This window comes from Trachemys scripta, chromosome 19 (assembly GCF_013100865.1).
Source record: "Trachemys scripta elegans isolate TJP31775 chromosome 19, CAS_Tse_1.0, whole genome shotgun sequence".
Taxonomy (NCBI): Eukaryota; Metazoa; Chordata; order Testudines; family Emydidae; genus Trachemys; species Trachemys scripta.
In genome coordinates this window covers 14,364,068-14,434,893 of record NC_048316.1, presented here as the reverse complement: position 1 = coordinate 14,434,893, position 70,826 = coordinate 14,364,068, and the positions used below count along the sequence as shown (strand labels likewise).

At 48.3% G+C, this 70,826-nt stretch overlaps 3 protein-coding genes across 5 annotated transcripts; all 3 read right to left on the bottom strand.

Annotated features, from left to right (window-relative positions):
• Window positions 1-18,016: 18,016 nt before the first annotated feature.
• CAMK2N1 (calcium/calmodulin dependent protein kinase II inhibitor 1) lies at window positions 18,017-21,368 on the bottom strand. The gene is made up of 2 exons (XM_034753632.1): window positions 20,934-21,368; window positions 18,017-19,372 (listed from the first exon to the last, which is right to left on the bottom strand). Exons 1-2 carry the CDS (start codon window positions 21,100-21,102, stop codon window positions 19,302-19,304), a joined length of 240 nt encoding a protein of 79 aa, XP_034609523.1. The 5' UTR covers window positions 21,103-21,368; the 3' UTR covers window positions 18,017-19,301.
• A 13,972-nt stretch (window positions 21,369-35,340) lies between these two features.
• Window positions 35,341-44,027, bottom strand: MUL1 (mitochondrial E3 ubiquitin protein ligase 1). 3 transcript variants are annotated; one of them, XM_034753518.1, is made up of 5 exons: window positions 43,999-44,027; window positions 43,094-43,228; window positions 41,769-41,856; window positions 40,713-40,833; window positions 35,341-37,666 (listed from the first exon to the last, which is right to left on the bottom strand). In XM_034753518.1, exons 2-5 carry the CDS (start codon window positions 43,214-43,216, stop codon window positions 36,937-36,939), a joined length of 1,062 nt encoding a protein of 353 aa, XP_034609409.1. In that variant the 5' UTR covers window positions 43,217-43,228; window positions 43,999-44,027; the 3' UTR covers window positions 35,341-36,936. The 3 variants fall into 3 exon arrangements, with proteins under 3 accessions (XP_034609409.1, XP_034609408.1, XP_034609410.1); XM_034753517.1 differs by lacking the exon at window positions 43,999-44,027 and adding an exon at window positions 43,842-43,991; XM_034753519.1 differs by lacking the exon at window positions 43,999-44,027 and adding an exon at window positions 43,344-43,670.
• Window positions 44,028-53,439: 9,412 nt separating this feature from the next.
• On the bottom strand, window positions 53,440-57,376 carry FAM43B (family with sequence similarity 43 member B). The gene is made up of 2 exons (XM_034753701.1): window positions 57,154-57,376; window positions 53,440-56,270 (listed from the first exon to the last, which is right to left on the bottom strand). The coding sequence occupies exon 2, from the start codon at window positions 56,261-56,263 to the stop codon at window positions 55,277-55,279; it is 987 nt and encodes a 328-aa protein (XP_034609592.1). The 5' UTR covers window positions 56,264-56,270; window positions 57,154-57,376; the 3' UTR covers window positions 53,440-55,276.
• Between the last annotated feature and the right edge of the window lie 13,450 nt (window positions 57,377-70,826).

The following is a 70,826-nucleotide window of genomic DNA, read 5'->3' as shown; positions in this document are numbered from 1 at the left end:
TCATTTCCGGAACACCAAAACTCATCATAAAATACTATTTAAAACCCCAGCCCCAGACGTGCCATTCAGACTGTAGGGATGTCTCCTGCTGGGTGACTATTTGTTAAGGGCTGAGAGTGCTTGGTGCTGTATGATCCCCGCAGATCCTAGAGTATGGCAGACACCCAATGCACGGGAGACCCAGAGGGGAGTTTCAGTTGTCTCTGGCTCACTGCCTCTCCTTACAGGGACCTTTGTTCCTCTCTCTTGCCTGCTTCTGAGGATGCAGCATGAACAGACCCCTCAGAACCCCACGTTTTCTGCAGTAAAACCGCTCCCACCCCACCCCGCCAACACATCAAAACAACCAACCACTAGTTTTGTGGAGGCCGTTACCATGGAAACGTGGCTCTGGAGATGCTCCTCCTGACAGTGGCAGAGCCCCTGCTGTCTCTCCAGGTGGGTATTTTCCTCAGGCTGCTTTACCGCCACGTAACCGTAACCGGAGCCCGGATATCACATGCTTCTAATTGCCAGACTCCATGGGCTCTTACAGAAGGTCATTTAGGAGACAATGGGCTATCGACAATCAGCCGCTGGATTATCTTCCCTGAACTCCACAGAGGAAACCAGGCATCTTGTTTCACGTCTCACTCTCCATGCCCTCACACCCCAGTGGCTGTCAGAAAGAGCAAAGGTTGCCCACAACGGAGAGGAAGGGCAAGTGACTGGTGCCTCAGAAGTTTGAGATCCTACTCCCTCTTTCTCCACCACCATTCTTGTCCCACAGGGCCTGAATGGGTTGACACAAGCTCCTCGGGATGGGTGGTATCTTCCCAGGTGTTTGTACAGTGCCCAGCTCAATGGGGCCTTGAGCAGAGCCTTTGGGCACTAAAGTAATATACAAAATAATTTGTTGTCCCATGCATGGAACAGGCTTCTCAAGAAGTGCATCTTTTACTCCCAGTCCTGGCTTCCTATTCAGAATATCCTTCTTCCCACGTTACTTCTTGTAACCATGAATCGATCATGTGAACCTGTGTCCATCCACTTTTCCAAAAGAGGCCTACGAGACACTGCCTAGGACTGGAAGTTAGGATTCCTGGCTATGCCACCAACATACTGTGTGAGCCTGGGCAAGTTGTTTCACTCCTCTGGGCCTCCGTTTCCTCCCTCATCCATAAAGTGAGGATAAATACCAACCTCGCATGGATGGGAATGAGCAGGTCAGACAGCACGACTTTCCAGCAGTTCTCTGATGGGCCCCATCCGTTTCTAAATTAGGGTGACCAGACAGCAAATGTGAAAAATCGGGACAAGGGGTGGAGGGTAATAGGAGCCTATATAAGAAAAAGACCCAAAAATCGGGACTGTCCCTATAAAATCAGGACATCTGGTCGCCCTAGTCTAAACAGGAGATTGAGGGGCAAACAGATGTCTTATCCCCAGGCTATGAACCCTGATGGTCCTTTTGCCTCCAGAGGCATTTTGGCCAAGCGATCTGCATAGTCACAGATCAGCTGGGAATAACTGCCCCTCCTCTAGTCCAGGTCCAGTTGGGGCATGCTATGTTTGGAGAGGCTGCATACATGGTACTATCATGAAATTTGCCCGATGCTTTTAGTTCCATGTACTTCTCTGTACAAACAGCATGATTAGAACAGCATGAAAGTGACTATTTTAAACAAGTCAGAAATGAAGGCTACCCTAGCACTGCTAGCTCTCATCATTATCTGTGAGGTATCTATGGTTTTTATGCAGCGTCCAAACATTTAAAACTTGGATGCCTAAAACTTAGGTTCCTAAATCCATGCTTGGGCACCTAAATAAGTAGCCTGATTTGTCAGGGGCGCCGAACACTTACAAATCCCACTGATTTCAGTGGGATTTGCAGGTGCGCATCACCTTGGGAAGAAAAGAACCAGCCCATTGCCTATGGATTTAGGAGTCTAAGTTTGCCCTTTCTCTACTTCGCTTGAAAACTCTGGCTAACCACAGTACATCCTGTTTATATACAGAACATGCATTTAATACCCTAAACAGCAATAGATTAAAGACTGATTAAACAAACGAGTAGAAAGTGTGACACGCATGACGTAGTCAAGTCGACATGACGGTGAGGAAGGCTCAGGAAACCTTGGAACTTGGTTTCCTGAGCCTTTCCTCTATTTCTCCCACACACACAATTAGGGGGGAGGGATAGCTCAGTGGTTTGAGCACTGGCCTACTAAACGCTGGGTTCAATACTTGAGGGGGCCATTTAGGGATCTGGGGCAAAAAATCTGTCTGGGGATTAGTCCTGCTTTGAGCAGGGGCTTGGATTAGATGACCTCCTGAGGTCCCTTCCAACCCTGATATTCTATGATTAGTTGCCTCCTTTCTCCCAATTCAAGTCACTTCAATGTATTTTAATTTGGGGGAGGGGCTTCACTTTAAAATAAAGTGACGGGCATGGGGTTGAGAAAGGAAAAAGGAAAGCTAAAGAGTGTCACACAGTTGGGGCCCAGTCCTGGGAGCTGCTGTGCATTTCTAAGAGGTGCCAAGCAACTTCTCCTCTGAGGCCCTTTCAGAAGCACACCACATCCTTCAAATTCAAGAGCATCTGCCCAAATCCTGCTGTCTTTACTCACTCGGCCCAGGCTCCGGTGGACTTCGGTAGGTGCTGCGGTGGTTCAGCACCTCGGTGAAACTTAGGCCACTTATTTAGGGACCCAAACTTTTACACAACCACGTCTGAAGATTTCACCTTTGATGCCTAAAGATTTTCCACACTGCAAGCTTTGAGCAGGGTGTCCATCTCCCAGGAGCACAGTCAGCGAATCACAGTCTGCCTGTCCACCAGGGTCAGAGAAACACCCCCACATACCAATAGGCAGCGTCACATCATGGTCAAGCCTGGGGCTTCTCATGCTATTTTGCCAAAAACGAGGCCTTGATTGTGCTCCGAAGCACTTCTGGGCTTCAGCCCGGTGCCATGGGGGTCTAGAAATTCCTCTGGCCTGCAGCGAGGAAGACACCAGCGTCCAAAGCAAGCAACCCTTATCAGATAGGAACAGTGGCTTCAGCAGCTGCTAAAGAGGAGGCCAGGCAGTGAAAGGCAGGAACCAAGCTCAGTCCCTGGACCAGCCTCAGAGGCAGCACTCTCAGCTCCAAAAAGCATCCTGTATCTCTTCCCCCCAATGGTTTCATCCCAGCCCAGCCAGCAGTGGCAGAGAAAAGAAGCTCTGAGCAGGGGTCCTCATGGCGTTTGCCATCCCTAGTGGGTTCTTTCACAAGATGGGACAGTGTGGGCTATGGACAGCAAATGGACTGCAACTGGACATCTGTTAAATGTTCGACGTAACAAACTCTGACCAAGTGTTCAGTCTAATCCTTAAGCACCTTTCAGAATATCATACAATCTTTATGCACAGTTCAGGGAGCACCAGCTCTTCATGTCCTTTCAATTCTCATCTGAAACCATCTCCTTTCTCCCTTGCCTGCACATCTTAATTTCACTCGCTCAGCTATTACACCCATAGAGTGGGACAATGTGTATTATTTATCTCGGTAACCGAGCCAACTAGAACACCATGCTTTGCTACTCCATTATTTATTTAGTTCTCTACAGCACTTTAAGAGGCACAGTTTGTATGAAAGATACTTTTAGGAGATATGAGAAAATTCTAATTATACAACTTCCCACCATCACCACCTTTTGGGCCCCAATCCTGCTCCAATTAAAGTTAACGGCAGAACTCCAACAGATTTCAATGAAAGCAGGATCAGGCCCCCGTGTAAGAATGGCTGCTCCTGTTCGGAGTCAAGTTCATGCCAGCTCGTGTGGAGATATGCTAGCTGTGCCCTAGACTCAACTGAGATCACCAATCTTTGGACCCAAGCTAGATTTGCTCAAGGAACATTGTTGCTAAGATTTGCTTTGCTAAGAATCAGTTCTTCTAGCAATCTTAGAGATGGGCGAGACCCTGGGCCTATGGGTCTTGTGTTCCCAGGGTACCGCAAGCCCTGGGTAATAAGAGACCCCTCCCCATCTTCAACCTGAACCCAGATCAGCTGGAAAAGCAGAAAGAAAGAGATTTGCCCTATGGGCTGTGGAGCTGCCTTGTCTGCAAACACGTGTATTAAACAATTGTCACGAGAGTGGAAAAGGTGACTAGCTTCAATCCACAGTTATTCTACACTGAATGAGACCATAACTAGGGACAAGCCAGAACCAAAACCCTGAATCCAACCAGCCCTGAGCTTTATGGTAGCATGGTCCAGTAGCTAGGGCCTGCATGGAGAGTTAGGAGACATAGGCTTTGTTCCCAATGCTGCCACCAACCTGCTGAGTGTCTCTGGGCCAGTCACTTCCCCCCTCTGTACCTGTTTCCCCTCTTGCCCTTTGTCTGTTTAGGTTATCGGTGTTTAGGGCAAAGTCTTATGGGCATGTACAGCACCAGCTACAACAGGCCCCTAATCTCAGGTGGAATCTCAAGGTGCTACTGTAATACTGCTAATAATGCTGAATCTGCAACTCCAACTCATCTACTAGTGATGGGAGACCCTCTAAAGGTCTGGTTTACAGGAACACCTGCCCCCCGCCCCCAAGACCCTTCTCCACATATTCAGCCCCCTGGGGTGATACAACAACAAAGCTTCCTCCCGCTCTTTTGAGGCTGTGGCTTCAGCTGCTTCCGAGACAGGAAGTGCCGAAACAGGCACAGAGATGGAAAATTGGTTTTGTTTTGTTTTTGTTTATTTCTAGTTAACCTAAGAAGCCCCAAAACATTGGTTCTGTGCACGTTTGATTTGTCATTACTAATGTCTACATGCTTTGCACGCTGATTGTGCCTTTCACGGGGGATTTCGAAGCTTCTCTCACAAACAATACACTAAGCTTTGTACAGTGCCCCTCTGAGGTCAGCAAGTATGATCCTCTTTTCACAGAAAGGGTGACCAAGAAGACACAGGCCCCAAGGTCACAGAGCAAGTCCTCACTCCCAGTCTTTTGCTTGAACCTCTCCACACATGGCCTCTCAGAACACCCTGCCTGAGGAAAAGTTTGGGTCATGTCATTAACTCTTTCCATTCCCCCACCCCCATTCCTCCTCTCCCCACCCCACAACAATCTGTCCAGGCCACACCTTTACTGGATACCAGCCACGTGCCACGCATGGTTAATGGACTTCGGTGGGATGGTCAACCCCAGCACTTGAGCCGTGCTTAAAGTGCTTTATCATAATCTCAGCAGCACTGTAGAGATGCACCCTTAGCAACTTGGCTGTAGTTTTTAGGGTGGGTTTTTTTGCTGTGTCTGATAACACCCACCCAGGGAGCGGAATGGGGGGGGGGAAGGAAATCAGATGCTCCCCCTTAATTTGGCCGCAGGCCTTGTGCATTCTAGCACCTATTTCCCCCATCTTCACTGCAGTTATGTGGCTGCACCTCTGTCACCGTCTTCCATCAACCTGCTTCAGTAGCGTATTCTCTCATGCCTTGGAATGTGTTAACGCCACCAGTGTGTTATATTCTGCACCTGTGTCTCCTCTCACCTCACACCCGTGTAGCTCCACTGAGCGATTCCTGAATTACACCCACGTAAAGTGGGAAGAAACTCAGGATCTGTGCGCTGCTGTAGTGCCAGTCTCTAAGAAAACCCAATCCAAATAACACTTAAAGATTCCCTGCAAGACACTCCCTGGAGGCTCTGGCAGGGAAAGGTATGTAATTTACACCAGGCTAGCTGTAGATGAGAAATGAAGTCTAATCAAAATAAGAATCACTCCTTCGTGTAACCTTCCCCGTGCCACTTCCTATGTAGATTGACTTCTCTGAATAATATTCATATGTTAAGGGAAAGAGATGCTGATGCATTTCAGAGGCAGTAAGTAATAATGAGGCCAGGCTGCAAACAGATGGGCTAACAGGATAAATCCTCTCTCCGTTGATTTTATTTTATTAGCGGTATTATTGCAGGCCTTTAAAAAGGCAGATTGCAATTTCCTCTCTCAAGGGGAATACTCTAATCTGCATCGTAAGGTGTAGCTACAGAGAAACCAGTGTGGAAGAAAATGAGGCCTATTGGTTACAGCACGAGACCAGGAGTCAGCAGGCTTGGGTTCTGTTCCTGACTTTGCCACTACTGTTGGCTCACCATGGGGCTGTGAAGAAGCCACCTCCCCATTTCACAGAAGGGTAAATGGAGCCAGAGAGAGCGAGAGAGAGAGAGAGAAAGATGATGCTTACCTGGAAATTGAAAGGTCTAACTATGTGACATGGAGAAGACACTCAGCCAAAAGATACTACACAAAGGCCCACTGCTCCCTGCTGCCCCATAGCCCATGACTAACATTGAGAAGTAGTTCTGTGACAGGAGCACCTGATTGTGCTGCTATTAAGGTTGCCTGATGCTTTCATTTTAAGACCCTGTTTTCAGTTGCTTATAACTTTGCCAAACATTGGCCATTTCAGCTGAAATTAGTGATTTGCCTGAACTGCCGCAGGTGCCGCCCCTCTCCTGTGGCCGCCCCAAGCACCTGCTTGTTAAGCTGGTGCCTCGAGCCAGCCCTGAGTAGGAGGCACCCAGCTGCTCGGACGGGGCCCTCTGGCAGTTCTCACACTAATCTTAAATCTCTCTCCAGAATCTCATCTTTGTATTTTCAGAGTCTTTCTCCCTTTCACTCATTCTCTGTCCCTCACACTGTTCTTCTCATACATGTTGTGTGCAAAGTAGGCATGGAAATCAGTCTCTGGGCAGGTTTGGACACAGGTTTTTGTTTGAAGACTCAACTTAAACACCTTAAGCCCACCCTTAACAGCCTATTAACATTACCTCCCTGACTTCTCTCCCCTTTGGAAAAGTCCTGCTGCTTTAACTACACTGTCTCCTCCTCTGTCCAACCTGCAGGGAACTGAATTGGTTTTGTTGTTAAAGTGACAGCAACCAATTTATTATTGTTTGCTGTCCTTTACCTCTTCTCTTTGTTTAAAGCAATGCACAGTGACTCGACACACCGGCAATCACTGGGAACTGAACTTAGGCACTCTAAAAAGACACAGCTCTCGACCTCTTGAATTAGAAGATAAATCTTTTTACACACAAGCAGCAAGCTACTACAGTTGCTGGTACCAGCCACTAGGGGACACAATCCCATATCCTCATTCAGTGTCAGGTTCCAGTCCTTAGCCATATAATGGGCTTAAACGCGAAGGACCAATGCTCAATATGCCCCACCATGGCATATTGTGGGTTTGCTAGGAACTGTGAAGTGGCAGAAACCTGGTTCAAACTCACTGAGGGCAGAGGCAGCGAGAAGCGCTGGAGTGCACTGCTGTGAGCCTCCCTAAAAAAATATGCTGTAACTCAACCTTAAGAGATGAGCTTGGTGCTGGAATTACTGGGTGAAATGTTTAGGCTTGTGTTATGCAGGATGTCAGACTAGATGATCATAATGGTCCCTTCTGGCCTTAAATCTATGCACACTAAGACTGTTTATTCCATTAACAGGGGACACTGAGTGCAGCCTGAGGGAGGTAGATAATAATCCACTTGACCTCTCTAGGAGGTGTCCTAGGGACACACCTACAGCTTTTTCTAAAGCACATGCTTTTGTTTGCATTAGCACAGGTGCCTCCAAACTGCAGAGTCAAGAGCACAAAGACTGGAGTGCACAGAGGGCAAAGTCCTGATGAAAGAGATTGTCATTGTAAGAGACCTGGAGTCATGGAGGTAATTAGAAATGAGAAATCAAAACACAATACCGAGTGCCAACCTTCTTGCCAGCTCCCTAAGACCTCCCCAACTTGGGCACGTGCCATGCCCTTCCCATCATATCATTCCAAGAAAGGAGAGGTCATGAGGGGCACATGATATCACATGACACCAGGCCAGGCAGATCCGGTTACACCATTTCCCTGCACTTGCAGATACAGAGACAGGGAATATGAGCAGGAGGCAACTCCATGGACCTCAGGGCGCTCACCCCAGGGATGATGAACTGGGTGGAAAATCTCTGGGTGGATGGCACTGTAGTTTGTTCTGTTTACAGTGGCAACCGAGTAGCTGGAAATACTGATCTCAGCTTGGTTTAACCCCAGGTTTAGCACTGTCAGAAAGCATGAATCGCTAAGAAATCCTGCAGGAGGGAGAGGTGAGCTACAGGAGATGAGGAATAGAAAGAATCTTCTTAACCCAGATGAGGAGCAACTCCACTGAGGAGGGCTTGAATAAGACTGTGTTAATCACCAACAGACTGCTTTGCCAGGGCTCCTGAGAGATGATTACCAAGCTCCCCCAACAACAAAACCAGCTTCTCACAATGAGACCGCCCTTCCTTAGCCACAGAGTGGGACTAGCCCCGGCTATTATTATTAGAATGAAGGCTGCTACAGTCAAGGTCTTTCACAGAAGATAAAACCCTAAAACATGCTGGTTCTGTCTCTGCCCCTTCAGGGAAACAGGCCCCAGACGCAGGGACATCAGCTCCTCTACACCGCAAAGTCCCCCATCTCAGCAGCTCAGCAGGCAACCCAGAGTTCTATTCCTGGCACTTCAACTGCCTTGTTGTGTGGGCAAACCATTTCAGCTCTCTGTCAGACACGGATAACGATGCTTATTTACCTGCCTTGTAACAGTAGCAGCACCATGGTGATTATTAGTTGATATTAATAGAGTGCTTTAAAGAAACCAGATTAGCAGAACCTGCTATGAAGCACCACTTCCAAGTGGGAAAGGTGGGCTAGAAATGCGAAGGGTGGAGAGGAAATTGTTCACCAGAAGACACTGGTGCTTTCCCCTAGAAAGGAGCTGGAATAAGAGAGTTAGCGGGCCAAATTCAGAGTCAGCGAAGTTAATGGTGCTGCACCAGGATTCAGACCAGATCTGTTCATGCCTGCAGCAGGCTCTCTTTGAATCCTTTGCACTCCTTCCCTGATCACCTGGAACAGCTGAGAAACAATGTCCTCTGCACCCCACCCCTGCGCACACCACTTGCAACGTGGGGCCAACCATGTCTAATGGTCCACTAAAGAATACTGAAAAGACTATTGAGGGAAGAAGGTGCCTCGGGGGTGGCCCTTCCAGGCCTGCACTAGCCAATTAAAATATTCTCTAGGGCACTGCTGATCCTGCCAGTTGGAGGACCCATGGTTTGGTGACGTGGAGCCCTGTCCAGCAGCAAGTGAACTCACACTCAGGACTTGTGTCGCCCAGGACACCAAACAGCCACGACTTTGGGTCACTGACAGCCTGACCTACGTTTGCACCACTGACCTGCAAGAGAACATCTCTATAGCCCAGAGAAGTAATCCCCCCAAACCACCCGTGTTCTTTAGCTTTAAAGCTCTCAATAGACCCCTTAATCTGTCAGTGCCCGGGTGTGGGGCAGACACCCATCTTGCAATGGCACAGGGCTTGTTGCCACCGCATGAGCAATATTTTCCAGCGCTTTGGTTTCCTGCTTCTGTATTTGAGAGGCCAGTTTGATGCAAATAGACAGGACGCAACAGCAGCTTTCTGCAGCATGGAGTTAGAGGGGCACCTAAAATGCAGGGTGTGTCACCAACGGAGGGGCAGCTCTCCCTAACCTGCTCCCAGTGCTGTAGTACAGTTCACGCCAGACTGCAGTTTTATCCCTGGTGAGCATACAAGAGATTAAGCCTGGGCCTCTGGCTAGTCTCTGCAGCAGGTTTTCTAACCCTAACCCTGACAATGCTCAGGGGGGGTTCTCAAGGCAGCACCCTTTGCCAGTGTAAAGGTTTTCATCAGACATATCAACAGTTCCAGCAGGAGACGGAACTTGCTGTTTCCCCAGACTTCAGGGAGATGCTCCATGCTCCTTCCTGCCGCCATTTCACTCCCCAGCCTGAGAGCGAGCTACTTCCTGTCAGAGGGCAAGCTTGACTGAAGCATCTTACAGCAGCAGGCCACAGCATAACACACACACACCCCTTCCTCAGTTTCCCCTCTCAGGTAACCCAAGGACTCCAGACCATGCTCTCTTGCCCCTTCATTGGGGCTGGTTTATTACAAGAACGCACTGTAAATAGTACAAAAACGAAGTCCCAAAACATAGTGCGTTTGTCACCCCTGCACACGTGACATCTCCCCTCAGCCATTGATGAGACATCCTGCATTCCAGCGCCTTCTGCCACACCTGGTCCGTTGGTCAGTCCTCTCTATCCCTCTGCCAGGACAGCCATCCCACTGGAGAGCAAACCCACTCTTCCCAGTGGGCACCCCCACAGCCTCGCTGCTGGGAGCTGATCCTCACCAGGGGAGCATCCCTTAGTCCCCCACCCCTCTCACTGTTCCCTGAGCCCAGCTCTCCAGCTCTCCTCTGGCCTATGCTACTCCCCTCTCTGGCCCTTGGCTTCTGCTTTCCAGCTCCGAGCCAGCAAGTAGCTCCCTCTGCTGCTGCTGCTGCTCCTGCTCCCCCCCCCCACTTCAGCCCTGGCTCGAGGAGGTCTGTCAGCAAACCCCTCTTGCTGCTGTCCTTGCCTTTAGCCTTCCCCCAAGAAATACCTCCTGGCTCTGGCAGCTCTCACCTGCCCCTCCTGACTCTCAGTCAGGAAGTTCTGATTCACCAGGTCGCTCGGTCTGTCTGTATCACCAGGGAGGTAGGTGGCTCCATCCATCTCTCTCTGATTCTCTCTGGTTCCCAGGTGCTGCCCTGCCCTCTTAAGAGAGCAAATGGGAACACCTGGGCTACTACAGGGGAGCTGGACCTACTTCATTTATTGGGTCCAACCACCCCATGACATTTCCGCCAGCCATGTCCCCCTGATGTGTGCCCCATACAGATAATTCCACGGACCACATCTCTCCGCAAACCTGCACTGCCTTCCCCACCCCCATGGGGGTTCCCCCAGGCACTGCGCACACCCCTCCTTGTAGAAACACTCCTGCATATGACGCTCCCTCCAGAGACTCAGTCCACCACATTCCCCATACACCCCACTAAGGAGAGACTGCTGCTGACCACTTCTCCTATACCCCTCCACACCCCTAAAGAGGCACTGCCTTCTGAGTCTCCTGTGCCTCCCAGAGACTCCAGCTGACCACATTTCTCCTCACCCCGGTCACTGGCCCATCCGGGAACTCCCATTTGCACAGGTTCCTTTGCCTGCGCCCACCTCCGACAGACTCCAGGCTCTTCCAGCACACTGCTTCCCATGATTCTCCTTCCCAAGATGTCAGTTTTTCAGAGGGTCCCCCCCCCCGCCACCACACCACAAATGTAGTAGCTTGCATTCCCCCCATTCCCTCTAGCCCAAGATACATTTGTTGTTTCCTTCCCATATCTCTAAGGCCTCTGGGCCCCTTGGTATTATTTCTCTCTGGCCTCAATGTTTGCAAGACCTCCCAGTGCAGGAACCTCAGCAAAGCTGATTAATATGCTCTTTCCTCTACTGCTTATTGCTCACAGTTATCAGTCTCCCTCTGGACATTTAGGCTTCTAATTAAACAGTCTTAATATTTGCTCCATTATTTTACTAGGGAAAGAAGTTAGGCTTACCAGAGGCTAACTGGCAAGATTGCATCTTCTCTCCTTTCTAGACAGTCAGTGGCACATTTGCTTTTCTTCAGCCCTCTCCTTTCTCCTCCATTCTCCGTCCTTCCCCAGAAATACTCAGCAGGACCAGCACAGCAAGCTCGGTAGTTCCTTCCCCACTCACTCCGCCCAGCAAGTCGCCATGACCTGTTGGTTTGACATTCACACCTTTTCCAGGTAGTCCCCTTACCTGCTTTTCCACCTACAGCTATTTGCAGCAGTTTATTCCTCCCTGGTTTTCTTTTTTTAAATTGTTAAAGGACATTTATAAACGCTTCTCCTCCTAATTCTTTTTAACAGCCTGCTGCCTGTGTGCCCTCCAGTCAGAGTCAGCCCCTCTCGGCTGTTTCTGTAGCACCCCCTTACTACAACATCTAAACTCTGCTGGTAGCCCATTGGTAGCATCTGGCACCTACATGCCCCCCTCTACTTCTAAGTGGCAACTTCCACACCTGTTGTTTATAGGCATGTTCTTGTCCTTATGCTCCCTAAGACTCACTGGCAATGATCTGTGACTGCCTCTTCTCAGCTACCACAGGCAACTTCCTACAGCTACATCCCCATCCACTGAGATGCTCCCTGACAACCTGCTATGACTCCATTCTCTCTCTGACTCCCAGCAGCCCTTGCACCCACCCTCACCTTTCATTGGTATTTAGCGCTCAGCTTTGCCCTGTAGGCCTGCACTGAACCCTTCCTTCCCACGTTACCCGCTCCAAATCATCTCAGCAACTTCCTGCACCAGTGACCCCTCCAAAATCACCGTGGCGACTTCCTCCATGTGTGACCCTCCCAAAATCACCGTGGCGACTTCCTGCACCTGTGGCCAAAGTACTCCTCACACATCAGCCAGACAGCCCATGAAATCTGTCTGCAATTGCTCTTCTGTCCTAGATCTTGTTATAACTATTCCTTTCCTTCCCACTCAGACACATGCCCACCACCCCCTTGGCTCAGCACCTCCCAGTTTTCATTCTGAAACCAAGTGTTGAGGGGCAGGGGTCTAGAGAGTCTGGTATAATTTATACCTCCTTCACACCTCCTCAGGGCCTAATACCACCCTCAGTTCCTTATGGGTGACTCCATTTGACTTCCTCTAGTTTCTCCACTGACCGGAGGTCAAACTGAGTTCCAGGGGGAGGGAAAGTACCCCTACCCTGAGGTTAGACTGGTACTAAGGGACTGCAAAGCAGCCATATTGCCTTCCCTTTGAATACCTCTGGCATAGGAGGCCTCCCTGGCAGACATAAAGCTGGCATTTTGGGGGACATGCCAGAGGGGGCATGTCAGAGGACCGAGGAGGCATCCCCGAGGACAATCCTATACCTCAGCTATTCTCAGGTGGCACAGTAGCTCCTTGCAGCTAAGACACAAGTGAGGGCAGCTGGCCAGTGGAGAAAGGATGGTTCTGTGATTAGGGTACTAGACTAGTGCTTGGGAGTCCTAGATTAAGTTCCCTGACCTACCATAGTCCTCCTGTGTGAGGCACAAGCTTCTTTGTGCCTCAGTTCCCCGTCTTTACCATGAGATAATAGCACTGCCCTGCCTCATAAGCAGTGCCGCCAGATTAAAGAATTCTGGGGCCTTGTGCTCTGTGGAAACTGCCCCCACACACACTGGACTCGTGAGGCTGTGACCTGGCACGTGGAGTCACAGTGCCACTCAGGTTTGGCCTGGTCACCCCTCGTTCATGACAGAGGGGCAGGCTGGCCAAATTTGAGTGGTGGTGTAGCCTGAAAAAACCAACCGGGAGACCGGTGGCACCTTAAACACTAACAGATTTATTTGGGCATAAGCTTGTAGTCTGGCAGGCTGGGTCACAGCGCCACTGTTTTTCTTTTTTTCTGGTGGTCGGCCTCTCCCCCCTCGCCCACCCGAGATGGGGGCCCTGGGCAAATGCACTGAATGCACCTTGGTTAATCCAGGCCAGCTCACAGGTGTGTTGTGAGGATACATATATTACAGATCCTGTCCTGAAGCGCTTTGAGATCTACTGTTGAAAAGTGCCATATGAGAGGTAGGTATTCGTATCCCTGAGCCCAACCCTGAATAAAGAAGGGGCAGCCCCAATGGGTCCCTTAGACTCCACAGGCTACATTCGTCCCTGGCTAACTCAAAAGAAGACTGAAGTTGCACCAGGGATGAATTTGGCCACATTAGACTCTCTCATACCCACTGCCTGAAGCATAACTTTACAACCCCTTCCACAGCACCTCTGCAAGTGGCCAAACAGGTTTTGCCATTGGTTGCCCTGGGTGCAGGCTCAGACCCTACGTTTGCCTGCAATTGCACCATTTGATAGCAGCTATCTCAGAACTGCAGATGAGAGATTTCACTCGCTTTTACCAGAGTAACTCTGCAGCCAGGTGCAAGTCCCCCTGTGCTAGGACGTGCTGTCATTAACATTGCCTTATTCCACACAGCAGGCTTTGGGATAGTTTTTACAATGTTCTTTTTTTTTTTTTTCCCTTCCCAAACAGGCAGGTTTTATAAACCAGAGCAGCTGTTCCAAGGGTGAGGGGAGAAGGGACTGTACAGTCTCCAGTCTGAGATGACAGCTCCACTCAGCAGGAAGTTGCTTTTATTAAAATATTTTTTTGAAAGCATCCATCATGCCTTTTACAGAACCTAGGCTACCATGGACACTGCATTCTTCTCAGCTGGCTTGGGGTTTGCACAGATTTCAGGGCTTGCATTTATTTTACAAATCTCAGTTCTCTCTTCCAAAGAACGTTTCTAAGATTCTTGGTTTCCCCAAGCACGGTCAATACTCAATTTCCCTGCACAAAGCAACTGCTGTTTGCAAAATGCCAAGCACCGGTGTTGGGCTCTTTACAACTAATCAGTAGTAGCAATAATAACTATTATTTTTAACGCTGTGAGCTGTGCCAACGGAGGTGGTTCTTTTGTGGTGTGTGAAATACACTTCTCAAGGTGTGATTAATTTTTATGGTCATAAACATAAGGCAGAAGCATCCAAACTTTGCAACACCGAGGGATGTGTTGGCAATTAGCCAGCAGCCCTTGGGCATCACCTCATTTGCATGTAAATTTACATACATTTAACTTAAAAAAAAATCCACATGCCACCATAATATTTATATCGTTGCTGGCAGGTGAATAGAAACTACTCAGTGTTTTAGTTCAGCGGCTGCTATACACAAACTGCAGTGACTGGTTTTGTTTTCATGTATGTAAAGGGAAAGGGCAGCTGCAGGACCCCACAAGTGTTTGACCCAAGAGCTACGCTTTAGGGTCCCTGATCTAAGAGAAATATTTTGTGACTAATAATTATATTTATAGACTAATAATTAATTTAACTTCCCAGGAACAACTGTGCATTGTTAGTCTGAGCTATTCCACAACAGCTGTGCTGCACCCCAGAAATGGCTGCATTTCAGTGCTGGATGACATGTTATTTTATATATGTCTGACCTAACTCACAAGACCGTTGTGAGGCTTAAGCTAGAGCCCAATCCTGCACATCCTTATTTGTGTGAATAAGCTTTACTTATGCTTGTTGTCCTATTAAAATCAATGGAATTGCTCGCATCAGTGCGTATTGCTAGTGTGAATGAGAATTTGCAGGATTGGGCCCTTCATGTTTGCCAAATACTTTGAGATCCTCAGATGAAAGGCAAACGTGATGGATAGCCTGATCCTGTAATGGGCTTCACCTGGGCACAGAGGTCCACCTGCACAGAACTCATTACAGAATTGGGTCTACAGTTCACATCTTTCAGTGGGAGCGGGATTGGGCTCTATTATTCTTAGGTCTGATTGTGCCTGACTTGTGGTGAGTGTGCCAGGAAGTCATTTTCTCCCTCTCTCTCTCTCTCTTTTCATTCTGTCTGCAGCTGCTTCTTTCATTTCTCTCTCTCTCTTTTTTTTTTAAATCAATAATTTACAAGAGTTTGTAAAGAATTCCCCTTAGAAGCAAGGCTGGGGGGTGAGGGGTGTCTTAAGCTGTCAACCAGAATCCACCAAGATTTACATTTATTGCAAGTATTCAATTAATTGTGTTTGAATAATGCAGCCCTTGATGCTCAATCAATGAGAGGGATTATAGATTCTCTCATCATCTTTAGAGCTTAATATCCTCCCTTTCTATATTTACTGTTGCTCAGACATATTTTCACAATATGTTCTACACTTGGCATAATTTCCTGCCAATTAACATGCTTCCAGATTCCAAAGTGCATCCTTTACAGATGTTTACATTCACATTTTCCATTTAAAGATGCCTGTGACACGGAAGTGTCCACAAAACTACCTGACACTGCCTCCTCACCACTGACACAATTGCTTTTGTGCTATTATAGTAATATTTTAATGCCATCTCCTGAAAAACAACCATCAGAGCCTTTCAACCACCAATTGACAAACCTACTCAGCTTGAGAATAGGAGCTCTTTGTTCGCGTTCCACAGCCATCCCCTCTGCATAATCCTCTCACAGTGTATTGTCCACAATGAAAAAAGGCTACACAACAGAAACCACTCACACAATTGTTAGAGAGAGAGAGAGAGGAAAGAAAGAAAGAAAGAAAGAAAAGGGGAGAGGGAATAAATAGAATTAAGAAAATATATTTTTCAAATATATAAAAAGAGACACTTTGCAGTGATCAGTAGTTTTGGAGGCAGGATAATATTTTTTCCCCCTTTGTTCCCACCCTGCCCCTACCTCTCAAATGTCCCTGTTTTGAAGGAGGCCACTCGTCTTAAGTCTAAAGGTACCTACAGCTGCACAGATCAGACACTTTTAGTCTTGAAAGTTATTTACATTGGGTTTTTTTTTGTTTTTTAATCACAAAGCTCAGGCTATAGAAAAAGTTTATTACACTGAACTGATGAATCCCATGGCATAGAAAGTTTTTTGCATGAATTATTTTGTGTCCCCCTCATTTGGGGCCTCGCTCACCTGTTGCATCCCACAGTCAGGCGCTCGCAGATTGAGAGATGCCCCTCTTAGCTCTTCTTGTTGAAATTACGATCTTCTTAACACCACCCTCTGTAAATTTCGCTTCCTAGCTGGGGCAGTTCTTTGGTGAAAAGAGGGATCTCAAACATGGCATTACACATACACACAACCCCCCCAACCTCAGTAAATAAGAATTCCTATTAACAACACAACGTAGCTGGCACAAAGTGCTTTTCCTCCATTGATCTCACCCTGCGGCACCAGCCACTAAAATAATGACCCATTTGTAGGCATCTTCATGTTTTATTATTTATATAGTGGTAGGATCTAGTAGCCAACCAGAGTGGGGCCCCACTGCATTAGGTGGTGTACAAACCTATCAGGAACCATTGCAAATAACAACTCAATTCACATGCGAGAGTCAGATCCATGCACCTTTGTAGGGCTATTGTTATTATTCTAGAATTATGCTTCTTAGTATCAATTGCCATTGTTCAGTGACTAGCACTGCTGAGTTACCCTCCTTGGCCCTTTTGCCCTGGCTGTTACATCTGTCTCAGCCACTCCCAGCCCTCATATCGCTCCGTTCAATGTTATGACACCAGATCTCAAGAGTCTTACCAACAGCCCCAGCAATGCTCACTGAAGCATTGGATTGTGAGTTCTGGTAAGAATCCAGGAAAGCCTCTTGCTGGCAAAGCTGGGAAGAGAAGTTGTGCTGGTTTTGCAAAACCAAAAACAGGAACCGTTTGGATCCAGGTGCCTTTTAATCTGAGCTCCCTCCCTCCCCTCGGCCCAAGGTCAGGGAAGGGGAGCTGGTGAGTGGCTCTGCTTTGGCCCAGCTCTAGTAATAATCCAGGCAAACACACTCTTCCTCCATCCCCCAGCCCTTTCTCCTTCACCTTCAATATCAGAGGCTCCAGCAGCAGGCACGTTATTGTTCGACCCACTTGGCAACTGTTGGAAGCTAGGGACAGCACATTAAAGCATGGTCAGGTTTACTCGGCAGTGAAGGGGCCAGAGGGAGAAAGCACAAGGATTCTGAGGGTTTTTTTTTTTTTTTTTTTGTCTTTCAAGTAAATCCTTCTCCTTGCCAGTAGTGAGTTTTTGCTTGTTTGTTTTTCAATACATCAGGCAGGCAGTTCTAAGCAGGCAGGAATGGCTGGTGGGTTTGCTGTTGTGTAATGCCATCCAAGGAGAGACTGGCATAAAGATGGAGGTGGGGTGTGTGTGTATGTGTGTGTGCGCGTGTGTGTGTGTGTGTGTGTGTGTGAAAATCAATGACGACTAGCAAACCAACACACCCAACCCACCGGGCTCCATTTAACTTTCCCCTGGGGAGCAATAATCACAACTCCTCCATATGCCCAATTCCCTATTAGCCTCAGTATGAACAGAAAGTACTTCCAGCATGGGCCAGCTTGACATGTCATTAATTTCTTCTTTCCTTGACATTCCCCCAGTGACCACCTAACACCTCACTCTGAGACAGACATATGAAGCCTTAGCGTTCGGCCTGAAACAGATCTCACTGCATGCTGCAGGCACAAAAACAAGACAAGAGATACTGATCAGACACAGGAATGGACTGTTTTGTTTTTTATTGTACATTGCAGAAATAGCCCTGTGTCGTGGATAAAAGTGCAACATACACAATATTTAAGAAAAGAAAAAAAAATAAAATCCTTCTTGAGGTCTGTCTTTCAAAGTTGCAAACAAAACCAGTAAAATAGTCCCTCACACAAGAGGCTTTTTTTTTTTTTTTTTTCACATATCATGCAAAAAAAAGTAAAAGAAAACTCAGAAGATATTTTTTTATATATATATAGATGTCTAGATATCAATAAAATCCAGTAGAGAGCCCTATAAAGAACAGAAAGGACACCAAAAGTGCTACTTTACATAAACTCAAAGAGCACTAAATAAGAAAGGAAAACCGACTGCCATTTGGCATCTCAAGATATTTGGCACTCTTGTGATTACATTGGATTTTTTTTTGTTCCGTTTTTTTTTTTTTTTAAACACAGTCTATTAAAGAGAATAAACTGCCACAATATAGGAAAAAAAACAGAGATTGCCCACACTACAGACTGCATGGTAGTTAGAAAAAGCTGAGCATTTTTTTCTGTTTTACATATAAAATTTGTCCATTTGCGCTAACTTGAGCAGTTGCTCACAGCAACAAAGTAATACAAGCTTTAAAAAATAAAACAATTATTCCTATAGTTCATTCCTTATAAAAGTTTTTTTTCCACACATTCCATCGATACGTTAAAATGTGACTAAAATGAAATAGATATATATATAATTTATATATAATTTTTTTTAAACATCCAAGGACATCAACATAAAAAAACCCAATGAAACTGATAGCATGTTACATCCAAGTGCACGGAATCATTTTTGCAAGATTAAATAATGTAAACAAGGTGCTCTTTTGGAACAAGCATGACCAGCAAAAGGTACCACGGTCCGAAAACACTGTGTTTTGCTGCATTGTTCGAAGAACTTTAAACCCCAGATCTAGAATTGTGCAATATTCATCATATAGAAAAAAGAAATGACTAGTAATTTAAACAATATAGCTGCAACTGATACACTTTGATTTATTACTGTTTGTGGGCTGGGTTTAGGGTTGGTTTTTTGTTTTGGTGGATTTTTGTTTTGTTTTGCACATTACTTAAACCTTCTTCCTTTTCGCACCTCTTCTGTCTCCAAGCCTGATGTTAAGATACAATCTGCTGATGTGCATTGCGGATCACAGGCTAGTAATGAAGGATTTCAGAGTGCTTTTTTTGTTTGTTTTTTGCCAATAATGTATTACATTGTAAATTATTTTTCCCCTTTACTCAGTGTCTCTGGGAGGGAATTAAACACCGGGAGGTGCCTTTTCTGAAAGATTTTTCAGCACATCATCAATTCTATCATCTTCAATGACAACTGTAAAGCAGAAAAACAAAATGATGAATACATTGTAGCTTTCCTTGTCCCGTCCCCCTCCCCTTGCTGTTGCATGAATTCCCCTGGTATTGCAATCTGCCCCCCTGAAACACGTATGGTTCAACAGAGTCTCTCTACCTAACGTCCAAGGCAACACTGAATTCCAATACACACACACATATGGTTATTGCAAATGATTTTGTTTAAATAGCATAAAAGTCAGGGAAACATGAGTTTCATAGAGAAAGAAGTGTGTCCATTCAGCATTTTGCTGCTAATTAAAGAGAAGAAGTGATACCATTGCAAAGAATTAAATGCACTGGATAATGTTACACACTTAATCCAGTGTTTTCAAGGTCACCAAACACTTGGCCGCTAGGGTTAGGTTGTCTAAAACAACTGATGGTGTATTTTTTTAAATCAACTGGGATAAGTCGTAGCTGAACGGAACCTATTCCCCTCTGAAATGAGTTGCAGGATCTCTGAGCTCTCTAGATGTCAAGAGACACTTCCAGATTAGCCATGTTGTGACTATTGAGATCACTTGGAATTTCTTTGTCTCTAATAGGGACATGGGGTTAGGACTCTTTAGGGTTTTTATCATAAACATGCAATGTGGAGAAAAAGAGAGAAGAAAACATCTTTTTAACTGCCAGATGACCTTCCCTCTCCCCCATGGGTACCTACAGGATCTACCGCAGTTTTCCCACTCAATGCAGACTCAACACCTCCCCAACAGCATTTTGACTTGCAAGAAGGAATTCTGCGCACAAGACTCAGACTTGGATTTGATACATTTAAACTAGTCAGAGAACTACATGCCCCCCCTTCCCCCGCTCCAGTACACAGAATGTTTTAACTACAGGGATGTGGTCACTTCTCTAAAGAAGTGAAAATGCCGCTGGGGAGGTGTTGGGTGTGCTGTGAATGGCAAAGAGGAGTGGGGGATCTGCTCACCTGAACTGTGGGGTAAAAAAGACCCATCGGTTTACACTGCTAAGCGAGCAGATCCCATGCTACATTTTATTCCCCCACCCCCGACACACCCTATTGATCACCCCCGTGCACAGAGCAGGCACACGGTGGCAAATGGAGCTGCACCAGTGCTGCCCCGGGATTCCCCCAGCAGACTGGAGATCCCGACCCCTTACTCAGCACGTCAACCCGTTCCGCGCGGGTGACAAGCCCTTGCTAATCCCGCAGCCTTGTTCTCCTCCAGCCGCCGCCCGGCTCCGGATCCCAATCCCCGCTCCCGGAGCCCCATCTCGGGGCGTCTGTGCTTGGCAACGCGCCTATTGGGGGGGGGGGGTCCTGGCCAAACAGGTGTGAAACCTGGCGGCCAAGGGGGACTCGGGGCGAAGTGACTCCGATTCTGAACAGCTGCGGAGAAGGGAGCGAAGCGGGGTGACTCCGATTCCGAATAGCTACGGAGAAGGGAGCGAAGCGGGGTGACTCCGATTCCCACTAGCTGCGGAGAAGGGAACGGGGCGGGCTAGGGGGAGAAACCCCCCCCAGCCGGGGGCTGCAAGGCTTTCGGAAAGGGGGCGAGCCCGGTCCTTACCTCTCTTGCTCCTGCCGATCTGCCCCAGCTTGGGGGGCCTCTTGTTCTGCCCCCCCGCGAAGAAGTTGCTGGTGTCCTGCAGGCGGCAGGTGAAGGAGATCTGCCCCACCTCCCCGCCGTCCCCGAAGTGCCCCAGCTTGTCCTCGCCGTAGGGCAGCACCTCCGACATGGTCTGGCCGGGCGGGTCCGCGGCCCCTGGCCCTCCGCCCGCTCCTGCTCGCTCGCAGCCGGCAGACAGGGTCGCCGCTGGCCCGGCAGCCCCGGCCCGGCAGGGGAAGCGGCGAAGCTGCACCGGCACCGGCGCCGGGGGGGTCCCGCTCCCGACTGGGCTCAGCTGCAGCACCGCGGCCCCAGCCACATCCTCCGGCGGCGGCGCGAGAGTGGCCGCCCGGCTCCCGGGCGAGAGGAGGCAGCTGCGGCGGCTGGAGCAAAGGGGGGGCGGGGGGCGGGAGTCCTTCCCCGCGCTGCCGCTGGGGGCTGGCTCCGAGCTGCGGGCGGGGGGGGCAGAGAGATCCCGGGAACAGGAGCAACGTCACCGAGGGCAGAGCCCGGCTGCCGCGCGCGGGCGGGGCTGGGCTGGGCTCGCCCCGGGGCGGGGGGGTTCGCCCCGGGGCGGGGGGGTTCGCCCCTCCCTTGCAGCCTCCGCCTCCCCGCCCGGGTGCTTTCCCGGCTGGGTGCACGAGAGCTCTGCCCTTCCCAGGCACCTGCCACCTGTGCCCGAAGCCTCCCATCGCCCCCCACCCCCATGGCAGGTGGGGGCAGAGGGGGGGGGGCTTGGCTCTCACCACTGAGCCTTACTCCCTCCTAGAGGGAGAAACAGAACCCCGGCCCCCTGACTCCCAGGCTGGGCTTAGCCCCGGCACCTCCGGGCCTGGCACATCAGTTATGGGGAATGTAACAAAAAAAAAAATGGTCTGCACCCTGGCACCTCTTTCATTACCAATTCAACACTGTTCCCAAGCCGCCTGGGCAAGGCCACCCTTCCTCTCCACAACCAGCTTGACTCTTTCGTTTTCAGCAGCAGGGCACGGTCTCTGCCTCTGCTTCTATACCCCACCCCATATATACTGCAGCATTCTTGCTTTCCTTGTATCTCCTGGTGCACATCCCCATGCTCCCTTGATTTCTGGGAGCGCCCCTCTTGCAGCAGAGTGGAGGAGGGGTGCTTGCAGCAACAAGATGGAGTGGAAGGTACAGAGCTAGCACGTTGCCAGATGCTCTGCTGAAAAGGCAAGGGCTGCTGCTTTAGTTAATGGATTATTATGGTTCATTATTTGGAGGAAATCCCCTCCCCCAGCACCCCTCACTGCTGTGATCTCCAAGAAAGGGGCTGACAATTGCCTTTCTCCCTCTGAGTACCCTGGTCTGGGTCAGTCTCCTTTGTAAAGGGGCAGGGACACCACCTCGGGTGGATGTTTCATTGGCTCCCTTTAAAAATCTAAGGAGCATTTTGAACAGCTTCTGACCAAAAGCCTCAATACTGAGATTAACATCAGAGAAACGCTGAAAGAAGGGACCTAGATAATCTAACCTGATCTAGCCAGGTATTTAGACTGCTCGTCAAATGGGGAAGGGACCAATGTCCCCCAATGCCCATGCTCTTCCCAGTCTCAGGGAACGAATTGTATAGTACATGCCCGTCCGAGCCTTATAGACAAGCTCAGCTCATCGCTCCTGAGCGAGCAGCGCCCTCCTGCAACAATCCCATTTATATCCTATCGCTGGCATCTAAGTAATTGTCCTTTTCCTCTCTCACCCCTTCCAGGAATCCCCGTCAAGTGGATTCTCCCACCACCTCCTCCTGGGAAAAGAAGCCTGAATGTTGATTCCCTGACTAAGGTTCTGCAGTACCTTGGCCAGCCATTACAGCAGTGGGGAAAGGGATGGCAAAGCCCCGTTTTCTTTAGCCTCAGAACAGCAGCTCTGCAGTAATGGCACTAATGCAGCGGGTGGAGCATTTGTGAGGCTTGGGCTAAGGCTACTGCCATCTTCCTTGTGATGAAGCCTTAAGGCCCGGGAGATAAAATCTTCTACACTGCTGGCAGCTTTACTCTGTAAATGGCCCTGTTTCCTAATGTGTGCTCTGCTTCCATAACCAGTCCTCAGTGTGGATGGAAAGGAAGGATTCACTCACAAGGGGTGTAAAGGTCAGAGGATGAGGGATGTGGCCTGTTCACGGAGCTGGAATATATAGTGAAGACTGCCGTGTGGTATCTATACGCTCCCCATACCTGGCTCTCCACACAGCCAACACTGTAACAACCTACATAGAGCTGGAGGGAGGAGCACAGGTTGCAGGAGGGAAGAGTTTGGAGGAGGCGCTGGGAAGTCAGTCTGTGTGCACGTGGCTGGAATGCTAGCTGCCACTGCCGCACCCCCGTGAACCGTTCTCTTAATAAAGATTTAATTTAGTTTTAGAAACATGGCGCCCTCTCATGTCATTACCCAGCATGCGGTACGTGAAACAAGCACTGTGGGCATCTCGCCTGTCCCGCTCTCAGATGCATGTTTCTGCCACTACCTCCTCCCAGCAGCCCCTGCTGTACTGAAAGAGGTGATGTAACGTGATAAGGTGTGAATGCCTCCCGGAAACACTGGTGTACTCCCATGTGACATGGCATAACCCTGGTGCAGTGTGTCTGAAGCAATGCCCGGGCAACCTGATACCCTGTAACTTCCTATTGCTGGAAGGCAAACAAATGAGCCTTTTTTGACCAGGAGGATGTGACTTCTGCAACTGGGGAAGCAAACAAGGGGAAGCAGGAAAATCCTACCCCAACACAAAGGTCACGCTACAAAACACATGAGCTAGGAAATTTTTAGTAGTTCCCTGTGTCCCAATCCAACAAAATGGCTGTGAAACTGCAGGGCTGTGCGACCCACAGCAACACAAAGGGTGCAACATCAAAGCTGTCCTGACACATGGCAACCCCCCCGTAAGCCAAAGTGATGCTAGAATAACAGCACGACCCAAGGGAACATGAGGTTATGCAATGCTGCAGGACCCGTGTAACCCAATGCAACAGAGGGAGGTGGGTCACTGCAGCATAGTGCATTGCAGTGTCATCTGATACGAACACCTAATCCAGTGCAGTACGATAAAATGGTCTCCTGATTTGGCGATTGAAGCATAGTGATGTCCATTGCAGCAGAATGAGGCTGGAACCTCATGCAGTGCCACATATACATACTGAAGCAACACTAACAAGGTTATATGGCAGCGACTAGGAAAACCATGTACCATTCCATCCCAGTACCCATAACGCGCAGCTCCTTTTAAGGGAAAGGAGGGCATAGTTAGCAGAGTTCATGAGTCACTGCTCGTTCTTACAGGCATTTTTTGTAGTCTGTTCTTCTCTTTGAGCAAAACTCTTTTGCTTGGCGGGTAACGTGTTGATCCTGCAGCAATTCCCTTGTTATTTAGCGTTAATTCAGATCCTCGTCTTGTGCAGATTTATTCAGTACGTGGAGATGGGTGAGAATTTTAGTGCTGGCAAAAGGTGCCAGACTGACAGCCCTGACGACTGAAATCTTCTTATTTATGCAGAGAACAGGTATGAGCACAGGCAGTGGCAGCTTACAGAGAAGGGGTGGGGATGGGTAGGGGCTCTGCTCCTTCTCTCCCATTGAGGTAACAGGAGTAGAAGCCAGTCACGCATGCTTTGAACCATGGGTGGAGGGCCTAGCCCTAGAGGTGATTGAATTGTCCTATCAATGGCTAATCCGCATGTCCACTCAAGGCTTAGGCTCTCTGCTGAGGCTGCCAGGAAAGTTCCCAGTTAGTGGTTTTGGGATGTTACCTGGACTGATACTGCCTGCTCACTGCAACTAGGTCCCTACCCCACCGTCAGGTGGGAACAACGCTTCTGTCCTTCCTCAGTTGAATTTGAGCCATTGACCTAGAAGCAAAAGGCTCGGGCTAGCCTGTTACCAAGCTCATTGCCCCCCGCTATAAAGATTTGTGATAAATAATATTCTTTGTAGCATTCCCAACTAATAACAATCGCCATCTTGAAGCATTTAATGCTTCGCAAGCGTTTCAGGAATCAAGGGTCCGGACAGGTCATGAGACTGAGCTACAGAACCTTTCGTTTCTGGGGTACCGATCCGATTCCAGCGCCAGATGTCTGTGACTGAATGTTACTGCCCCTCGACAGCTGTTCCATGCGCTCTCTGAAGTGAACTGGGGGTCTCAGGCCAATTCCTAGTGAACAGATGTGCACGTGAGTTTCAGCACTAATTAACATTCCTGCTGGCAGTCTTGGCCGAGATCCAGCAACCTAGGATTGATGGGTTTAGAGACAGAGCTACCCTCTCCCTTTAAAGATGTGTGTGTGGGGGAGAGGCAGATTAAGAAAAGCAGGGTAGGAGAATGTGTACTGTTGTTGCCCACAATGTACTTGTTCTGTGGATACAGGACTTCAGCCTCAAAGCTTCCACCACTCCTGAATTCAATGTAAAAAATGGAAATCCCTCCCCTGGCCCTGGAAGCCCAGGTGACACCGAACACCGGCAGGCTGGGCTGAGGGACTCCGGTGTGTATGTTTTGGGACAGTATGTCAGAGGGGGAGCTGGAGGGCACTGTGGTTAGTGACTGTGGCAGAATCACACCATCTGAAGGGGAAGTTGTCTGTAATCTACAAAGTGCTTCAGTAGCAGATGAGCAGGTGAACAAGCACTTTCCACTCCCGAGAGGTTTAAGAGCTCCAGAATGGATTACGTGTAAACGAAGAGCTCTTCGGCAGTGTCTTCCAAGAACCAACCCACCCAGGAACTCGAAACCTGATTCTCTCAATCCTGCCCAGTCTTGTAAGGAGACGCTGGCTGTCAGCTCCCCAAAGCCTCTCGTTCTGATGTTTCTGTAATGAATAAGCCTATTTCAGGCTTTGCCTGCAGACTTGCTGGTCCCAGTGCACAGGAGATGTGTTTAAACAGTTATATTTGCATGGCTACCTTCTTTTCCCCCTGGAAATCACTTGGCAACAGAGATAACAGAGCAATGGTGTGGCTGCTGCCTGAAAGGCTAAGTCTGGGCTGGAGAAGGAAGCATCACTTGTGCCAAAGTCCCTGATTAAAACAGACAAACAGGCTTCATGGGAAGCAACCCTGACCCTCTGTTTTGTGCAGTACATCGCTCAGCAGAGGGAAAATGATACAGCAAAGGAAATAATAGGCAGTAATGGGTCAAGCAGCTGGGCATAAAAGCCTGCACTAATTGAGCACAGCTTTTGGATAATTTCCCTGCCTCCAGAATGGGGGTTTCTCCTTTTATTAACCACAGGCCTCCTATACTGTGCAGGCAGCATGGCCCAGAGGACTGAACACAGGAACAAGGACCAGAAGCATGTAAAGCTTATGGGCATCTCTGCCACTGATTCCCTTTGCAGCCTTGGACAAGTCACTTAACCACCCTGCTTTTCCCCGTCTAAATGCGGCTAGCAATGCTTGCCTATCTGCTTCACAGAGATAGAAAGATAATTCCTGTTAGCAGAGTGCTTTGAAATGAAAAGTACCAAGTTGGTACCTGATAAAGGAAAAGAGGCTTTTTAAAGGTTCCTCAAAAACAACAAGGAGTCTGGTGGCACCTTAAAGACTAACAGATTTATTTGGGCATAAGCTTTCGTGAGTAAAAACCTCACTTCTTCGGATGCACCTCAGTAAAGTTTCCTCAGTAGCTTCAGATTTTAGGGGCTAAATTTTCACTGCAACGCTTAAATGCACCTGGGTTTGTGGGCTCACCAGACCCAAAACAAGGCCTGTCCACCACACCGACTAGGGATATCAAACCAGCAGGCTCTTAATTGCTGCAAAACACACTCAATATATCTGAACATCCCACCAACCAGTGTGAGGTCCTTAGTGAAGTTAGCAGCACTGCCTGCCACAGAGAGGTCCAGCAGCAAAAGGGTTAAAACAGATGCGTCTCCGAACACCATGGTTTATTAATAAGGTATACAACGTTCCCTGGCCTTGAAACGTTCTTGGTGGGTTCCAGGAGCGGGGAGAGTTGCTTGCTGGTTCAGTTTTCACTTGTGCTGGCACTGCGTACACAACCGGTCACGTGATCGGTTTCTGGCTGCTTTAGACAACGATGGTTTCTAATCTAGCAGCTGGAGAGATCAGACTCATTTTTGAAAAGAGGAGGGGAGCGGGGCTGAAGCGGAGAGGTAGCATCTTCTGCATTGTAATTGTTCTGCTGCATGAGAGTGTGTCTTGATTCAGGTCAGTAGTAACGTTTCCGTAGACATGGCTTTTAGGATGGATTCTGCAGACATAAAATACCTATTTACAACTGTACCTGTTTTACTGATCGCTCTAAGGCTCTTCTACCACTCATTGCAGATGCTCCGAGCATGCAGCAGAGCTGATGTTGGATGAATGCCACCAAGCTGCCAAGTCCTACACGCAGATACCACGTGGCTGCTGATTATTTTGCTGCCACTGCAGGCTCTTGATATTGCATGGGCTTGGTACACTCCGTCTGAGGTGACTTATGAGCGCTATCTGCACCATAGTAGGCAATCCCCTGCTGAAGGAAGCGTTTGTCCGAGGAAGGAAATCTCCACCACGCACAACCTGCCCTCGGGAGGGGAATCCCATCACTGAAGGCCAGATGGGAGTAAAAGGTTTGCCATCAATAGTCACTCTCATGCACAGTCCTGCTGAGTTCAGTGGCATACTCACGCTAGCAACCACTCGCTAAAGGGTGTAAGGGGTCACAGTGAGTGAAGGCACAGAAGCGGCTGGCAGGAGGAAAGGAATAGCTTGTTAGAATGGGTCTCTCATTTGAGCAACATGGTGGGTAACAAGGCACATACGCTCATTCAGAGCCTGTCGCAGAGATTCCCCTGCCTTGATACTGTCGTTCTTATTATCAGTCCATGCTGCTTTTTGGGTAGGAGACATTTCACGAGTACTAAATTCCCAGGCACTTTTTTCTATTTCTTCCCGAAGAGTCTGGCTAAAAAGCAGCAAGACAAGGTGGGGCAGGAGGAGAAGGAGATTACCGATGTGACTGTGCATGTCGGTGACATAATGGTAATATTAGCCCGGCTATCATGCTTTACAAAGGATGGCCGGTATCACTAACCTTGGCCGGCAGCTGGCAAAACTAGAGGCAGAGAGAGGGGAAGTGACTTGCCGATGGTCTAGGACAGTGATACTCTGACCTCAGTGGTTCAGGAGCCAAATTAGGACCAACATTACTCAAAGGAGCCACAGTTGTGTGAATTCATTGTTTCATTTACTATAGGACTATTATATAATTCTTCTCACAGCAAATAAGTTAATAACTTAGTGCAAGCTGATAACTTAATTGGTTAATAACGTAGTAAAAGTATCTTGACTGGTTAATAAATAAATCCCACAGTGTTTTAATAGTATGTGCTGCAAAAGACATGTTAAAGAGCCCTCAGTCTGAGTATCACTGGTCTAGCATCACCAGAGATAGAACCCCAGTCTCTTTACTCCCAGACAGGCACACATTCCACTGGACCATAGTGCCTCCTCCTTTGAGCTATAAAAGAATCCATCATTAAGAGGAAGGCAGAGAACGTAAAGAGCTTGAAACCTTAGAAAAAGAGAACATGAGGGGAAAACGCACACACAGAGCTGTCACCGCATCGAAAACAACAGACACACCAATTTGTTTCTTTAGACATTCAACATCTAGCAAGTTGATCAAACTCTCTCTCTGAATTCTGTCCCTGGAGACAGCTGCAGCTAAAAGCTAAGATCTTGACAGATTCTGCTGTTTACTGGTGCGTTGCTATTAATTCTATCAACTAAGGATGTAAAGGGATAGCAGTTAAATTGGCAAAGGTTCACAATCCCCCAGATCCTGAAAAGAGAGGACTAATCAAGAGAGGCCAGGCTGCTTACTGGCAATCCTCCAACAACTGAAAGAGCCTTTTTGCTCAGAAAAGTGATTATTAATACGGCATCATTGCATCACCTGTTTGTCTCAATCATTTTAATAACAAAGTAAGTTTACAAGTAAATTATGGGGCTTTTTCCTCCCCTCCAGCTCCCGGTTATCCCTTCATATTCAGTTTGGGATCTGAGGGTCATATGGAGTTATTCTCTTCTCCTGCATCGTCACCCATGGCCATTGGGTGACCTCCTTGTCTACAAACTGTGGCCTCTGTGTACTTCCATTGCTATCACTGTGTTGGTATATGCTAATCAATTGGAACTTACTACATAATTTTATCAAGGCCCGACTAAAACCCAGCTCACTTCTCTTTAGCTCTGCGGTGCTAACAAGAGTAAAAACTTATTTTTATCAGCTGATCTGATTCCAAATACAAACAAGGAGCAGGTCTGTTGAGTAAGAGAGAGTTGTTTTTACATAGCGTCTTTTCAAAAGAGATGGGCACTTTGAGCTGCCCAGGAGATCATTTTTATGACACCATAAAATGCAAGGAAAGTGCTTTACAAGAAGATAAACTGCTGTAGAGAGACATTGAAAATTAAAAGACGCTTAGAAAACGTAACGAGGGAGAAAAAACAAAGGGAATGCAAGACAAAAAGAAAGGAGACCACCTTTCCCACAAGAGAATGAGAAGCAAATAAATGAAAGGGAGGGAAAAAAGAGACAGGAACATAGAATGAGAGGGAATTGTAATACAGACTAAAGCACCAGTTTGGACTCACTTATTTTCTATTGCAGTAATGCCTAGAAGTCTTACATGAGATGAGGGCCTGTATATACGTTGTGATTGACCCTATATATACACAGAGTAAGAGAGAGTCCCAGCCCCAAAGAGTTAACAGCCCAAATAGACAGGACAGAACAAGGAAGTATTTGTATCTCCAGTGGACAGGGGAAACGGAGGCATAAAGAGATTAAGTAATTTGCCCAAGGTCACAGTCTGTAGAGAGCCAGTAACTGAACCAAGCCTCAAGAGTCCCAGTCCAATTCCTCAATCACAAGATCATCTTTTGTCCCTTGTCGTGTAGATGTTTAATTAAAATGGTCAGTGAGCATTGAGTGGCAGTCTCTCCGTTTCAGACCAAATCCTGCTGTCTCCCCTTCCTTACTCCCTATGGAGGAGTGAACCTCATGGAGAGAGAAATTATAGTTCACATTGGAACCAAATACAATGGTCATAATATACAGAGAGCCACAGAGCACGGAGTGACCATATGAATAACGACATGCATGGTTATAGCGATTTTCATCTAGAAGGAGCTCAAAGCACTTTAAAAATTTAGTGTTTTACGAACTCTACACAGCATAGGGATCATTTCAGTCACCACTGCATTGCAGCCACCTCTGGGGATGGGGCATGACAGCTGTTTAACAGCAATGCATGAGTTCAAGACAGAAAGTGAGGGGAAACAGCTTTTTCTGAGCAAAACTGCAAGGCAGAGGCAAGAAGAGATTTAGGAATTGTGACTAAGACATGAGAAGCTCAGCATTATAGGATTCATTACATAAATCCCCATTAGCATCCTTCTCCTCCCCAGCTCTGATCAATTCTACTGCATTCCTCCACTGAAACAGGTGGCTGGGGGAGTGGAAAACAAACCCTCCTCTGAACTGCGTTGACAGGTACAAGGCTATCACAGTAGTGGGAGTGAAAGCGCCTAGTGGTGAAACAGAAATAGCCTTGCGTGGCAGTTCCCTCTTCCCTACTGCTCTTCATTATTGCCCCCTCCCACCCCTACGTCTCTCCTCCTCTGTCTGACCCCACCATTTCTAGCAGAAAGAGGCAGCCTGTTAACAGTTTTACAGCCGTTTTTGCTAGAACCAGTATTTTCAAGAAAGCACTGTGGTGAGACAGCCGCAGCGCGGTGTACTGTATATCACGGTTCTATTGCACCATCTAGAGTTTAGACAGGACTGGACACGGCTAAAAACCAGTGGAAAACATGCAGCTGCAAACTGCAGACTGAAAGCTTCTGAACATTCTGTTACAGATGAAACGTGTCTGGCGTAGGAACATGTTACGGTCCAACTGCTTCCGAAAGTTGATTATGCCGATAGTCTCACTGCTGCAAAAATGTCGTCTTTGTTTTGGTAAGAAGATGATAAATGAATCATCAGGAATAGCATCAAAAACAGCGAGAGGCAGAAAGGTCAGTTTCGTGCTGCCTGTGAGGAGTTTCTTGATTCACTGCCTTATTTCTGACCCTCCAAGGATCTACTTTCAGACCAAGCCTATGAAAGTTAAGTCCTTAAATTAGAGAAACTCCGGACTAATGCAGGACAACTGGCGTATCAGGAAGAAACAAAGCCCCATGAACTTCCATTAATACCTCTTAGTTAAATGTGAACCCGGCCATAAAGAGACTCTCACAGAGGGACTAACATTATAACTTTGAGTTTCCCATTTCTATTTTTTCAAAGACATGCATAATTGATTACGCCGTTATTTCTTCCCTTTTCAACCCAGCTTGCCCTGGATGTGTGGACAAGCCTGTCAATGTGACATCCATCTCATCACTGCAGTGACTGAGTGGTCTTTTAACTTGGCCACAGGAGGGAAACTAGCCTGCAGTGAAGATGCTCTTTGTCAGAATGCCAGTCAGGTTGGCACGGGGATACAGGGAAGGAGAGTAGCCAGTCCCCACTGGCCTCTTACCACCATTTAGAGGTCTCAAGCGCTGAGGCGTAGGCCCGAGTGGCATCCCCTCTAATCCCCACAGGTCTGCTCTCTCAAGTAATGGGCAGAGTAACTGGGCTGCACTAGGGGCCTCACTGCAGAGCTCTGCAGTTTCATTGCAGGATACCAGGAACCGCTTGATAGATATACTGTTTCATAAACATAGATTCATAGATTCAAGGACTGGAAGGGACCTCGAGAGGTCATTGAGTCCAGTCCCCTGCCCGCATGGCAGGACCAAATACTGTCTAGACCATCCCTGATAGACATTTATCTAACCTACTCTTAAATATCTCCAGAGATGGAGATTCCACAACCTCCCTAGGCAATTGTGTTTAACCACCCTGACAGTTAGGAACTTTTTCCTAATGTCCAACCTAGACCTCCCTTGCTGCAGTTTAAACCCATTGCTTCTGGTTCTATCCTTAGAGGCTAAGGTGAACAAGTTTTCTCCCTCCTCCTTATGACACCCTTTTAGATACCTGAAAACTGCTATCATGTCCCCTCTCAGTCCCCTCTTTTCCAAACTAAACAAACCCAATTCTTTCAGCCTTCCTTCATAGGTCATGTTCTCAAGACCTTTAATCATTCTTGTTGCTCTTCTCTGGACCCTTTCCAATTTCTCCACATCTTTCTTGAAATGCGGTGCCCGGAACTGGACACAATACTCCAGCTGAGGCCTAACCAGAGCAGAGTAGAGCGGAAGAATGACTTCTCGTGTCTTGCTCACAACACACCTGTTAATACATCCCAGAATCACGTTTGCTTTTTTTGCAACAGCATCACACTGTTGACTCATATTTAGCTTGTGGTCCCCTAGATCCCTTTCTGCCGTACTCCTTCCTAGACCGTCTCTTCCCATTCTGTATGTGTGAAACTGATTTTTTCTTCCTAAAAACATGCCTTGGATTGTTTCATTGTAAAACTAATGTAGAGAATTTACCTTTTAAAAAGACTCCGTTCAGCTCTGGAAACAGTTCCCTTCGGGGAAACTCGCCTATCTATGCCTGCAATTAAATCTAACTACCCCTTGTTTTAGTGAGAACCCCAAAGGGCAATGGTCCTGTGCTCTCTGTCCCAGCTTTGCAGAAGCAGCTCATATTATTCCCAGAGCTGACATAATCCTGGACGCTGGCACACAAAGATCTCTCGGTTTAACCTTGTTAGCATTTAACAAAGAAACAAAGCACGTAATTCACCCTTTATTCTAGCTGTTGACAAAAGGAGTGTGTGTCAAAGAGGGAGTTGTTTTCATTTAAAACCAAACAAAACCAGCTCTGAGCTCTCAGAGCAAAGGGAGTCCCAAAGTGAGGCTTATAAAAGGCTGAAACTCCTGTTCAAGTTCACTGACAGCAGCAAAAAGAGTGACAGTCGTGCTGTGCAGGATATAACCTTTAATGGTGTCAGTTTAATGTGCACAGTGCGGCCATCATTCTCGCACAATGTGTATCAGGGAGTAAAATAACAATGAAACAGCTGTACAGGAAGTGACTAACAAGCACATCTGGGAGCCGTGAGGGATTTTTGGAGGCAATAAAATGGAAATTCTTTTGTCCAAGATTGATAAAGTGGCTCAACCCACTTCAAAATAAAGTGCGGTTCTGCTCCTGCTGGCCCATTTCAGCCAAAAATCCTGGATTAAATGTCATAATGAAACACACTACAGTACAGCAAGTTCATCTTGCAAGGCAGGCCCCGGCAATGTATTCTATTTCCATGACAACTACACCAAACCATTCTACTGATAAATGAAGAATACACTGTGAACAGAGAGGAAGAAAAAAAGCCATTGTCCTAAATCCCCTCCCCCACAACCTCCAATAACCTTCACAATCCTTGGTACTTCACTCAACAAAGGATTAATGCACCAGGGTAGACAAGCTAGGGCACAGGATGTGCTGGGCACAATGTGTCTCAGAGAGAGAGATGCTTGTTAACACAGGTAAGGGTCTGATGACAAATCTGAAGGCGTCACTGTGAGCTTTGTAACGAGGACATGGAGTGGCTCTGGGGTAGCTGCGGCATCTCACAGCATCTCTCTTTTTCTGTCATATGCTGGACTGGCTTAGGATACAAGAATATAAACAAACACACACCGATCTGTCAGAAGCCTTTTGCCCTGCCAGCGTAAAGAGCCACACAGATCCAAACTATATGCTGGATTTCAGTGACGAGGGCAGCTGCAAGAAGAGGTACCTAGTCTATGTGGACATGGGGTAACAGGTGGTTTCACTTATCAAAGCAACTCCTGCCTAGTCAGTCTGACGGAAGAGCCTCTACACAAGGCACGGGGTAACAAAACATCAGGAACTAGGATACGAGCATCAACTAAGAATACATCCAATAGTCTCCCCTTGCTCCTTTAGGGCATCCCCATTCTTCTATCACGGTTAGTCGGGAGAATGTGGCGACATGAAAACGGGCGAAATCATTAAAGTGAAGTTACAGACAAACTGGCCTGCTGCTAAATCACATCAATGGTTTGGAGCGCTCCTGCTTTGGCTGATTCTCTAAGCAATGGTCGCTTGAGCTGGTTGTCCCATTCTCACCAGGGGTGAGCATCTATCATTTCTCCAGAGAAGGTGATGAGGAACAGGCCAGTGCAGGGGCAGAAGAGGGAAGAGAAGAAAGGATGACAACCCATTTTGAACATCTTGTGCCTAAAAAGCAAGGGCGTGGCAGACTTCTAGTGCCCAGTAGCGGCAGGATGGGAAATGCAAAGTGAATTAAGTACAAGACCAGCAGCCAAAAGCCCCCCAAGCTTTGGGCAAGTTTCAACTCTCCAGGTCTTTATTATCCCATTTGTGAAATGCGGATACGTACCTCACGCAGTTGTTTGAGATTACACATTTGTAAAGATACAGACCCTCCCTCAGGCTCTGGTTCCAATACAGGAGCCCCAACTCCCAGCCAGATCCTTGATTACAGTATTGCTTATTTGGAACTGCAACACATTCAGCACTGCTCCACTCTGACAGAATATTGAGACTGATGGAGACTGTTTCCCCTCTCGTTACACTGACTAACAGGGCCAATGACTATGGAGCCTTATATGGTTTAACTGTCTTAGTACTATTGGGACTAAATGGAGACCTGACATCTTCCCTTAACTCCAATTTTCCAGTTGTGCCTACCAGGATGTCTAGAACTATCAGAGCTACTAAAACACAAATGGTCAAAATATTAAAAAAAAAAAAAAAAAAAGACAGGCCTAAAAAGCCATCCAAGCTCCAACACAATTCCACTTTATGCTAAATTACTTTTAACCCATCAACTTCCATTGGAATTGCCACCCTAATCCATCTCCTCCATCCTCTGGAATGTTTACTCCCGTATATATGAGAAAAATCCTAGTACCTAATTGCTAGAATCTGTCATTGATGAGCCAGCAACTTTCTATGTACCTCCTCAGAGGTATGCAGTAATGTTAACTAATCAGAACATGTTATATACATGAGTGCAACATTATTGGCTGTGAGCTCCAAGACTGTAGTTTATTTTCCAGATATGTAGTGAAATCTCCTCTTTAGAATGATTGTTTCAAAGGAAATACGGTTACCCTTTTAAAATTCATGGCCATAACAGAAGTAGAATATACTAGAAATATCTCAAAATATTTTGAATGTACAAAAACACAATACATCCACTGACTTGGTGTTTACTGAATATGAAGATTTGATGTCCTCCAACGTAAATATTGACCTTGGTGTCACCCGAATCAGGAAGTCTTTATATTCCATTCAAGAACAGTTTCCATCTATTATTTAATAAGAAATTTGGGAAATTAAAGAGATTTGTGCTTTTTTTTTTGCAGATAAATGTTTATTTGTAATATACATGGTATGAAATAAAGAGGAGTACAGGAGTATCAACAAAGCTTTGCTTTATGTTGTGGTCAATGCACAAATATGCAATGCACCCCTTTGTTTCACAAATGTTGTGAAATAGTACTGAGGGTGACCAGCACTCTGTGGTTCACCACCACTCATGAAATCAGAATGTTAAATCAAAGAAAGAAAGAAGGCAGAACGGTGTATTGTAAAGTACATTAAACAAAAATTAATCCCACTCAAGATTTTACTTTATAACCATTGTAGAAGTAGAGTTTTCTCCAACACCATACACTGTCTATTGTCATGACGCTGCTTGGCCAATTTGTGTGTGTGTCAGAACAAACAGAAAGCAAAAGAAATACATACAACATAACACAAGACTCCAGAGGAGTGCTGTTCTCTTATTGCTTACTGCTCTATTGCTAGGAAGTAGCAACATTTATTCTGAACTCATGGGCAGAGATAAACGTTTAGAGTCAGATTCCAACAGCCCAAATAACAATCCCATCCGTCACCTCCATCCCAGTTCCTAGCCTGACATCACTACCAGTCTCACCTACTAAAATAAGGGACATTGTCAAAATAAAAGCTCATGAGAAATTTCTTACCTGCTCTCCAACCACCATTTTAAGATTTGTTTAGTTTTAATAATCTAAGTCAAATTTACTTTTCACCATCGATGCCCTTTCCTTTTTGCATCCAACTCGAGCTTGGACAATGAAGGTGAATTTCACTGTCTGGTTTTCGTGTGCTAGAATGACGCAGTTGTATATGGATTTCCAATGCTGCAGAGAAAGGTTTAAAAAACAACCCCATATGTTTTGTGGTGGTGGCAGGAGAACAAGGAGAGGGCAATATGAACATAACTGCTCACTCTAATTAAAGTCTTTCATGAAAATATTTCCATTCGTACGAGGCTTCGTAAAAGCCCTTAAACAATCCTTAATGCTAAATTCAGGCCCTAGAACTACTTGACAGCATCACTTTAATCCTGCAGTCTACAGACCATCTCACACTCAAGCTTTTTCTAGCCCAGATATTTCAGACACTGAAATCAAGTGGGATCAAACCAAATCTACAGTGACTGCAGATCCAGTTACAATAAACCAGTAACACAAAGTACAAAAATCAAAAGATATGTAGATACTGACTGTAATAAACACAAGGGATTAGAAGTGCAGAAAGAGAAACATTAACTCACCAGCCTAATAAAAACTTCATTTCTGGAGATTGCAAAACCATCCTCAAAGTCTATGGGGTGCAGTCTAAAGGAAACTCAATGCACTCGTTAGCTGGATTTGCTCCCTTTAGGACTAGTTCTTGATTAAGTTATAACCTTTACATCAGTTCTGCCTCTGCAGTAAAATTCTACTGTTGCGTTTTGGATCACAAGGCAGTCTCACCCGCTCACTCTTCTCCCAACAAATTTCAGCCCCCCCCACCCCCCGCCCCAGGAACAGCACCTGCCCAAGTTGTCAGACAGGCTAACCAGCTGGAGGACTTGAGAAAACCCCTTAAGAGGGGAAACATTTTTGCAAATTGCTCCAAAGCTATGACCGTTTAGCTGTTATATAAAGGAACCACCCTAGCAATTGCCTGCCTACAAATAGGGCATTTCTTTGGGTCTGGAAGTGCCTGGTAGCACTCGTCACATGAGCAGACGTGCCCACACTCCAGAAAGACACATGACTTAATGTTGCTCAGACAGACGACACAGGCATTTTTTACAGTCTCCCCACCCTCTGTGTTCATGTCATGCCTTAGCTGCCCCTGAGTCTGCCTGAATTCATCTTGCATTTGTTTCAGGCGCTGCTTTTCCCGAAACTGCCGGTACTGCTTCCTCAGAATGAAGAAGAGTGTGGCGCAGGTTGCAAAGCCGAAAATGACCGTCAGGATTTTCCAGAGTTTGACATTTGATTCTTGCTTCTTCAGCAAGGAGTCAAAATCCAGGCTGCTCAAATAATACTGCAACCCTTGCTTGGGGGGCTGCAGCTTGATAGTGTTGTTGTCTAGGACCAACTCTCCCACTCCTGTTAACGTTGCTCCGACCTTCAGCATCTCTTCAGTTTCTTGGATGCCTTTGGGACGTTCGCCGCTAATGTAGTGGCCAATCACATCCGTGAAGGACTGAATAGAGGGATGGAACTTTTCATATACCGTCTCCAAGCTGAGTTCTGCAGAATCCAGGGGCTTTACCACCCTTACTGCGACGTCGGCACCGTCCTCGTGAGGCACCAAGTCAAAGGGTGTTGCATTGGTTCTCTGGTGGATGATCTTTTCACAGTCATTCCTGGTGGAGGATAAGTGAATGAGAAATAAAGCAAATGCAGGCATAGCCATTTTCCCATCAGCTGGAACACGTGACAAGCAAAAACTCAAGCCACTTTCCCCTAATTAAAGACTAGCCATGAAATAGGTGTTTAATCTGCTTTGTTGTACACACTATCTTCAAGCCCTCTACTCTTCTATAAGAGGAGGTTAAAAAGTCTTCAAAAGATACACTGAAAGTTGACTAATTTTATCCACAGCCAGGAAAAAAAAAATCCTTTAGCACCACCTAACCCTACATAAGTTAAATCAAGAAAATATCCTTCCTCTCACATACTTGACAGTAGCATACTACAGTGTTGTGAGGCTCAACCAATTAATGCTTGCAAAGTAGACAAAAAGCGCTAAAGAACAAAATATTACATTAATTCTCCTGGAACAAGTACCTTGACACTACTGGAGCCATTGAAACTTTCTGCAGCGTTTGATCCTCTTGAAAATTCCCTCCTTTATATGAGTGTGCCATAACTGGGCTTTTGGGCAAAGCACTGGTACTATTTGAATCCTATTTTTTTACATGTCCTACCAAAGTTTCTCTAGTTTCTACAAAATAACTGTAAAGCTGTTTCTTTCTGTAGCCGTGTTGCCCGGGGATCTGTATTAGGCCCCCCTTTTGTATTCTCACACTTCCACTGAGCTCCATTATAAGGAAGCAGATACTGCACTTCCCCTGGCAAGAACACGACACTCAGACATATCTAATTCCATCTAATCTTCCAAATGGGTTTCCAACTTGGACAAATTGTTGTGTGGCAAGAAGCACTGCATGGCACATAAGCAATTTTAATAAGTGTAACCGATTAACTGAGGCTTTGTTTAGGCTCAGAGAGCACAGCAATGATCCGGTTTCAGCAGGTTCACTTGACAATGCGACTTCCGATTCCTTCTCCAGGTACTGAGTCAGGGATTCATGCTCTCACCAGATTTATCATTTGAATTATACTGTAGGTCTATTATTAAGAACTCATTTCAACATCTGGGGAATTTTGCCAGGTTGTGACCATTGTTCAATATGAACAATTTACAGCTGTTGACAAATGCTCTTAAACTAGTTATGTTGGATTAGTGTAATTCCCTATTTTCCAGTATTTTAACAGCTACATGAGGGTCACAACACATCCTGATCTTGATATCTCCTCAATATATGTTCCATTCTATATGCATCCGAAGAAGTGGGCTGTAGTCCACGAAAGCTTATGCTCTAATAAATTTGTTAGTCTCTAAGGTGCCACAAGTACTCCTGTTCTTCTTTTTGCGGATACAGACTAACACGGCTGTTACTCTGAATCCTGATCTTGAAATCTTTATGTAGGCTCCTCCATAAATTCTGCAGTGATTTTAGTTTATAAGGCTTTTGGGAGAATGCCTCCCACCCCAAATGACACTTCTGCTTCCTACACCCAATAGTTTCATGCATTCTCTGAGTAGGCTAGTTATGTAAAGTCGCCCAATCTTGAAACTTTGGGGTGGGGACCAAGGGCTTGTAATAACGACTCTCCTCACGCTTACAGAGTGAAATACCCTCCCGGATGTAAACAACTGCTGATGTGCAATAGAATTCTAAAGTAGGTTAAGGACGTGACTGTTTGCTGCAAACTTCAGTTCGCCATCACTGATTTTTTATGATTTTATTGAACAGCATTCAGACTTAGTGAGGAATGCTCTAGGAGGCTCAGATTGTTGTTGTGGCCACTGCTAATAATAATCCACGCTACTTTAAGGCTTTCCCATTCCCACCACTCGATTGCCAAGGAATTAAAAACAAATGCATCGTGATGTTAAAAAAACCTCACAAAACAGTGTAAGTTGCCCCTGCAGTAGCCATTGAAGGGAACTAATAAAGTTGGCAGGCCCAAAAATCTGACCTATTTACATTAATTTGTAAAGAAAGTGAGTGTTTACAGGTGTCTTCCTTCCCAATTACCACCATCAACACTCTCTACCCTGCTCACCTCAAGGGAAAAGAAAAAAAGAAATCGAAAATGGGTTTGAGAGAGAAAAATGTTCAGCTCCTAAAGAAAGATTTAATATAGGGAATGGGATGGAAGATACTAAAAAGTATCCATGACATGTACATGCACCTTCAATATATACACACTTTAAGGGATTTACAAACTTTATACATAGGAATAACTTTACCCCACACTGAAACACATTAACCACTGAGTTCAATTGCAACAGCTGGTTAACACTGCACAGTAATATTACACACCAGTTTCACTTACCATCATACCCCATTTTCACAGCAGAAAGAATTTAAGGAGCCAAAATAAATGGAATTTGGCTAGGACACCAAAGTTAACAATATTACTTCTCACAGCAAGTGTCATTTGACCGCCAGTAACCAAGTGGTTACGGTTCGATCCGAATGACAGCATTACCAGCAACAAAAAGTCTGACAATCCACCTCTCTCAGAGCTGGAAGGGAAAGATCATTGAGTCCAGTCCCCTGCCTTCACTAGCAGGACCAAGTCAGTTTTTTTGCCCCCGATTCCTAAATGGCCCCCTCAAGGATTGAGCTCACAACTCTGGATTTAGCAGGCCAATGCTCAAACCACTGAGCTATCCCTCCCCCACACTGGAGCCTTGGTTCAAAATTGATCAGTAACCCATCCAAATATTGACTAGACCATTTTAATCATTGAATAACTCTCACGTCCATTCAAATCCAACACAATATTTGTCTGGTTTTGAAACAGCATCCATAATTCATGGAAAACAAACTACCCAGCCAACTAGTTACTAAGTAACCTTAGTTTACAGGCTATTTAATACAGAAGGAATTGCTCTATAGTTGCCTCTCCCAACAAGTAAACTGAGCTACAAAATCTAGTTCACTGCCAAACTCCTGCATTATTCAGTAGACTTCATGACCAAATGAAATCACACCACTAAATTATCTCACCAAATTCAATACCCAATTACTTTCTTTGGCAGCTGTCTTCATCATAAAGCCAACAGGGGAAGCATATATGTCTGGATCTTGTCAAGAAGAGAAGTAGACATACCAGATATGGGTTGTTCGATTCCACACCATTTTATGCTCTTGTAGTGTCAGCCTCTGAACTACCCCCTTGCAATTGTCCACAAATTGGCTGTTGAGAGTTTCCTTAACAGACCGCACAACACCTGAAAGATACAGAACCATTTTACCAAGAGTTATAAAGGCTATATATTTGTTAACCATTATTTATTATACATATCATTTTTATTACATATAAAATTAATAATGCCAGAGTTAACCCTGTTATGCAACAAAGGAAGACTATGGTCTAGACAGGCTAAAAATATAAGAAGAGAATTAGTGCTTTGAATTGTCAGCAACTGTCCCAGATGAAGAATTAGAATAAGGTCTAGAGCAGTGGTTCTCAAACTAGGGTCACCGCTTGTTCAGAGAAAGCTTCTGGCGGGCCGGACCTGTTTACCTGCCGCATCCACAGGTTCGGCCGATCGCGGCTCCCACTGGCCGCGGTTCGCTGCTCCGGGCCAATGGGGGCTGCAGGAAGCGGCGCGGGCCGAGGGACATTCTGGCTGCCCTTCCTGCAGCCCCCATTGGCCTAGAGCGGCGAACCGCAGCCAGTGGGAGCCGCAATCGGCCGAACCTGCGGACGCGGCAGGTAAATAAACCGGCCCGGCCCGCCAGGGGCTTTCCCTGAACAAACGGCAGCCCTAGTTTGAGAACCACTGGTCTAGAGGGTCAGGAGGTGGATATAGACGAGGCAAGGAAACAGACACTATTCTAGGGAGACTGCCTGACTTTCTATTCTAATGGAGGCCATTTAATGTAAGGACTTGTTTGGGATTAGACAGAATCCACTGGAAACATTAGGAACTATTTTATACATGTATGTGCTAAGCCTACTGCTTGAAATGGAACTTCATTATCCTTGTGAGTTTTGTTGGCTGGTTCAATGTTTTCTTGACCCACCTCTGCTTTAGCTACCTGAACCAGTATCAGAGATACTGGAGAAAAGTTATTTTCTTAGAAGAAGGGAAGGTGAAATGGAAAAGATTGAAAGCTATATTTATAACCCTTTAGCGACCCAGGCACTTCTGCACAATACCTTCAATAACTGCATATGGGACACATTTTCCGGGTGATTCCATAAGAATGTTCTTCAAGTCTTGATCTAGATTCACCTGTTTTGCTCCCTACATAAAAAAGAGCCATATGTATCAGTAGTTATAGACTAAATGTATGTTATGAAACAGATGTAAAAGAGACTTCTCATTTATGACTAATTTCTAAAGACTGTTGTGCAGATAAACTTGGGGGTAGGGAAAGGAGGGTTTTGAGGAACAGGGGGTCAGTTCAGTGCTAATTTACAATAAGCACTATATTTAGTCTTGGGAGGGTTAGGATTTTATTGGTAAATGTTGATTTCACCATACACACACAAATCAACAAAAAAAGAATATTTCCATCGATAATATCAAAATTTACAGATAAGCAAAGTAAGAAAAATGCTGCTTGAGAAATTATTAGAGTTTGAGTTAAGGATATTTACTTTGTATATTTTGGCATGTGATGTTGACAATATGTGTTTTAAGTTACAAAACTTGAACTTTTTGAATCTCAATGTCTACTGTCATTAAATAATGATTGCCTGGCCCCGCCACAATTTCCCACAACTGTGAAAATTTAAATTGATAAAAATTAAAAAAAAAAGTTTAAAAATAATCAATATTATCTGTCAAAATTGTCAAAATATAAAAAATAGAATTCTGCCAAGCCTAACTATATTAAGTCTTTTTCCTCCCTAGTTTTAATAGGACAACTTTACTTTTATCTAGTGTTTTTCCTCATAGACTTCAAGGCACTTTACAAAGGATGTCCGTTTCATTATCCCCATTTTACAGACAGAAAACTAAAGCACAGACTGGTGAACTGACTTGCCCAAGATCACTGAGCAGGTCAATAGCAGGATCAGGAACAGAACCCAGGTCACCTGAGTCCGAGTCTAGTGTTCTATCTTAAATCACCAGTGGGAATTACTTGCTATCATAAGTGTATCATGTTAATCTAATAAAACACCTCCAAACACGCTTATCATACTAGTTAGTTTAAGCTATTACTGTGAAGCAATTCCTGAACCAGTTTTAAAATACTGAAAAAAAAAAACAATATAAAAGGGGGAACACTCCTGGGAACAGGATAAATACTGCACCTTCAAACAAATGGAGCACTAATAACACACTCTACAGCCAAATAAAGACATGACATATTCAATTAAGAGAAAAACATCTCCAAATGAACCAAATATTTACTCATCAGAACACTTTATTCTTTTATATGGAGTTTCTAACCTATGATTGTGCTACAGTGTTACACAACAAACTGTAAAGTTAGTACTTTTCAATAATAAAATAAAAATATCACACAACTGACCTTGAGGCTGTGAGCAACTTTAGATTTCTGCCTATAAATGGAGTACAGAATTGCTGTGACAGCTGAACTGGTGGCCAGCAGTATAAGTTGGCCAGTTGAAGGCCGCCCCCCACTTTCCATCATTGCAATTTAGATCTAGTTCAAATATATTAAAAAAAAGAAAAGAAAAGGTTACAGTAATGATCAGGTTATTAAGAGACTCTCCTGTGGAAACTGCTTTCCTGTCATCAGGCTTTTGAGAGGAACAGACCTCATGAATGAAAAGGATTTAGAGTGGTCTCAATCTGAGCCAGAAGCACTGAGCCATGGGGGAGCAGGGGAGCAGAGAGGTACCAGAAAGCAGTTCAGGAAGCAACAGGGATAATTTAGGGCAGAAGCTGATTGGTCCTGGCAACAAGGGAGAGTCAGCTGGTGTGCACTGTATAAGCACAAGCAAAAGCAGGGTTGCTGTCAGCTATTTATTTTATAGGGATGGTGGCAGGAGGGCGAGGTGAGGAGAGTAGTCAGCGTTGAGCACTAGCGTCTGGGAAATCCAAATGTGACCAATGGGCAGGCAGGTCCCCGCCCCATCCTACCTGTCCCACCCCCAAAAACTTCCCTCCTAGCACCCAACACCCCCCTGATAGCGCTACTCTCCCCTATACCCCCAAGGTAACCCTACACCCCCCCAACACCCCCCTGATAGCGCTACTCTCCCCTACACCCCCTCCTACCCCCACCCCCTTACATTCTCTTCCCCATCCCTCACCCCGCCTCCAGCGTCCTCTCCTAATGCACCCAGCGCGTGTCCCCCCGTGGGGGGGGAGGGGGCGAACCCCTTTCAGGGCCTGCCCCCCGTATGACGCCCCCGGCCGCTGCCTCCTCCCGGGGCTCCCCCCCGCTCTGTGCCAGGGAAGGACACTCACCCCACCCCGCCCTGCCAAGCCTGTCCCTTTCCCTTCCGGCGCGGCCTGATGACGTATACGCCTACACTCTATCCGCGCGCAGCATAGAGATGAAACGGGGTCATAGAGAGCGGGGCTAGAGGAGACACGCGGGGTCCTCCACTTCCCCACCCCTCTCTGAGATAGAGTCATCCCTGCTTTCCTCTAGGGCTGGAGAGACAGGCTGGAGCCCCCCCTTCTGCATGGCCCCAGTTTGCCCAGTGCCTCCCTCTGGAGATGGGAGCCAGGGTCAGGGCTTCTCTTCCCAGCTCTGCCCCTCACCTGGAGCCTCCATGATCCCTGCCTCTTAGCTAGGGCTTCCCACAGGTAGCTCTCACAGCACTTTACAAAGGAAGGCGCTGCCATCAGCCCCCTTTTACAGCTGGGGAAACTGAGGCATACAGGAGGGAAGTGATTTGCCTAAAGTCACCCGGCAGAGCTAGGAAGAGAGCCCAGGGCTCTGTCTGCTGGGCCACACTGCTTTATACATTTACATAGCACCTCTAATCCCAAAGTTTTGCGAACAGGAATCATTTCACCGAGAGCCAGTACTAGCCCAGTGGGGGCCTGAAGCAGGAATATCCTGAGCCCCGCTTACCCCTCAGCCACTCCCCTAAATATACAAATTGTATTATTTCCACAAACCAAAAAACATACCAACACAACACATACAAATACACTTGTTAAAAAGTCCATGTTAAATAAGATGAATGGTATTTTGAGGGGTCATACTAAACTGGGGGGCCCTTGAGCTGCTTGGAACCTTAAACAATTGCTTATTCTACTTATGCCTACTGCAGTCTTCACCCACTGTTGAAGAGCAGAGGCCTTTGGGGGTGGAATTCAACATAGCACTGCACAATTGGCTGGGGCCAAATTTTCAGATGTGATTGGAGTAACAGCTAGGCACCTAAGTAATCCATATTTAAGCACTTAAATCATAGAATCATAGAATATCAGGGTTGGAAGGGACCTCAGGAGGTCATCTAGTCCAACCCCCTGCTTAAAGCAGAACCAATCCGCAACTAAATCATCCCAGCCAGGGTCTTTGTCAAGCCAGGCCTTAAAAACCTCTAAGGAAGGAGATTCCACCACTTCCCTAGGTAACCCATTCCAGTGCTTCACCAATGTGTGGCTTAATTTTCTGAAGCACTAGGTACAGCTCCTGTGGAAGGAGTCTGAAGTCAATAGGAGTTGTGGGTGCTCAGCAACTTTGAAAATCAAGCCACTTAGGTGTCCATATGTGGATTTAGGCACACAAGTTTGAAATGCGTGGCCTGAATGCATTACTGGGGAGGAGATCACCCTCACTTAAGACAGAAAGATTTCACTTTGGAGATCTATTTATCTAAAACTATATATGTAATTATACTTGAAGAAGAGTTCTGTGTAAGCTTGAGAGCTTGTCTCTTTCACTGAGAGAAGTTGGTCCAATAAAAGATATAACCTCACCTACCTTGTCTATATAATTATACCACATTCATCACACTGGCATCTCTTCTTTGTTCCCATCAGTGCTGTATGTGTGGTTGATAGGAGAAGTTTCAAGGGCTCATCAAGAAGAAAATTTGTCCCATTAAATGTAATATTTCCAAGGCTGATTAAGTTCTTTTCTGTGTTGCTTTCTTTCTGTCCACTAGATGGTGAGGCACTCACATTGATAGCGAAAGCAGAGTCTGGCTTTAACTTTGAAAGAGCTAGTGGTGGAAAGGATGGGATGTGTTTTCTAAGATGGGATGGCTCCACTGCATTCAGTATTTAATGTTTAGGGGAATGGCCAATCCAAGGAAGGAAGTGTGGGAAGTCGGGGGTACTTCCAAAAGGCTAATGGTCATTGCTTTCCACTAGAAGGAACTTGCACCAGTCGTTATTATATCAAAATGGACCAGGCCAGGGGTGTTGTTTCCAGTTTTTCTTCAGATGATTTTACAAAACAAATTAATTAAAAAATAGAAACCCATTCTGAACATTTCTTTTGCTGGCACCAGCAGAGAATGATCGTGCTAATTAATCTTTTATTCAGTGCTCTGAAGCTAAAAAGTACGGTACCGGAGCAAAAACTATGTTTACGCTACAGAGCCTATGCCAGCATAGCCCCCTAGTGTAGACACAGCATATGCCAACAGAAGGAGTTTTTCTGCTAGTGTAGGAATACCATCTTCCTGAACCACGTTAGCTATGCCAATAAAAGCCCTCTTCTGTTGGCATAGCTGCATCCACACCAGCTGTTTTGTTGGCATAGTCAGGAGTGAGGCTTTTTCACACTCCTGATGGCCATAGCTATACCAGTATAAGTTTTAAGTGTAGATCACGTCTAAGTAATGTTAGAAGCAATGAACCTAGCCAGTTTCTCTAATTCCTTCAAATAGGAAATGAGGCCCGGGACAAATTCCTTGGGATATGCATATCGATAATATTCAGTTCTACGCTAATGAGCTTCTTATAGTGCAGCCATCATCCTAGTATCTGAGCTACTGAGATACTCCTAGGATGAATATAATCGGCTATGGTACCGCGGAGCTGCTTGGATCTCCATAGGGAATATACATGTAATGTAACTGGCCGCTAGATGTCATCAAGCACTTCACTTGCATTCTCAGAGAGAGCGAGTCCCAGTGCAAAGGTTCCTGTTGGCTCAGCCTGTCACTGTAGGAGGACTGCCCCGTGATGTTTCCACTGCTGATAATACAAGCGGCCTTGTATTGGAGCACTTTTTATGAGTCGATCTCAAAGGAGGGAAAGCCACAGTTAGCCCTTTTAATTAAGAGAGGGGAAATGAGGTATCGAGAGACTAAGGGCCAGATTTTTAAAGGTATTTAGGCACCTAAAGATGCAGATAGATCCCTAGTTAATTTTCAAAAGCCTCTTAAGCAGGTTAGGTGCCTAAATCTCATAGGCACCTATCTGCACCTTTACATGCCTAAACACCTTTACAAATCTGGCCCTCAGTGACTTATCCAGGGTCTCATAGCAAGTGAGTCACAAAGCTAGCCCAAAATCCTAAGTTCCCGTCCCATGCCCTGTCCACTACCACGCACCAATTCGTATGCAATACCGACCCCCCACCCTTCATTCTCCTCTCTCATCATCTTCAACAGGGCAGTTTGGATTGAAGGTTGCAACTGGGTTTGAGACGTTTCTCCCAGAATTACACACCCCATGTCCAACTCCCAGACAAGATATGAAACACAGACGAAAGTGACCTAAATGAAGTGGAAAGAGGGCACACAGGTTTAACAGTGAGGGTCATTAACCATTGGAATAATTGAACAAGAGCTTTTACGTCACTTTAAATCCAGAGTGGACGTCCTTTAAAAGAGAGATGCTCTAGTTCAACCACAAGTTACCAGGCTCAGTGCAGCTGAATTACTAGCTGGAAACTACAGCCTGTGTTACGCAGGAGGTCCGACTAGATGACCATAATGGTCCCTTCTGGCCTTACACTCTATCCATCTAGATGAGTTTATCAGTGCTCAGCCTGTTTCCAGGTGAATAGATGTCCACACAACAACACCCAAAACAAACAGCACTAACTCACTGGAGGAGTCAAGAACTGAATGGGTCTTAGACACTTAGGCCTGATCTGAGGTTGACACAGCTCTGGCACTCCGGGATTTGAAAAATGTATCCCCCGGAGCACCGTAGTTAAGCTGACCTCGCCCCCAGTGTAGAAGAGGCTAGGTATGTGGAAGAATCAATGCTTTTGTCGACCTACCTGCCACCGCTCGGCGAGATGGATTACCAACGTCCATGGAAAAACCCCTTCCATCGCTGTAGAAGGCATTTACACTGTGGCAGTACAGTTGCATAGCGATGTGCCACTGTAGCGCCCGTAATGTAGGCTTGGGCTGAGCTACCTTTCGACCCTAGCGGTCGTCGTCCCTCCAGATCAGGACTGGAGCAGCGTCGGAAACCGTGCAGTGCCACTGACCAGGCTCTGATCTGATTTGTGAGGGTACTGCCACCAATGCAACATCTGTTCGCCACCTCACTCTGTTTAGACCGGCACAGCTGGAGGAGGAGAAAGAAGATGCTTACCGAGAATGGAAAAGGAAAGAACACCCCAGTCCCTGCCCTATGTTACCCAATACCCAGTTAACTTTAATTTACCAATAGTGCTGCATCCACCCAGTGACTGCATCATTTACGCACCTTCTGTAGGGAGCATGTCTGCAAATCCTTGAGCAAGGCATGGGAGAGATTCTTCCCTTTACTTCCCAGGATGGTTTGGTAACTGTACTGTGCTTCAGGGAGCTAATCATTTCAATTCCCCCTTTGGTTATGGCCAACAGACATCCAGGGGCACAGTCCAGAAGTGTCTGGACCCCTGTGGCAGGTGGAGGCAGGACCCCAGGTATAGAGCCATCTATCTCCTTCCATCCGGGAGCTGCAGCGTTAATGAGAGATGAGTGTTGCACTTTAAAGAAAGCTCCACATTGGGCAGGGGGCGGGGGGTAGGAAAAGCAAGGGGAAGCAGGAGGAGTGGGAAGAGAAAGAAAGGAAAGATGGAGGAAAAAGGCAGAAGAGAAGAGGAGGTTTATGGGAGCCTAAACCGGGCTGAATCCATTGGTCTAAATGCCCTTCTGAGCTCAGGAAAGGATGTCTCAGTGGATGAAGCCCTGTGCTGTCAGCTGTCCCCACTGGCTATAAAAACTAGGGCATTGCTCTGATACACCGTCCGAGTTCCCTATACGCCACCCTCCCATCCCTCTCTAGTTCACAGATTCCCTGCAACCCCACCTCTCGCTCAGGGATTCTGTGTGGACCCCATTCCTCCTTTTCCCCACATGCCAGGACCCTGCATTCTCCCCCTGCCATCACCTCTCCATTGCCTCCTCCCCCCCCCCCACTCATTTCTTTCTGTCTGGGAGAGAAGTCATAGGGTATCGACATGTTTAAACCGTATTGAGACAATGGGGGTGGTGGTGTGCTGAAAGGTGTTCATGGCTGCCATCAACCAGTTCTTTGATATGTAGGCAATTACAGACCTGTTTAAAGCCCCTGGGCCTGCTAACCAGATATAAGGGGCCCTGTGTGTCTTCCGTGGCCAATGATACCTAGAACATTAACTGACATTTTGAAATAAATCAGATGTGGTGCTGACAGACAGACAGAAATGCCACTGAGTCGTGTGTGAGACCTCACTCTGCTTGGCCAATAGGATCAGCATCACAGCTTACGGAGAGCTGAGAATGGCCACTCATCAAGCCTTTTTCTTTCCGATCGCCCTGGAGACAGGCGCCAGTGTCCCTGGGTGAGGTCATTCTACAGCCAGAAGGCAGAAAGAGCATGAGCTGACACAAACTGCACATATCCCTGCCAGCTGGAGAGAGATCAGCATGAACAGAGTTACGCTCTCATCCAGGGGACCCGTGGCTCATGCCAGCAACGGCCCCACAGCTGAGACAAGGGCTGGGCCAAGCACTGCCACAAAACAAGCCACACTTGGATTTTCACTCACGTGAAGCATGTTCTTGTTGTGACAGCACAAGGACCTTCCTCCACTGGGCTAAACCGTGGGGAGCAGCCCGCCTGAGGGCTGCTGCTTTCCATCCACTTGCGCTCCCTCTGGACTGGCCCACTCAGAAACCACTGGGGGTCAACGCTGTCTAGAGTGGGATCCCCCAAGCACACCTTTAACCCTTTCACTGCTCATCCTTCATCTCACTGGCCATTACCTATGAAGATCACATTTGTGCTCACAGAAATGCCAGTACATCAGTAATGAATGGAATGCCATTCTGCCCAGCTGTACCTGGACCATACAGCTGCTCTCTGCCTGCAGTATTCATTTGGTCTGAACCTCCAGTTAACATCTCCTCGATAGATACCTCCAGCAGGACAGCAGCCCCTAACACCACAATGGGATGTGAGTGCAAAATCAGCCCAGACGGAAAAGTGGCACTTCATTAGTCACCAGCCCCACTCTTAAAACGGCGAGGTGGCCCTTGCAGGTCTCCTATCCTAGTTCTGGTCTAGCTAACCGTGCTTAGCTTATAAGATGTGTAAGGATCACACCCCACGGCCACATCTCTGACAAGTCAAAGCAGTTGAAATTCTATGGCACATGAGATTCTTCTAAGCTCTCCAGGGACAAGCATCAATCTACTAATGGGAGCGCTGAGTCCACCAGGGAGAATGTTTTCAAGCAATGTATTCCTGAGTTCTCCTTTGCCTCTGGTTGCTTCTCTTCCTTCAGGGGTGTGCTCCTGTCTGACTGACGCTGGCCATGGTTGCTGCACTGTCTTGTCTCTAGCTGATTAAATCTCTAGGAGGTGAGAGCTGGAGTGTGATTTCTAAGCCACGTGCAGCGATCAGGGCTGCTTTAGCCCTAGCAAAGTTTCCACTTTTAAAGGACTCTTGACCTTGGGGATGAGTCTGCAAATTCATCTGTAAGTTCATGCAGCTGCTGGACCCCACTATGATCCCCCACCCGCACCTCCTGGCAACAAACTGCCAAATCCTTCCTGTAACGAGGTCCTTGATCTTCTACCCAGCTGCCATAACCCTCTTTCTAAACTCCTGGACATCCACCCAGGTTCTCTCCTCCCAGCTGCCAAAGGGATCACTTATCCAGAGAAGTGCCCTGACTCTACATCAGCCGTCTAACCTGCCACCAAATGCCCCTCCTTAAAGCAAGACCACACTTCCCTTCCAAATCCAGAGCCTCCTAGCCCCCTGTTGTGCGGCCTGACCCACTTCCCAGCCACCAGAATCCTCCTTCTACCTGCCCCCACTGCCCCCAAGACATGCACCCCCTGGCCAGGTGTCACCCACCTGGAAATCAGGAAGCATTCTAAAGAGTTAAGATCCCGTTTGCTAGACACAAGCATGTGATGAGGTAATGGCCTTAGGTGTCTGCACCAAGGAAAGGGTTACAAGTTAAACATGTACCTTCCATGTTCCTGTTGTGGCTAGTTGGGAGCTAAACACCTTCCACCTCTGGTCAGGCCAGGCCCACACACAGGGCCAAGCTAGGCGCAGACAGGATAGTCAGCCAGCTGAGAATGCCTCTCCTCTCTGTGAGAGGAGGGGTCTCAGAGAAACAAGGTGGGTGAGGTAATATCTCTTACTGGACCACCTTCTGTTGGTGAGAGAGACAAGCTTTTGAGCCACGCAGAGCTCTTCATCAGGTCTGGGGAGGTTTGCCGAGTGTCACAGCTCAGCAAGGTGGAATAGATTGTTTAGCCTAAGGATGCTCTGAGTACCTTTCACAGACCTCAAGAAGAGCTCTGTGTAGCTCAAAAGCGCATCGCTGACACCAACAGAAGTTGGTCCAATAAAAGATACGACCTCCCCCACCTTGTCTCTCTAATATCCTGGGACCCACCCACGATTGCAACAACACTGCCCACAACAGAGAAAGGGTCTGTAAGTCTTGAATTGGGTGGGAGTGGGAACTATGCTACTTTCATACTGAGTTCAAGACACCGGCCACACAGAGCTGGGGATTTTGCAAGGATTCCGCTTTCAGTTACTTTCCATCCTCTCCTCTCCTGCCTCAGCCTGGACCCAATGCTGAGAATACAGGGGAGCTGTCTGTCCCTGTTTGGCAGAAAAAGACAGGCCTGTTGCTTGCTACTTGGAATGGGCCCCCTTGGAGCGATGCAGCCAGATTCCTCCCGCATCCAACTCCCCAAGAATACAGCCCTGCCCATCCCAGCATGTTTAGGTCAGGTGGAGAGACCAGCTGGCCAATAAACCAGTTCCCAATACCAATGGGCCGGGATAAAAATGGGACGAGGGGCTGCTTAACTGGTGGGTTAGCCCCTCTCCCCAAGTTCTTAGGATGCCAGTACACCTCGGGCTGGACTTTGGCCACACATCCACCTTGTAAGCTCTTTGGGGCAGCAATGGGTCTTTTTCTGTGTATTCAACAACAGTGAAGGGCAAGTCATCAGCACTAGAGGAATAATAATGTCCCCCAGTCCTTGCCCTTGCTTTGGGGATGTGCGTCTGAATCCCAGTCAAAGGCTAACATCTGATTCTCAGCCCCGTCACTCAACACAAAGCAAATAAGCTTTTAATAAAACCCACATGCCTCAAAGGCAGAGGGAATAAAGGGAAAGAGGAAAACAATCTTCTTAGCTTAAATGGGACCAGTCCCTGCCTGGTGGAAGCTCCTCGCAGGGGGTGGAGTTATGCCACGGAGACATTTGGCCTCATGATTTTAAAAATGCCGGTTGCCATGGCCACTGGAAGCGGCTGTTTATTTGACATCATTTCTAGAGCTTCCGTTGCCGTCGGGAGGGAATGTGGATTTTTAAAAGCATGTCGCGACTTTTCTACGGTTTTGTTTTTTCAGGAGCTGTTTGTTCCTCCAAGAGCAGAGATAAATGCTGCGGGAGTGTGGGGGTGGCAGCCCCGGGGGAAGATGAAAGGGAATAATGCAGCTGTCTGCTTGCAAAACTACTTACCCCAGCCCCGTTTCTCCTCCTCCTGCAATACACTCCGGGATGTTCCTCCATGTTAGGGCACAGAATCATTCCAGAGTTTCTCTCTTTTCTGATAATTGGTTGCTAGGGACTGATCTCCAGAGAGCGCCACACAAAAAGGGTGAGATGCTTTCATGTCTACAACCTACCCGGCCTACAGCACACAGAGAAATATCGGGCTCTGTTGTCAAACAAGTGCCTGAATGGGACACCCACATCCCACATTTGGTCACTGAAATTGGCACTTAGAGGAGGTATTTATGCACTTGCAGGTAACTTACTGGTGGTACATGCTAATTTGAACGTCAGCATGTGGGCTTTGGGCATCCTGCTACCACTCCCCGGTTTGAAGCCAAACGTATATCTATATTACGAATATCTATAGATATTCCTACATGTACCCATGGCAGACACATGAAATGCACACGCACACAAAGTGTGAGTCCACATTTGGAAAAGATACATGCATAGGCATACACCGAGAGACACGATCACACAGATTCATATGCGCGTGCACACAAATAATCAAACACAAACCCCTTTTAGCAAACAAATCTTCGCCCACATACACACCCACACAAACATCATCACCACCATCATCACCATCACTACAGAGCAGTAAAATCCCTCATTTATAATCAGGGCTTGGTACATAATCTAGCCAAATGGCCCTCCTGGTCTAGAACCTAGACTGGCCCCCATAAAGGGAGAGGTGCCAGCGTCTCCATGAAGACCACTAGGAACGTTGATACCGCTATTAATTTTTCCAGGAAGGCACTCAGATACTCCTGTGAAAGGCAGCAGTATAAAACTCTGAGCTAGATCGATAGATAGAAGCCCGATCCCTCACCCAGTGCTAAGCCAGTTTGCGTTCTGGTATTACTGCTCTTGAGATACAAAGGCAGCAAAATGTTTACAAAAGATACAGCACAGTAATCATATTGCAGAAAACGCAGAGAATCTTTATTACAATTACCACATGATATGCGTGTGTGTGTGTGTACGCACGCACACACACATGCCGTTGGGCTTTGCACTGTGAACATACAAAGGAGACGTGCAGCTGACCATCTTCTCCTGGGGTTAAAACACCCCATGTTCTGTGTCAGAACAAAGCTTCTTTCTGTGTGTGATGCTCTGCATCTCATCCCCAGAGTCAGACACATGTGGGCCAAATCTGTCCGCGATGTAACCCCATTGAAGCCAAAGCAAGATGAAGAATTTGACTCCTGGGTGTTCTAGAGCCCATCTCCTTAAGACACAGCTAAAGGGCTGCCCGGGGGGGCAAGTGGGGCAATTTGCCCCAGGCCCCGGTCCCCACAAGAATATAGTATTCTATGATATTGCAACTTTTTTTATGGAAGGGGCCCCCAAAATTGCTTTGCCCCAGGCCCCCTGAATCCTCTGGGCGGCCCTACACAGCTAGGCAACCCCAGGGCCAAATTTTCCAAACTTGGGAGCCAAATTGTAGACAGCTAAACCCACCGTTAGCTACTTAACTCAAAGAGGGCTGATTTTCAGAGGTGCTGAACTTCTTCAAATCCCACCAAAGACAACAGGTGCTCAGCACCTCTGAAAATAAGGATGCTTATTTAGGTGCCTAAATATGAATGTAGACACTTCTCTTTAGCCATGTAACTGTGGCCTGATTTGCAGAGCTCTGGAGCGCCCACACAACCCCTTCTGGAGAGCTATGGGGGCCCAGCACCTTGGAAAACCAGACTCAGCCCCACCGTGCGGTACAACCCATCCCAAGCCACATCCCCTCCCCAGTGTCAGACACATACAGGCACCTGTCCTATGTGACATGTACAAAACTGTACAGAAAAATTGCACGTTGTAATAGAAGTGAAATCTAAGGGCATCTCTCTGTAAATAGATGGCTTTTTTTTTAACATATAAATTTTAGTTTAGATCAAGTAGTAAAAGTCACTTCAGCTGAACCAGCTTCTCCTTCCCTCGGCTGAAATGGAAATATCATCCCCCACCCCCAGTTTGTGTGTGTGTGTCTCTCTCTCTTTCCTTGAAATCACTGGAAGTACAAAATACACACAAGAGTTGCTCCCTGTGGCAGCTGCCCATTCAGGGAACCCTTCACCCTTCCAGACCTTGCGGGTATGTCTCAGTTTAGCAGGAGCCTGTCCATGGCTCTAATCAGAGGGGTAGCCGTGTTAGTCTGAATCTGTAAAAAGCAACAGAGGGTCCTGTGGCACCTTTGAGACTAAAAGTATTGGGAGCATAAGCTTTCGTGGGTAAGAACCTCACTTCTTCAGATGCCAGTCATTAGAGTCAGTGCAGTCTGTCTCTGAGCTGGTTAGCAAGGGTCTGTGTGTGTGTGGAGGGGCGGGGAGGTGTGTGTGGAAGAGATGGAGATATGCACCAACCGGTCTAGATCATTTCAATGTCCTCTCAGGTGAAAGGGCCACCTCGGAGCTGGTGCCTGGACTCAGAGGGCAGTGAAGGAGTGTTACCTGCAGGCTGGGCAGGTCAGCCGGTCTGTGTGTGAGCCCTGCCAGTCAGCAGGGCCTGATGACTGTTGTCTGCCTCTCCTCAGGCTGCAAAGGCAGCAGTAGGGTGACCAGATGTCCCGATTTGATAGGGACAGTCCCGATATTTGGGGCTTTTTCTTATATAGGCACCTATTACCCCCCCACCCCTTGTCCTGATTTTTCACACTTGCTGTCTGGTCACCCTAGGCAGCAGCGAGGGGCACACGGGCCGGGGCACAGCAGCGGGTGGCATTTCCAGACTCATTCTGCCCATCCTCACCCCAGGCAGGCGGGCCCTTCTGGGAAGGCCGCTGGGCGGTCTCTAGCCTGCTGGCTTCAGCAGCCCGACAAGCAGGGCCTCTCTTGGGCGGGCTTCCAGGGCGGTGGGCTCTGGAGGCTCCAGCCCCTCAGCTCCCGGGCTAAAGTCAGCACCTCGGCCCGCTCCCGGCGCAGGGGGGCCGGAGCGGGATGGTTGCAGCCGGTGGCCGGGCTGAGGCGGCCCGAGGGCGCGTGGTGGCGGGCGGCGCCCAGGTTCTCCTCCTCCTCCTCCTCCAGGATGGAGCTGAGCCGGCGGGCGCCGCGGCTGCGGTCGGCGGGGGGCCGGTAGGGGCACTGCCCGTTGAGCAGCTTGCGGATGGGCACCAGCGGGACCAGGACGACGCCCGGCGGCTGGAGCGGGAGGCGCCGGGCGTCGTTCTGTCTCTGCAGGCGCTTGAAGTCGCTGAAGGCGGCGCTGGCCGTCTGGTAGAGCAGCCGCGCCACGGCCCGCGCCTTCTCCGCCTTGGAGAGCAGCGCGGCGTGGCAGCGCAGCACCACGGCCTTGTTCTTCACCTGGTGCCGGTAGACCCAGGCGAAGAGCTTGGGGTGGCGGCCGTCCGCCGCGCAGTAGGTGATGCGGCGCAGCAGGTAGGCATGGCCCGGCCGCCGCCCGCCGCCGCCCCGCTTCTCGCAGGGGGCCATGCGGATGCCGTGCGCCCCCAGCGTCAGCTTCACCTTGGTGCCGCTGGCCCCGCCGTCGCTCTTGGCCCAGATCTTGCCCACCGCCTCGTCCGTGCAGCCCTCGCCCTTGGCCTGCAGCGTGACCGCGTTGCCCAGGTACCAGGCCGTGTAGGTGGGGTCCTCCTGGTTCAGCTCCACCTTGTGCCGCCGGCTGCGGAACACGCTGCCCAGCCGCTCCAGCGGGCACTCGGGCAGCAGGTCCGGGCAGGAGCGCACGAAGCTGGAGAGCAGGGAGGCGTAGCTCAGCCCCGGGCCCAGGCTCTTGCCTTTGCCTTGGCGCTCGTCTTCCACCAGCACGAATTTGTTCCTGCGCCAGGGCAGCATCGCGGCTCTGCAGGAGGGAGCGGGGGGGGGGGGGGGGTAAGAGGCTGGAGAGGCAGCGGGGCCGGTCCCTGTGCGGCAATCGCTGCCTTCCCCCGGCTCGGGGAAGGGGCTTTCCTCCGAGCCCACCGCGAGGTGCCCCGACCCCGCTGCTCCTCCCCGAGCCACTGTTCCGCCCACCAACTCCGGGAGATGCCCCGTCCCTACCCCACTGCCCCGCCTGGAATGGCCCCAATCCCTACCCCACAGCCCCGCCTGGAGATGTCCCGGTCCCTACCCCACAGCCCTGCCTGGAGATGTCCCGGTCCCTACCCCACTGCCCCGCCTGGAATGGCCCCGGTCCCTAACTCCCTAGGCACCGCTTGGAGATGTCCCGGTCCCTACCCCACTGCCCCGCATCCCTAACACCCTAGGCACCGCCTGGAGATGTCCCGGTCCCTAACTCCCTAGGCACCGCCTGGAGATATCCCGGTCCCTCCCTACCCCACTGCACCGCCTGGAATGGCCCCGATCCCTACCCCACTGCACCGCCTGGAATGGCCCCGATCCCTACCCCACTGCCCCGCCTGGAATGGCCCCGATCCCTACCCCACTGCACCGCCTGGAATGGCCTCGATCCCTACCCCACTGCCCGCCTGGAGATGCCCCGGTTCCTACCCACAGCTCTGTCTGGAGATGCCCCAGTCGCTACCCCATTGTGCCGCTTGGAGATGCCCCGGTCCCTACCCACGGCATTGCCTGGAATTGCCCCGGTCCCTACCCACTGCAGATTGCTGGGGGTTCCCCTCCCTCTGCTCTGCCCCACTGCAAATGGATGGAGATGCCCCTCTCTCAGCCCCCCCGCCCACCCGCTCTGCTGCAGCTGGGCGGCTGCCCAGTCCCGCTGTCCTCACCTCACTGCAGCTGGAGGAAGATGCGCCGATCCCGCTCGCACTGCCCCACAGCGGGCTCCGGCTCCCGGTCCCGCGGCTTCTCCTGCTGTGACAGCAATGAGGAGAGGATGCGGGGATTCAGCCCCTGACTGCGTGTGCTGCTCCCCCTCCCGGCCTGCTCCATCAGCCACACACGCACACACACGCACACAGCAGCCCAGAGCTCTCACACAGACAAACACACACACCAGCCCAGAGCGCTCTCTGTCTCGCACACAAACACACAGCAACCCAGAGCTCACACACACACACAGAGCGGCTGAGAGCTCTCACACACACACATACTCTCTCTTTCTCTCTCTCTCACACACACACACACACACACACACACAGCAGCTCAGAGCTCACACACACACACACACACACACAGAAATATCAGCCCAGAGCTCACACACACACACACACACACATGGGCTCAGAGCTCACTCACACACACACAGAAAGATCAGCCCAGAGCTCACACACGCGTGTGCACACAGACAGCGGCTCAGAGCTCATTCTCACATACACAAACATACACACACAGAGATCAGCCCAGAGCTCACACACACACACACACAAAAACACAGGGAGATCAGTCTAGAGCTCACACACACAGAGACCAGTTCAGAGCTCACTCACTCTCTCTCTCTCTCTCTCTCACACACACACACACACACAGTGGCTCAGAGCTCACTCACACATACACATATACACACACACACATACACAAAGAGATCAGCCCAGAGCCCTCTCTCTCACACACACACACACACCAGCTCAGAGCTCACTCACAGGGAGTCCCCACTTTTCTCACAGCCTCACCTGGACCCTTCCTGCAATGCCCATAACCCACCGTGCTGCCTCCCAAGCAGACACCTGCCTGGCTCTTGGCTACACATTGCTTTGGCCATGGCGATGTGACGGGGTGAGGGGTGTTCCCTGCACTCACAATTCCGAGCACTCACAAAAGCAGAGAGATGCCAAGGACGTTTGCCATAGCAACCTTAGCTCGGGCCTGTGGTGTCTAAGTATTAGAGAGCCCACGGTTCCTCTGTCGGGTGGAGAGAAACAAGTGCTGGGGTCCACTCAAAGCAAAAGAACCTAGAATTAGCCCACAGTGGGGAAACAAATATTTACCCTGCCAAGTACACTCGAGGGCAGTGCTGTGGGATTCTCATACTAGCTTCCTAGTGCTGGTTTCAAACATGTCATGGGAGCTTAAAGAAGGCAATTGCATCAATATTTAGGCAGGTAAATAAGTGGCCCCATTTCCAGAGGTGCTGAGCACCCGCAAAATCAGGTGTCTTACTCCAGGCTTAAATGTGCATCTTGGTACCCGCGTTTGGAAATTTCATTATTTTTTGGCATGACTCCAAAGCACAAAGGCCATTGTCATCCCTTACACAGCGCTCTTCATCTTCAAAGCACTTGGCGACCACTTATCATTGCAACAAACCAACAGGGTAGGTAAATATCAGGATCCGGTTTTACAGATGGGGAAACTAAGGCAGAGTGGGTGGAAATGACTTGCCCAAGGCCTCAGAAGGATCAGAGATTAACTCACGAGTGCCTAACCCCCATCTTTGCTCAGATCACTAGACCATCTTAGCCCAGCTCGCCTAATGTCATAAATCCTGGCTCAATTGTAATTTTCTCGTTGTGAGTTTCTAATAGCCTCTGAACATTGTTTGAATGAAATATGTATGGCTGTTGGTGAATATGGAGATAGGGTTGCCCGGTGTCCGGTTTTTAACCAGCACGCCCGGTCGAAAAGGGACCCTGGAGGCTCCAGTCAGCATTGCGGACCAGGCCATTAAAAGTCTGATTGGTGGCACAGTGGGGCTGGCAGGCTCCCTGCCCGGCTCCGTGCGGCTCCTGGGAAGCAGCCGGCATGTCCAGCTCCTAGGTGGAGGGGCAGCCAGGGGGCTCCGCGTGCTGCCCCCGCCCACAGGCGCAACTCCCATTGGCCGGGTCAGGGCAGGGTTACATAGCGTGACTCGCGAGAGCTCCAGCTGGAGATGGCTGTTGAGGGGTCATGGCATGTGACTCTCCCTGCCGCTGCCCGCTACCCCGTGCTCTGTCACCCCATTGCCAGCACCAGGAGTTTGAGGTATCCCCGTCTCCTAGTGCTGCAAGGGGCTCTGGCAATGGGGCTGCTGTATGGCCTCCCAAAGCCCACATCCCCTCCCGCATCCCAACCCTCTGCACCAGCCCTGAGCCCCCTCCTGCACTCCAAACCCCTTGTCCCCAGCCCTAAGCCCCCTCCTGCACCCCAAACTCCTCATCCCTGGCCCCACCCCAGAGCCCACACCCCCAGCCAGAGCCCTCACCCCTCTCACACCCCAACCCCCAGCCTGGAGCCCCCTTCCACACCCTGAACCCTCATTTCTGGTCCCACCCCGGAACCTGCACCCCCCAGCCCAGAGCCCACACCTCCTCCCACACCCCAAACCACTAACCCAGCAAGGAACCCCCTCCCACACTCCGAAACCCTCAGCCCCACCCCCCCAGCCCAGTGAAAATGAGTGAGTGACTGAGGGTGGGGGGAGTGTGAGTGACGGAGGGAGGGAGGATGGGGTAAGTGGGGGTGGGGCCTCGGTGAAGGGGCAGGGCCTCAGAGAAGGGGTGGGTTCTGAGGGAAGGGGCGGGGCAAGAGGGTTCGGTTTTCTGCAATTAGAAAGTTGGCAAGCCTAGATTACAGACAGAAGGGTGTGTGTGTGTGTGTGTGTGTGCACGCACGACTGTATGGCTATGTGTGTATGTGTCATGTGTACATGAAGAGCGAATGTGAATCGGGTCTGTACATGCTGGAGGCTGTATGTACATACAGTATATTGTTTGACACCAGCACCTCTTGTAAATATTACAGACGTTGTTCACTCCAGAAATAATTCAGGTTTTATCAGAACTTGCCAGGAGACTAGGTGAGGCCTAATTCTCATTTACATTAAGGCCCTTTTACACTGAAAGGGACCTTAGTTTAAATGAGAATCAGGCCCTCGGTGTTCCTGAGAACGGTGACATGTGTGGTTGCGATCACAATGCTGTCATGCGCTGTGTGTGTGACAGTGAGTGGGGGAGTCTGGAATCTGACACACAATTGCCTGCTGGAAGCCAGAGCTGCCGTTTAAGCTTGGTAGCTCTCGGTGGTCCGGGATGAGAGCACGGATGGGTTCAGCTCCATTTGAGCCATAAGACCCCTTGCAACCAACAGAGCTACTGCCTGACAACATTCAGGCTATATCTGCACTGGGAGCTGGGGTGTGATTCATTTGCTGATGCTCTTGGTTTTTCATCTGCTGTTGAGCCTTGCTACCCCCTGAACTACTCTGACCAAGGCCCGGCAGCGGCCTGTCTCTGTGACGGGCAACGGGGGAGAGTGGACGCTGTTAATTAGAAAATAAGACACCTAGGCCCTGCCAAGTCACAGTTCATGAAGTTAAGATTTCATATTCATTAGCTCTGCAGTGCTTGTTCACCTGGACGATGACTCCTTGATTCGTAACCTCACTTCAGGAGGGTGCTAAAACACGACCACATAATCCTACTGCCGCAATAAGCACCCATGGCACCAGAAATGGAGCTAGCAGGATGATGGTCAGAGGTGAGGGAGGGCCAGGTGGACATTGTACCCAGGAGACTCAGCTGTTCATGAGTTTCCAGTCCTGCAGTAAATCCTCAGGCCTTTGGAATTCAGCTGCTTCCTTCTTAGCAAAGGTTTCCTCTCCTTCTCTCTTGACTGAGATGGGTCGCTCTGGAAGGACTGGACAAAGCATAAATATGACGCAGAGGAATGGAGTTGCGCCCAGGAGCCTGCTTTACCTTCCACACGATTCAGACAATCCACTTGATTTTCTGCGAGGTACCTGTAGTTATTGGAAGGAGCCTGGTCTAGGGACAGCGTAGGGTTGGGTGCACTACCAAGATGCTCAGGTACCAGGGTGATGGGGTCTGAGATCACTGTCATGAGCGTGGGATGAATGAAAGAAAGAAAGAAAGAAAGAAAGAAAGAAAGAAAGAAAGAAAGAAAGAAAGAAAGAAAGAAAGAAGCTTGGATAAAATATCAACACTCCTCCCCCATTCAATCTTCACCCATTTTAGGACTAACCCATGATTGATCTGCAAAAGTGGAGAGACGCGCATAGGTGGGAGAGTGGGTCAATGAAGAAGAAGAAAAGAGAACTGGTGGTGGGAGTGGAGAAGAGCAGAAATGCAGCATCAGAGAAAGGAACTAGGAACTCTGCATCCCCTATAGCTAAGATGGCTGGTGCGTTCACTTAATGCCAGAATATGGACTGGGCCTGGAGGGTGACTTGCCCAATAAGGTACCTCTGATGTTATCCTGGGCCATTAAGGACCTCACTGGAGCTGGCAAATGGGGACAGGAAGATGGATTGGATTTACTGGAAACGAATGTAGAGTTGAAAGCACTTCCTCTGCTTCTGGGCCCAGAGGTTTATTTTGAAGCTTTCTGGCCTGTGTTCAGACTAGACGATCACAATGGTCCCTTCTGGCTCTGGAATCTAGGAATGAATCTAGGAATTTGGGAGCTCATGGTTAACATGAACACAGTGCAAATGTGACAACTCACCTGCCCCACGTGAATCATCAGATGAGTTTGGATTTTCAGCACCACAACACAGACCTTTAGCACTTGACTTAAAGGAGAAGCTTCATTAGCTGGTAGCAGGAATAGGCTGTTATCCTCTAATGGCCTAGCCCCTAGCCGGGAGAGCCTGACACACCCTGTGCTAGGATGGGTAACACTACCAGGCTGTGTTTATTTCAGCCCCAGAGCCCTCTCACGGAAAGGAGAAGATCTCAAAAGAGAGACTATCAGATAATGAAATAAGCGTCCGAGCTACAGGGTGAGTTTGGCAGGATCCTTTATGCTAATCGGATTTCAGCTCTTTCCTTCCATCGTCCCGATGACATCGCCTCACTCTGGGGTTCGAGCCGTAGACATAATCCTTCTAACAACCCCTTTGAAACATCACACCGGGAACAGCAGCATTTGAACAGGACCAAAGCCTGGGGAAAAGGGACTCCTGAGTCCTCGCTAAGCACCTCCGTGGGCATCAAGCATTCTTCACCCCCTCCCAAGGACTGTGGGTTGGGAGGGCCGGATGGTCAAGGCAGAACTGCTAATCTGCAAACACTTGCTGTCTTCCTGGGGGCACAGAAAAGGCACACATCTCGCTGCTTCTTCACTAAGCAACATTGTCCAGCAGCCCTCCTCAGCCACGGGGCGATGACCAGTGAGAGATCTGGGCCGAGCGACGCTGACAGGCACGGGGGGCACGTGCTCCTTCATGGGATGGGCAGCGCAGCCAGCCAAGGCCTGCGGCTGTCCCTTCAAATCAGATCAAGGGGAGGCGAAGGAGGTGGTGAGATGCAGCCCCCTAACGAGCAATGAGTAGTGACTCTGACGTGTCTCACACCAAGCCAGCAGGGCCGCTCAGCGGTGCTTGTGACTGACGCTGCTGCCCTGAGGAGCCCTGGATAAAGAGCATTATTCAGTGACATCTCCCATTTCCTTCCCCTCTCTCTGCCTGCCTTGATCCCTCCCCGACACTCTTGGCAGCACAATGAGCCCTGGGTCATGACAACGTTAATTACTCCCGCTACACGCCACTTAGCTCTGTTCTGGTTCCTTCTTGGGGAGGATGGAGACCTTTCAAAGAGGGATGACGAATTTGACTCATCAATGGAGCTGGAGGGAGAGCCCTCTGCCAGCCTCTGGTGTGGATTTTCCTTCCTACGTTCCCCCTCCCTGCCCCCTCAGTGGTGGGGCCATTGTGCCCCACATCCTTTCTTCATAGGAAGTTATACAGGAAGCGTGAAAAAGCTCAGCCCTGTGCCCAGGGCTACCGCAATGTAAGTCCCATGTGAGTGGTGTTCAGGGTTTGTGCTGACTGTCTCCACAGGACAGAAGCAGGAGTGGATAGTTCACAGGAATGAATAACCAAAGGAAAGGAATCAATAACAACACTGTAACTAATGCTACCAACCGAAATGAATCTGCTGGGCTGAATGTGTGCTGTGGCCCTCTTCTGGATCGAATCAGCACTGCTCATCTGTGTGTCAGTCCCCTGTACTACTGGCAGGTAGCGGAGATTCTCCAGAAGCAGAGGCATCTGAGTTGCTAGCCACATTATGACCATAAAGTTCTGAACCATCTCATTGTGCAGCACAAAGACAATCTCAGTGTCCTGAATGGCATAGATTTCCCCCCCATGATACTTCGCCTTTTTCATAGTGTCTCCTATCCAAGGCTTTCAAAGCATTATACAGATATGAATGAACTAAACTTCCCAGCCTGGCAGGTAAGTATTATTATCCCATTTTACACTTGGGGAAACAGAAATGCTCGGGGACTTGCAGAAGACCATGGAGTGAATCCTTGGCAGGGTTGGAATTCAAACTCAGGAGTTCCTGGTTTCCCAGGATGTAGGCATCCCTAGTGTTCATTACCACCTATATGGGCCAGCCCTGAGCTCAGCCCACTAGACCACACTACCTCTGGATAGAAAACCCCCCTGCAAAGTGGTCTTGGTACAACCACGGGAACTACATTAAGACAGGCAGAAGTCATTCATCCTGGATTTGGTTATGGCTGGTGCTGCCATCAGATCTTTGTCATCTCTGAGACGCGTCTCTAGACAGCAGCTTTCAAATCCAGTCCAACGTGTGGTCTAACCGAGCAGCGGTTAAACGCAGCTGGCTCTTGTGAACAGTAAAAACCCTGGACTCATTTGTCAGGTTCCTCCCGGCTTGTAGCACCAAGTGCTGAGGGGACAGAGAAACTGACCAACAGAAGGGCCCAGCAAGGATGGAAGCATCTCCATATAAGGGGCTCTTGGGATAGCAGGGAAATGTACAACTCAAGAGCACTTTTCATAGTAACTTCCTGATCCCTTTGGTGTCTTTCTGAGACCAGCTTGCCTGCCCTCTCATAAGCACTATTTTCCCAGCATGCTTTTCTAGGAACTGCTCCTTTAAATGCAGCAGAGCCAACCAGCTGCAGGCTTAAGAAAGCTGTGTTACAGCCGGGCACTGCTCCTCCAGTTCTTCTAGTTGGTAAGTCCCTTGAATGCCTTTGGTGGTTTCCAATTCCGTTGCTTGTTAATATTGCTGAGCAGAGAGCACATTCCCCCAGAGCTCTTCTCAGATGGTTGGGGGGAGGAGAGACCCCATTTTAGCAAAGTGGAAATAATTGTCATTAAAACCAGTAGGTTGGACACACCCTGAGCTCCAAAACCTGTCAAGGACGAGGCCTTTGTTCCTGTGTTTCCATTCCTGCATAAGCCAGAGGAGCCTGGCGTATCCAAACGCTGGCTGCGGCACTCGTAATATTGATATTTCCAGATGAAAGTCCTTCAAAGCATCCTTCCCCAGTTGAAATCCAGTTTCCTGGGGTTACAAAATCCAGGACATTTGCATAGGACTATTGCAATGTAAATCAAGTACCAGCATGCAGCTCGCTCTCCCTCTCCCTTTCCCCTTCCAACACAGACACCCATCCATATACATGCGCACCAGGTTTATACACACAAGCACCCTGTTTGCATGCAAATACCCCACATTGATACATGGCACATTTGCATACACACATACCCTATTCATGCAAACACACTGTTGGCACTCTTCCCATTCCACCCCCACTACAGATAACACCCAGGCAAGCACACAGGCTCCTGCTTTCATTTCCAACAGCATATGCTACGACACCGGCAAGAACCCAACGCGGCTCTAGAATCCTAGGATAAAACAAAAGCAACCAAAATAATAATATCAAATGACTTTGTTTCGAAAGTTCTTCTCTTTTAATGTGAGGGCTCCGGTTTGGAATGTGCTTTAGCCTATCTGCAACGTAAGGATGTTTAAAGGGACACTGCCAACTCAGGCCCAGAATGTAGTGGGGTTTTGTTTGTGTGTTTGCTTATGGAGTGGGGTGGGGTTATTAAACCTAATGAAAATGCCGTGGGGGTTGAAAGGGTGACTTCATCCTTCTTCTTAAAGGTTATGAATGAATCTACCCACAGCAGCATTGTGCTAGGTAGTGCCTGAGAGCTGGAAAGCGAAACTGACTATATACCGCTATGAAACTAACCAGTCTAGTTTGATGGTCAGAACTGAGCAAAATGCAAGAATTAAACAAACATCATAAATGGTGAAAAATACATTACCAAAGACTGTTGAGATTCTATCAATCTGTCTATTTGTGTCTCTAATTGTAGATAATACAATTATCTCTGTGGTATCTTGTAATGGTCCCTCGCTCGGAGGGAGGCCACTCAGACTGGTCCTGTTGGGCCAGGACCAGAGTCTGCGAGACAGCGGAGAGCCCACAATAAGGCTGGGTGATTAATGGTCACTATTCGGCTTTAGCCTGGGCTTGGGTAACTTAAGTAGTCAGCCCTTAAACACAGTCTCTAAGGACAGGCTTTGGCCTGGGCAGAGCGCAGGCAGCCAGCAAACAGTCTACAGGTGAGTGGTAAGGGAAGCACCTCTCCTGAGCTAGAACCTCCTTGCGCAGTGTAGGGGGTCAGCCACCCTGGGGTGGGATGGCAGGGGGACGCGGGCCCACCCTACTCCACTACATCCCAGTCCAGAGCTCTGGAGTGGCTGCCCCTGCGTCAGTGGGGATCCAGCAGCAACACGCCATGTCTGCCCCTGGGCTACTTCCTGCCTCCCTGGGGTTCGGTACCTATGGTCTCCAGGCCTCTTCTGGTTCCTTGGGGTAGACGGCAGCTGGTACTCTGGGCCAGTCCTCGGGCATCGGGAACAGCCAGGTGTAGGTTCCTCTCAGGGACACGGGAGAACAGGCAGAGCGTCCTTCTTCTGCAACTGTTCTGCAGGGCTGGCCTTTTCTACTTCCGGTACTTCCGGCGAGGGGGGCGGGGCGATCTAGGCTCCGCCCTCCAAGGGGCGTGTAATGGTCCTTCACTGTCCTGCTGGGAGGGAGGCCACTTGGCCTCACTACATATCTGAACACAAAACTTAACGTGTTCATTCTCTGTGATATTATTGGTGCCAGAGGTAAGGAATCTTTATTTAATTGCTTGACTTTCATAGTGACAGGGTCTCTTTCAGCAGATTTAAAATCTCCCCCAAAGCTGGTGTTTGTTAGCTGATTTATTTATAGATCCTACATTATTTAGGAAGCGTGGGTTTTTTTTTCCTCTCTAGTTTCTGCTTTTCTGCCTCCTGTTTGCTGCTTTTGAGTTCTCTCCCACAAGCTGCACGGGAATACATTTTTTTTTTATCCTTGACATTTTGCTGTTTAACTTGATCATGGCTTAATACGGACTGCCAATCAATCACTCTGTGCGTGACAGTCAAATCCAGGCTGGCTGTCCGAGCTAGTAAGCTTGATGGCATTTCTGCGGTTTGTCTGTCTGTAATGTGATAGCTTTTTTATGCCACACCCGATGAATTCCAGGATTTCAGGGAACATTCTAGGCCAGAATCCTATTGATCTGGGGAGAAACTAGGGAGACGGCGAGCCCCTGCCATCTGTTTAGTACAGCCACAGCTTCATGCTCCTTTGCAGTTATCTATGGATCAAAGAACTGGTTGGTGGCTCCCCTTAACACTCTCTAGCATAATGAGACACCAGGAAGGATATGTGGTTTGAGCATTGGCCTGCTAAACCCAGAGTTGTGAGTTCAATCCCTGAGGGGGCCACCTAGGGATCGGGGTAAAATCAATATTTGGTCCTGCTAATTTAGGGGGGGAGGGATAGTTCAAATCCTTGAGGGAGCCAGTTGGGGATTGGTCCTGCTTTGAGCAGGGGGTTGGACTAGATGACCTCCTGAGGTCCCTGCCAGTCTCATCTCAGCCTATCCTCCCAAAAGAGTTTAATGTGTTGACACTCTGAATGGCTTATCCTTCCTCCCAGATCAATAAAAAAAATTTCGGGGCGGGAAGAAATTAAGGGAGGGCAAGAAGGGCATTCACACAGCCCCTGGCATGGGGGAGAATCACAGAATATCACAGGATTGGAAGGGACCTCAGCAGATCAGCTAGTCCCACCCCCTGCTCAAAGCAGGACCAATCCCCAGACAGATTTTTACCCCAGTTCCCTAAATGGCCCCCTCAAGAATTGAACTCACAACCCTGGGTTTAGCAGGCCAATGCTCATATTGAGGAGGAGCAAGGGGGGGCACACAGAAATCCTGGTGTGCGGGACATTGGAAGATCCTGGTATGGAAGAGAGGTGGGAATGCAGGGGAACATGGAGCCCTTGCCATGGGGGGATGGGAATGGGGGTTGACACAGAGCTGCTGGCAGCGTGGATGTTGGGGAAGTTGCACTGAAATGAAGGAGGATCGGAGGGGGCCACACAGTGAGCTTGCTGGGGGAATGACAGGAGGCCAGGAGGCCCTGATGTGAAATGATCTCAGCCTGCCTAAGCTCTGAAGCATGCAGCCCTTATAACGGACCATTGCAGGGAAAGGATATGCACCTCTCATAGTTGCTGCATTAACTCGTACTTCCCCTGAGGGCTGCAGGACAGGCACTTTCTATAAGGATGTTGGCTGGCAAGTTCTCGGGGGATTTTCCCCATTGTTATCTCCATGGAGCAGTCTGCATGGCTGTGTGTGGATAGGGGATGCTGGAGCCCCAGGTGACAAACTTCAGCAGGAGCCTTGACCAGTTCTGTGGCAGGCATAAGGAACAGGGAGCCTTCCTCTGTCTACACTGCAATTAAACACCCGCGGCTGGCCCATGCCAGCCAACTCGGGCTTGGGCTAAGGGGCTGTTTTAATTGCTGTGTAGATCCTGAGCTCTGGATCCCTCCCACCTCGCCAGGTCTCAGAGGCAGGGCTCCAGCCCGAGCCTGAACGTCTACACTGCCCTTAAACTGCCCCTGAGCTTGAGCCATGCGGACCTGAGTCATGCCAGCCGTGGGATTTTAATTGCTGTGTGGACGTACCTTTAGTTCTTTTCATCCTGCGGAGGGGTTGGGTTGACCCGGACCTTCCTCTCAGTCATAAACAGAGCAAGCTTAGGGTGAAGGGGGCAATCAGAACTAGGTTTGGCACCCAGGGGTGATTGAGTTGGTGTTTGTCCTGCTTTGAGCAGGGGGTTGGACTAGATGACCTCCTGAGGTCCCTTCCAACCTTAATATTTTAGGATTCTATACCACAGTTTCCCATTGTTTGGTTTTGTGAGTCGGGCAGGTCCCTATCCTGTCATTGCTGGTGAATGAAAGACAAATGTGACTTCAGTCACAAGTGACATGAGTTTGGCAGTCTCCGTCTAGAGGACACTGCATGTTTGCCCAAACTGCCACTTGTCATAGATTGCCAGAATTCAAAGGCGAGGCCTGGCATGGGAACGGGCAGGTGAAGGTGATTCACTACCACGGAGATAGCACCTTAGAAATACATACTAGAGCGGCAGAGTCAGTGTTATGTTGGAGCAGCAGGGAGGCGGAAAGTTAATAGCATTGGAAGAGCTACAAGGGAAGCTGCATATCAGCGCACGGTGCGGTGGAAGGGAGGAGGGGGCAAAACTGGAGCGAATTCATAGCAGAGCAGCATCAACCATCAACGGCAGTGGCTCACTGGAGGAAAGGCTAAAAGAGCTAGGTACACAGAGATTGCCTGAACAGCAAGCACTGGGTGACTGGACCCCGCTACCGCAGGGATCGGTTCTGGGTCCAGTTCTGTTCAATATCTTCGTCAATCATTTAAAGAATGGCATAGCGAGTCTACTATAAAGTTTGCGGATGATACCAAGCTGGGAGGGGTTGCAAGTGCTTTGGAGGATAGGATTAAAATTCAAAATGATCTGGACAAACTGGAGAAATGGTCTGAAGTAAATAGGATGAATTTCAATAAGGACAAATGCAAAGTACTCCACTTAGGAAGGAACAATCAGTTGCACACGTACACAATAGGAAATGACTGCCTAGGAAGGAGTACTGCAGAAAGGGATCTGGGGGTCATAGTGGACCACAAGCTAAATATGAGTCAACAGTGTAACGCCGTTGCAAAAAAAGCAAACATCGTTCTGGGATGTATTAGTAGGAGTGTTGTAAGCAAGACACGAGAAGTAATTCTTCCGCTCTGCTCCATGCTGATTAGGCCTCAACTGGAGTATTGTGTCCAGTTCTGGCCACCACATTTCAGGAAGGATGTGGACAAATCAGAGAGAGTCCAGAGAAGAGCAACAAAAATGATTAAAGGTCTAGAAAACATGACCTATAATGGAAGATTGAAAAAACTGGGTTTGTTTGGTCTGGAGAAGAGAAGATTGAGTGGGGACACGAGAACAGTTTTCAAGTATGTAAAAGGCTGTTACAAGGAGGAGGAAGAAAATTTGTTTTTCTTAACTTCTGAGGATAGGACAAGAAGCAATGGGCTTAAACTGCAGCAAGGGAGGTTTAGGTTGGACATTAGGAAAAACTCCCTAACAGTCAGGGTGGTTAAGCACCGGAATAAATTGCCTATGGAGGTTATGGAATCTCCATCACTGGAGATTTTTAAGAGCAGGTTGGACAAACACCTGTCAGGGATGATCTACATAATACTTAGTCCTGCCACGAGTGCAGGGGACTGGACTTGATGATCTCTCGAGGTCCCTTCCAGTTCTATGATTCTATGATAACTGAAGTGTGCCAATGCAAAGGAGGGTGGCTAATTATTGAGGGTGGCACAAGATATTGAGCAACAGCAGTGGGATGAAATTCAGAAGAGAAGCGCTTAGGCTAGTTATCAGGAGAGGCCTCGTGACGGTGAGATCTGAAGGTGTGGAGCCCAGCTTCAGTGGTGTCCACTGCACGCACTGCAGGGGTCCGTCCATCTGTTAGGGGCCTTAGATTGGGAATAGTGTCCCCAAGGGCGTGGTGACAGTCCCATGGTCTGATCAGTTTAAAAGCAGATGGGACAAAGCTCTAGCAAACCAGGTGGTAGGGAGCAATCCAGCTTTGGTCTCTGGGAGGTGACGGAAGGACCTGTGGGGCTTCCCAGTCCTCCTGTAGTTTCCATAGTTCTAAGTAGGGCTCTGTGCAGCATGCAATTCTCCTGAGCATCAGCGCGAACGTCTACGTACCAAGCAATGCTGAAAACAATCAGAAGGAGGATAGAGCTTCTTGGGCACTTGTGAGGTGAAGATAGTAAAGGGGTGACTTGTTCTGCTGGCACATCCTGGGATGGTAGCAAACGCCCCAGTCCGAAACAATGTCACATCAATTGTTAGGAGGGATAGCTCAGTGGTTTGAGCATTGGCCTGCTAAACCTCGGGTTATGAGTTCAATCCTTGATGGGGCCACCCAGGGATCTGGGGCAAAATCAGTACTTGGTCCTGCTAGTGAAGGCAGGGGGCTGGACACAATGACCTTTCAGGGTCCCTTCCAGTTCTATGAGATAGGTATATCTCCATATATATTATTAACTACAATGCATTTACTATAATACACATAATTAATAGGGAGAGCTCCCAGATGCCCCTGTCAAAATCAAGGCCCCATTGTGCTGGGCACTGCACACACATCTGCTGAGAGACAGTCCCTGGAAGAGCTTAGGAGAATGTAAACAGACAAAGGAGGGGAGGGGAACAGAGGTGGGGAATGACATGCCCAAAGTCAACCCAGCATGTTAGAGAACCAGGATTAGCAGCCTTGTCCTCTTGGTCCACAG

Excerpts from the sequence above, each read along its gene's own strand:
- FAM43B (XM_034753701.1), bottom strand. The coding sequence starts at position 56,263 with ATGCTGCCCTGGCGCAGGAACAAATTCGTGCTGGTGGAAGACGAGCGC.
- CAMK2N1 (XM_034753632.1), bottom strand. The coding sequence starts at position 21,102 with ATGTCGGAGGTGCTGCCCTACGGCGAGGACAAGCTGGGGCACTTCGGG. Across the intron at positions 19,373-20,933 it reads GATCGGCAGGAGCAAGAGAG|TTGTCATTGAAGATGATAGA; the intron begins GTAAGGACCGGG and ends TCTGCTTTACAG.
- MUL1 (XM_034753518.1), bottom strand. The coding sequence starts at position 43,216 with ATGATGGAAAGTGGGGGGCGGCCTTCAACTGGCCAACTTATACTGCTG. Across the intron at positions 41,857-43,093 it reads AAGTTGCTCACAGCCTCAAG|GGAGCAAAACAGGTGAATCT; the intron begins GTCAGTTGTGTG and ends TTTTTTATGTAG. Across the intron at positions 40,834-41,768 it reads CCCATATGCAGTTATTGAAG|GTGTTGTGCGGTCTGTTAAG; the intron begins GTATTGTGCAGA and ends TGTATCTTTCAG.